General features: G+C 41.1%; 2 protein-coding genes across 4 annotated transcripts; one reads left to right on the top strand and one right to left on the bottom strand.

Annotated features, from left to right (window-relative positions):
• Positions 1-40,381: 40,381 nt before the first annotated feature.
• Positions 40,382-46,323, bottom strand: LOC131254164 (probable LRR receptor-like serine/threonine-protein kinase At3g47570). The gene is made up of 3 exons (XM_058255168.1): positions 44,284-46,323; positions 43,583-44,114; positions 40,382-41,062 (listed from the first exon to the last, which is right to left on the bottom strand). The coding sequence occupies exons 1-3, from the start codon at positions 46,321-46,323 to the stop codon at positions 40,635-40,637; spliced, it is 3,000 nt and encodes a 999-aa protein (XP_058111151.1). The 3' UTR covers positions 40,382-40,634.
• A 19,709-nt stretch (positions 46,324-66,032) lies between these two features.
• LOC131253902 (uncharacterized) lies at positions 66,033-67,470 on the top strand. 3 transcript variants are annotated; one of them, XR_009175342.1, is made up of 5 exons: positions 66,033-66,153; positions 66,252-66,598; positions 66,732-66,878; positions 66,978-67,138; positions 67,259-67,470. XR_009175342.1 is itself a non-coding variant. In XM_058255013.1 (3 exons), exons 1-3 carry the CDS (start codon positions 66,723-66,725, stop codon positions 67,320-67,322), a joined length of 381 nt encoding a protein of 126 aa, XP_058110996.1. In that variant the 5' UTR covers positions 66,610-66,722; the 3' UTR covers positions 67,323-67,470. The 3 variants fall into 3 exon arrangements, 2 of the variants coding, with proteins under 2 accessions (XP_058110996.1, XP_058110997.1); XM_058255013.1 differs by lacking the exons at positions 66,033-66,153; positions 66,252-66,598 and having other exon boundaries at positions 66,610-66,878; XM_058255014.1 differs by lacking the exons at positions 66,033-66,153; positions 66,252-66,598; positions 66,978-67,138 and having other exon boundaries at positions 66,610-66,878.
• Positions 67,471-72,089: the final 4,619 nt, after the last annotated feature.

Genomic DNA, 72,089 nt, shown 5'->3' with positions numbered 1-72,089 from the left:
AAGGTGGGAACCGCTATTATGACCATGATGAAGCTGTCAATTTCTTATAGACAACATTGGAGTGGCTTGGCCATTTGGACAGGCCCGTATTTATGTATTATCTCGAAATTGATGAAGCAGATCCGGATGTGCGTCGGAGCTATTCGGATGTTGAGCGGGGGTCCCTGGAAGGTGGGAACCGCTGTTATGACCATGATGAAGCTGTCCATTTCCTATGGACAGCATTGGAGGGGCCTGGCCATTTGGACATGCCGTGTTTATGTATTTGATCGAAATTAATGGAGCAGACCCGGATGTGCGTCGGAGCTATTCGGAAGAGCGGGGTTCCCTGGAAAGAGGGAACCGCTATTATGACCATGATGAAGCTGTCCATTTTTTATGGACAGCATTGGAAGGGCCTGGCCATTTGCGCCAGATGGCCGTGTTTATATCTGTATTTGCAGGGACCATACCCTTAACCTAAACCAAAACCTATGACCTAAAACCTTAACCTATAACCTAAACCTCAACCTTAACCTAAACCTAAACCTTAACCTAAAACCTAAAACCTAAACCTAAACCTAAAACCTAAATGTATTCTCAAAGCCCTAAACCTAAACCTACACTTAATCCTAATCTTAACTCCCTAACCTAAACCTATACCTAAACTTGAAAACCCAAACATAAACCCAATCCCGAACCCGAACCTAAACCTTAACCTTAACCTATTCTCAATTCCCTAAACCTATATCTTATAACCTAAACCTAAACCTAAACCTAAACCTTAACCTATACCTATAACCTTAACCTAAACCTATAACCTTAACCTAAAACCTAAACCTATAACCTAAACCTAAATCAAAACATATAACCAAAACCAAAACCTATATCCTAAACCCGAACGCATTCTCAAATCCTATAACCCATAATCTAAACCTAAACCTAAACCTAAACATATAACCTAAACCAAAACCTATAACCGAAACCTATAATCTATAACCTGAATCAAAACATATAATCAAAACCAAATCCCAAAACCCAAACCTAAACCTAAACCTAAACCTAAAACCTAAACTCAAATCCCTAAACCTAAAACTAAACCTAATCCTATAACCTAAACTCAAATCCCTAAACCTTAACTTATAACCCAACCTAAATATATACTTATAACCTAAAACTATTCTCAAATCCCAAAACCTATAACCTAAACCAAACCTTTCCCTAAACCTATAACCTAAACTCAATTCTCTAAACCTAAACCTAAACCTAAACCTAACCTATTCTTAATTCCCTAAACCTATATCTTATAACCTAAACCTAAACCTAAACCTAAACCTAAACCTATAACCTATAACCTTAACCTAAACTTAAACCTGTAACCTATAACCTAAACCTAAACCGAAAACCTAAATGTATTCTCAAATCCCTAAACCTAAACCTACACCTAATCCTAATCTCAACTCCCTAACCTAAACCTAAACCTAAACTTGAAAACCCAAACCTAAACCCGATCCCGAACCCGAACCCGATTTCCTAAACCTAAACCTCAACCTATTCTCAATTCCCTAAACCTTAACCTATAACCTAACCTAACCTAAACCTAAACCTATAACCTAAGTGTATTCTCAAAGCCTTAAACCTAAACCTACACTTAATCCTAATCTCAACTCCTTAACCTAAACCTAAACCCGATCCCGAACCCGATCCCGATTTTCTAAACCTAAACATTAACCTATTCTCAATTCCGTAAACCTATATCTTATAACCTAAACCTAAACCTAAACCTAAACTTAAACCTGTAACCTATAACCTAAACCTAAACCTAAAACCTAAATGTATTCTTAAATCCCTAAACCTAAACCTATACCTAATCCTAATCTCAACTCCCTAACCTAAACCTAAACCCGATCTCGAACCCGAACCCGATTTCCTAAACCTAAACCTTAACCTATTCTCAATTCCCTAAACCTATAGCTTATAACCTAAACCGAAACCTAAACCTAAACTTAAACCTAAACCTATAACCTATAACCTATAACCTAAACATAAACCTAAAACCTAAATGTATTCTCAAATCCCTAAACCTAAACCTACACCTAATCCTAATCTCAACTCCCTAACCTAAACCTAAACCTAAACTTGAAAACCCAAACCTAAACCTGATCCTGAACCCGAACCCGATTTCCTAAACCTAAACCTCAACCTATTGTCAATTCCCTAAACCTTAACCTATAACCTAACCTAAACCTAAATCTATAACCTAAACCTAAACCTATAACCTAAGTGTATTCTCAAATCCTTAAACCTAAACCTACACTTAATCCTAATCTCAACTCCTTAACCTAAACCTAAACCCGATCCCGAACCCGATTCCGATTTCCTAAACCTAAACATTAACCTATTATCAATTCCCTAAACCTAAACCTAAACCATAACCTAAACCTAAACCTATAACCTTAACCTAAACTTAAACTTAAACCCGTAACCTATAACCTAAACCTAAACCCAAAACCTAAATGTATTCTCAAATCCTTAAATCTAAACCTACACCTAATCCTAATCTCAACTCCCTAACCTAAACCTAAACCTAAACTTGAAAACCCAAACCAAAACTCGATCCTGAACCCGAACCCGATTTCCTAAACCTAAACCTCACCCTATTCTCAATTCCCTAAACCTTAACCTATAACCTAACCTAAACCTAAATATATAACCTAAACCTACACCTAATCATAATCTCAACTCCCTAACCTAAACCTAAACCCGATCTCGAACCCGAACCCGATTTTCTAAACCTAAACATTAACCTATTCTCAATTCTCTAAACCTATATCTTATAACCTAAACCTAAACCTAAACCTAAATCTATAACCTATAACTTTAACCTAAACCTAAACCTAAACCTGTAACCTATAACCTAAACCTAAACCTAAAACCTAAATGTATTCTCAAATGTTTAAACCTAAACCTACACCTAATCCTAATCTCAACTCCCTAACCTAAACCTAAACTTAAACTTGAAAACCCAAACTTAAACCCAATCCCGAACCCGAACCCGATTTCCTAAACTTAAACCTTAACCTTTTCTCAATTCCCTAACCTATATCTTATAACCTAAACCTAAGCCTAAACCTAAACCTTAACCTAAACCTAAACCTGTAACCTATAACCTAAACCTAAACCTAAAACCTAAATGTATTCTGAAATCCCTAAATCTAAACCTACACCTAATCCTAATCTTAACTCCCTAACCTAAACCTAAACCTAAACTTGAAAACCAAAACCTAAACCCGATCCCGAACCCTAACCCGATTTCCTAAACCTAAACCTTAACCTATTCTCAATTCCCTAAACCTATAGCTTATAACCTAAACCTATACCTAAACCTAAACCTGTAACCTACACCTAAAACCAAAATGTATTCTTAAATCCCTAAACCTAAACCTATACCTAATCCTAATCTCAACTGCCTACCCTAAACCTAAACCCGATCCCGAACCCGAACCCGATTTCCTAAACCTAAACCTTAACTTATTCTCAATTCCCTAAACCTATTGCTTATAACCTAAACTGAAACCTAAACCTATACCTTAACCTAAACCTAAACCTATAACATATAACTTAAACATAAACTTAAAACTTAAATGTATTCTCAAATCCCTAAACCTAAACCTACACATAATCCTAATCTCAACTCCCTAACCTAAACCTAAACCTAAACTTGAAAACCCAAACTTAAACCCGATCCCGAACCCGAACCCGATTTCTTAAACGTAAACCTAAATGTATTCTCAAATCCCTAAACCTAAACCAACACCTAATCCTAATCTCAACTCCCTAACCTAAACCTAAACTTAAACTTGAAAACCCAAACCAAAACCCGAACCCGAACCCGATTTCCTAATCCTAAACCTTAACCTATTCTCAATTCCCTAAACCTAAACCTATAACCTATAACTTTAACCTAAACCTAAACCTAAACCTGTAACCTATAACCTAAACCTAAACCTAACACCTAAATGTATTCTCAAATCCCTAAACCCAAACCTACACCTAATCCTAATCTCAACTCCCTAGCCTAAACCTAAACTTGAAAACCCAAACCTAAACCCGATCTCGAACCAGAACCTAATTTCCTAAACCTAAACCTTAACCTATTCTCAATTCTCTAAACCTATAGCTTATAACCTATAGCTTATAACCTATACCTAAACCTAAACCTAAACCTAAACCTATAACATATAACCCAAACCTAAACCTAAAACCTAATATATTCTCAAATCCCTAAACCTAAACCTACACCTAATCCTAATCTCAACTGCCTAACCTAAACCTAAACCTAAACTTGAAAATCCAAACCTAAACCCGATCCCAAACCCGAACTCGATTTCTTAAACTTAAACCTTAACCTATTCTCAATTCCCTAAACCTAAACCTAAACTTAAACTTAAACTTTAACCTAAACCAATAACCTATAACCTAAACCTAAACCTAAAACCTAAATGTATTCTCAAATCCCTAATCCTAAACCTACACCTAATCCTAATCTCAACTTCTTAACCTAAACCTAAACCTAAACTTGAAAATCCAAACCTAAACTCGATCCCAAACCCGTACCCAATTTCCTAAACCTAAACATTAACATATTCTCAATTCCCTAAACCTATAGCTTATGACCTAAACCTAAAGCTTAACCTAAAGCTTAACCTAAACCTAAACCTAAACCTATAACCTAGAACCTAAGCTTAAACCTAAAACCTAAATGTATTCTCAAATCCCTTAACCTAAACCTACACCTAATCCTAATCTCAACTCCCTAACCTAAACCTAAACCTAAACTTGAAAACCCAAACCTAAACCCGATCCCGAACCCGATTTCCTAAACCTAAACCTTAACCTATAACCTAACCTAAACCTAAACCTATAACCTAAACCTAAACCTAAACCTAAAATCGAAATGTATTCTCAAATCTCTAAACCTAAACCTACACCTAATCCTAATCTCAACTCCCTAACCTAAACCTAAACCTAAACTTCAAAACCCAAACCTAAACCTGATCCCGAACCCGAACCCGAACCCGATTTCTTAAATCCAAATCTTAACCTATAACCTAACATAAACCTAAACCTATTACCTGCACTTATAACCTAAACCTATAACCTAAACATAAGCCTAAAACCTAAACCTAAACTTGATAACCCAAACCTAAACCTGATCCCGAACTCGGACCCGATTTCCTAAACCTAAACCTTAACCTATTCTTAATTCCCTAAAGGTATAACCTACATACTATAACCTATAACTAAAACCTAAACCTTAACTTAAACCTATAACCTAAGCCTAAACCTAAACCTAAACCAAAACCTATAACCTTAATGTTAACCTATAACCTAAAACCTAAACCTAAAACCTAAACCTAAACCTGTTTTAATGATCAGTTTTATTTTTAAAAAGTGCCCACTTTTTTGGAAGAAGTTTATGCAATTCTTCATGATTCTGAATTATAATGTTTTGTTGGTTTAATTTTTTTTTTTTCAGGTGAAAGACACAAAAAGAAAATTGTTGCTGATTTTTTTTGCTTTTTTTATTTATGATGTTAAACTTATATGTATTTATGTGTGGATGAATGTAATGTGGATAAGATTGCTTGTGTTTAGATGGATGTAGTTTATGTTTGGATGAATGTAGTTTATGTTGGATTTATGTGGTTTGGGTTGTTTAGATGGATGTGAATGTGAATATGATGAAATATATTATATAACAGGTGTATATTAGGAAGAATACGATGAAATATATTGTAACAGGTGTATATTGACCCTCATAAAAAGGACGGTCCATGACAGTCCTTGTAAAGGACGGTCTATGGCCGTCCTTTGAAGGCCCATAAGAGACGGTTCATGACAGTCCTTTTTAAGGACGGTCCATGACCGTCCTTTTAAAGGACAGTCTATGGCCGTCCTTTGAAGGCTTATCAGAGACGGTCTACGACAGTCTTTTTTAAGGACGGTCCATGACTGTCCTTTTAAAGGACGGTCTATGACCGTCCTTTGAAGACTTATCAGAGACGGTCGACGACAGTCTTTTTTAAGGACGGTCCAAGACCGTCCTTTTAAAGGACGGTCGATGGCCGTCCTTTAAAATCTTATAGGAGACGGTCCGAGACCATCCTTTTTAAGGACGGTTCACGACCGTCCTTTTTTTCGTCAATAAAAATGACGGCTTTCGACCGTCCTTTAAGTAATACGACACGTCAAAATTTGATGGCCCTTGCGACGGTCCATGACCGTCCTTTTTGGCCATTTGAGACGGTTTTGTATTTAGGTTTAGGTTATAGGTGTAGGTTATAGGTTTAAATTTAGGTTTTATGTTTAGGTTAAAGTTATAGGTTTAAGTTATATGTTTAGGTTTAGGTTATAAGTGTAGGTTATAGGTTTAGGTTTAGGTTAGGTTTTGGGATTTGAGAATAGGTTTAGGTTATAAGGACAGGTTTAGGTTATAAGAATAGGTTTAGGTTTAGGTTTTATGTTTAGGTTAAGGTTATGAGTTTAAGTTATAAGTTTAGGTTTAGGTTATAGGTGTAGGTTATAGGTTTAGGTTTAGGTTTTATGTTTAGGTTAAAGTTATAGGTTCAAGTTATATGTTAGGTTTAGGTTATAAGTGTAGGTTATAGGTTTAGGTTTAGGTTAGGTTATAGGTTAAGGTTTAGGGAATTGAGTTTAGGTTTTAGGTTAGGGAGTTGAGATTAGGATTAGGTGTAGGTTTAGGTTTAGGGATTTGAGAATACGTTAAGTTTTAAGTTTAGGAAATCGGGTTCGGGTTCAAGATTGGGTTTACATTTGGGTTTTAGGTTTAGGTTTAGGTTATAGGTTATAGCATTAGGTTATAGGTTTAGGTTTAGGTTAAGGTTAAGGTTTAGGTTATAGGTTTTGGGATTTGAGAATAGGTTATATATTATAAATTCTTTATTTTCATTTACATTCACAAATACATTCATCATCCATCCAAGAAAATTGAGACAGGTGAAAGATACACATAAAAGAGCGGACATGAAAAAAAAAAAAAGATTGGTAAGAAAAGCAGTAGAATCTCACTCTGCCATGTATAAGATTGGTTCATAAGAGTAAGGTGGATTGACCATTTTAGGCTGACCATTGTAATTTTATCAGGAGCCCAAATGAGGTTAAAAAAAACAGAGAGAGAGAGAGAGAGATCTTTACTTAAGGTATTTGGAACCCGCAGTATTGCATTAGCTCACCCATTGCAATACCAACTGAAAAATCAAGGTGTATCTAAGCGAGTTGACGCATGTAAGGCATGTAAGATGCACTTGTTTATGATACAAAATGTATAACTGGTAACTTTGATGAGTAATGACAAGTCATAAAGTACTAACTTATTTCTATTTGAAATGTCGAGTTGTACAATGTGAGCTATTGTAATGGTAGTAAAATGCTCAAATATGCATGGTTAGAAGCATTCATCTGATATCCAATCGGGTGCAACGGAAGAAGAAATTAACAATGTCTATAACAAGTTGAGTACTAAAATGATATAAAAAATATAAAGAGGATGCCAACATACACAGGTGTTCCACGGTGTTTGCTAAAAGCGATTTGGTTATGGTGTACTTGCGTGAGAAATTCGGCTAGATTCGAAACTTGTACCCTAGTGATCGCGTCATCGTCGTGGTTCCAACGCCGCGACTCGCATATTGATCCGATACCCAGGCCAAGAGATGTGGGCCCGCGTATTTTCTGATGAAACGCCGCACATTGCGGATTCCTAGAGAATCTCTACGATAGGTCACATCGATCCATTAATCAAGTCAAGTACAAGTACTACACCCATGCCTCTTTTACCAACAAGGTATGGCACCCCTCTCTCTCCTATCCCCAAAGTCAACCTTCTTTACATCAACCCATGCCCTTTCATCTCATCACTCCATCTCACCACCCCTCTCTCTCATTTTCCTCATTTTCAAGCAAATCCCATGAGAGAACCCATGTCCAAGCTCCATGGGAGAGAGCTAGTGTGGCCCACCTTCCTACCTTCCATCTCCACCATCCTGAGTCGATCTCAACCATTGAAGTCCATCCATTGGAGCTCTAGCATGCTTTGGCGGAAGAAGGAGGAGAAGATCATAGGTGGGTGATCGTTATTTCATCTTTTTTAGGGCCCACAAATGGTGGGACTCACTTGATGTATGCATTAAAGTGGCGGGGTCCCTCCACCATCCAATCTCTCTCTCTTTCTCTTTTGTGTGATGATTGTGTGGCCCACTATGATATATCCATGCCATCCAGCCGTCCATTTGGACGTGCTGGGTAGGGCCAACCACTGTTGTATGGGTTTTATCAACACCATCCATCTGACGGTTGAAACCATCCAAATGGGACACACCTTGATGTTTATATGTTGTCCACCCCGTCCATGCATGTGACATGGGGCCCACCTTGATAACGTGCGGAGTGTGGCAGCACGTAGGGCCACCATGATGTCTGCTGATCCTAGTCGTCAGTCTTCTGGACGGTGAGGTTGTTGCCCATTCACATCAGCAAGCTCTCTAGTTCCAACGTCCTGAGGACATGGACTCTACCAGAGATGTATATGTCCTCCACTGACCATCCATATGGGGGTGTGGGCCCACCTCACACGTGCTACACGTGTGGGATGGGACCCACCTAATGTGTGTGCCTCATATCCTTGACGTCCATTACATGGACCCTATGTGAATGATCCACACCGTCCGTCCAGGTCCTGGACGGTGGATCTGGACAGCCGTTGCTTTTATATATATATATATATATATATATTACATTGGTTATATATAAAAAAATATTATATAATATAATATATTATATACATGTAATGGGTGGGCCACACCATGTGAGACCCACCGTGAGATATGGTTTAATCCACCCCGTTCGTCCCTGGACGGTGTGCCAAGGGATGGACGCACCTTGGTGTATGTTGTGAGCCACGCCGTCCACCTATTTGGTGCGACTCACCTAACGAGTGGTTTGGATGGCATATACATGGTAGGTGGGCCATGTACCTCGGACCCATCTAACGAACGGTTTGAATGATAACGGGTGGGCTACTTCCGCGTGGGACCCACCTTTAACTTGAGTGCACTGCACCGTCCAGATGGGTCTGGACGGTGGCAGCCTCCTACCATGATATTTATATATATAATATTGTATAATATATTATATTAATGTTTTGTGGGCCACTCTCACGTGGCACCACACGTATGTGTTATATCCTCACCGTCCACACCACAGGACGGTAGGACCCTGCATAATGTTGTTGTACGTGCAGTAATGGCAGCATGGGCCACAACATGACATGTGTGTCCACGCCGTCCGTTCATCAGGCGTGGACGCACTTGATGGACGTGTGCATGCATACCGTCCATCCAATGAAATGGATCCAAACCTCTGGTGGAAACCACCTTGGTGTACGTTCTTATCCACAACTATCCATCCATTTTGCTTGTGGGTCCCACACTTGTGGACCTACCTGCCACGTGGGCCTGCTTTGAATTTAAGCAGATTGGCTGGCTACCGTACACTAGATAATTTGCTGCTGTAGGTGGAGTAATCCACACCGACCGTCCACTTATGGCCCCATTCACTGCACGTGTGCAGCACCCACACCGTTCATCTGTTATGCAGGGGCCACCGTGATGTATTTATTTCATCCACGTTGTCCATCTGTGGGGCCCCTCATGATATATGTGTTATATTCCCACTATCCATTTGTATGGACATCCTACAGGTAATGTGGGACGCACCGAGATATATGGGTCTTATTCACACCGTCCAAACGGTGGGCCTTTCCATGATGTATGTGTTACGTCCAAACCACCCGTCCATATGGTGAGCTCATCTCGTGGCTGCGTGACAAAAAAAAAAAAAAAAAGAAGATAGATCTGCCGTGGACCATGCTACAAAAAAATAAAATCAGTGGAGTATTGAACCCTTACCCTTGAAACCATTTTGGGGATCACAGAAGTTCTGGATCAGTTTGATATTTGTTTTTCCTCTTGATTCAGGTCTTTGTGACCGTATGAACAAATCGGATGGAAAATAAACGTTATGGTGGGCCCTGAAAATTTTAAGGGTGGAATCATTATCTCCACTATTATTTGTAGGTATGGTCCAGATGAAATTTCGATGGGCCCACTTGATATATATGAGGTTCATTGGCATGACCCATTGATATGGCCCACTTGATGTATATAAGGCCCAATGGTGTGGCCCATATGATGTGACTCGCTTGATGTGTAAGGCCCAAGTAGTGCAGCCCACTTGTTGTATTTGAGAAGCCTAAAGTGACGTATTGGGGGCCCATGGGTTAAGGCCTGATTTGATGTATTTGGGGGCCCATTTGACTCAACCCATCCGACTCGGCCCATTTAACTCGGCTCATTCGATTCGACTCATTTGAATCGGCCCCTTTGATTCGGCCCACTTGATTAGCCCATTTGATGCATGATTGACCCATTGGAGCGGCTCACATGATACGGCCCACTTGAGGTATGTGAGACCTTTGTGTGGGCCGACTGTAATGTATATGAGGCCCATTGCGATGTGAGGTTCCACTATAATGTATGTCATGATGTTTTGGCGGCCATGCCTTGGGAGCAATGATGGTTTGACGCCCACATTGATGGACAATGATGGTTTATGTCCACGTTGTGACCTTCCCTTAGGCCTTTTTAGCCTCATTCTCACCTACTGTTGTGGCCGATTGCCGATTAGAGATCGAGGCCAATTATCATGACCGATTGCTGATTCCAACCGACGTGACCGATTTGTCGAGTGTGATCATCGATCGATGCCGATTATCGATCGAGGCTGATTATCGATCGAGGCCAATTACTGATTCTGATTTGTCGTGGCCGATTGTCGATTATCGATCGAGGCCGATTATCGATTCTGATTTGTCGTGGCCGATTACCGATTATCGATCGAGGCTGATTATCGATCGAGGCTGATTACAAATTCTAATTTGTCGTGGTCAATTACCGATTATCGATTGTAGCTGATTATCGATCGAGGCCAATTACCGATTCTGATTTGTCGTGGCCGATTGCTGATTATCTATCGAGGCTGATTATCGATCAAGGCCGATTACCGATTCTGATTTGTCGTGGTCGAGTACCGATTATCGGTCGTAGCTGATTATCCATCGAGGTCGATTATCTTAATCGATTGCCGATTTTGATTATCATAGCCGATTGCTGATTCCGATTGTTAGGGCCCAATGTAATGTATATGCGGCCCGTATTTGAGGCCCGCTGTAACGTGTATTCAGCTCGTGTTTAAGGCCCAATGTGTGATGTATATGAGGCCTATGTGATGAGGCCCATTGTGATGCATTAAGGGCCAGGCGATGGAGCCCATTGTGATGTACGTTAGGCCAGGCTATGGAGCCCATTATGATGTATGTTAGGCCCATGAGAAAGGCCCATTGTGATGTATTCATGGCCCATGATGCATGGCCCATTTGATGTATTCAAGACCCATGTGTAGGGCCCACATGTCATGTATTTGAGGCCCATGAGCAGGGCCCAGCTGTTGTGTATATGTGGCCCTTGAGTAAGACCCACTATGTTGTATATCAGGCCTTTGTGTGAGGCCGTGGGCCCATTATATGTCTAGCTCTATGTGGACCATTCCTTGGGGGCAATGTTGGTTAAATGTCCATATTGTCGGGGTCGATTGTCGATGCCGATTGTTGATACCGATTATGAGTATGTGACAGTTTAGCATCATGATACATGCCCATACGCATCATCTGTATGTTTGTTATGAGATGTGGTTGATCATTGCATATGTCATTGGGCAGGTTGTTATGAGACTCCTTGATGGGCAGAGATTATCTCATAAGAGAGCTTGGCATGCGCAGGATTAATGCATGACTGGATTGTATGACTCATGCATCTTACATTGTGTGTTGTGATTACTATACGCCCTAGCAACATCAGGGTTATAGCCTCCACAGGCACATTATGGATGGCTAGATGGGATACTGAAAATCTGTTATTAGCATCAGGCTGTCATAGATGGCCCTGGGTGAAAATTCTTAAACCTCCGAGGCTAGGAGACGCCCCAACGTTAAGACCGAGTGGATATAGGAGTGCATGAGGGCCGTATACCAGTAGGTCGTGTCTCCCACTATTCGTGGTCGGTTGGGAAGGGGTGTGGCCTTACTTGCCCGAGGGTATTGGGCAATACTAGGCTAAGTTTGACCAGCTCGTGAATGGATCCGCTATCGACATGCCGGATAGGTATTGACAGACTATTGGTTAGGTGAATAGTGAGGTTTCTTACGCTCACTTGGACTGTGCGGTTAGGAGAGCGGCAGTGCCATTTGGAGTGTACTAAACCCCAGTGATGATCCCAGAGATGACTGTACTGATATGTGGATTTAGTGAGCAGGAGTTACATACTCATTCATGCATTCATTCATTCACTATCTACTCGGGTTGGTGGTGCGCAACTATTTGTTACATGTGCCTTCGCAATGGCTAGGATTTCGGTTGGGGCGCGCGACTAACCTGAGATCAGGAGTTTACCACATTGAGTCTGACTATCCAAATTTAGGTATGGGACTGGTTTGGATAGAAGTCCCTTGTGATGTGCCCCATAGCCTGCGATACTACGTACTATCATCCCGACTTCACACTCCAGTATGGTCATTCCATTCGCATCGCATATTACATAACATTCGCGGCATGCGGCATTTTAGGTTATTGTATCTCTGCATTTATATGGTCTAAGTACGGCTGACGCTATTTGAGTTACTCATCAGGAATGTATATTGTATTACATCCTCTGGATCTGATATTTGGCAATCTATGATTCCTCATTTGCATAATTGTTCTATATTGTGTATTCTGACATTGATTGATTCATGATCTTGTTAATATTTCTGCTTACTCTGATAATTCATGATCTCGTTAGTATTTCTGCTTATTTTCGATATTGTATGATTTATGGATTACCAGTATTTTCAGTATTGTATGACTATGACATTGTATTGGTTACTGGGCACTTACCTTGTGCACACACTTTTACCACCCACTAAGCTTTCTATAAGCTTATGCACGATAGATGCGTGCAGGTGGCATTAGGTTGCAGCAACGTTGAGCTGGAACATGTAGCGGACCTTGGAGCTTTGATTTTTGATATATGTATTTCCCTTTCAGCATTGTACTCAAACGATTATATTAGTGGATATGTGATGATGATGTTGCCTTTATGATTTGGGTAATCTTGTGGTTGTGCTCATTACGAGATAAATGTAAAAAAAAAAAAATCCTCCTTATAGGATCCCAGGATCGGAATCTAGCATATGGAGCCAAGAATGGGGTACTACGGAAGCTGTCGGCTGATATCCAATCGGGTGCAACGGAAGAAGAAATTAACAATGTCTATAACAAGTTGAGTACTAAAATGATATAAAAAATATAAAGAGGATGCCAACATACACAGGTGTTCCACGGTGTTTGCTAAAAGCGATTTGGTTATGGTGTACTTATAATCCTCTGTTTACATAGCAAAGAGAATGATCTTACGACTAGTTTTACGAAATGTAGAATCATACATATAATTAGATTCTTTTAAAATAAGCAAGACATTCCATGTAATTCCCCTTTTCAGACCTATATGTGTGTGTGTGTGTATATATATATATATATATATATATATATATATATATATATATATATGTATATATATATATATATATATATCAAATTAAGGTCTCCACAACAGCCATGGACTGTAATTCTCTGTTTACATTAGCAAAGAGAACATATGAATGACACCATATCTACATTCAAATGAATAATAAAGACAAGCAAACCAGAGGGTCACACCATGATTGTTAAAAAGAAAAGCTTAAGACAGTAGATCTGCTTATTTCAACTTAATGGAACGTCTGCAGCCAAGAGAATCCTTAGAAATAAATTCAAGTTACGTAACTTGAATCCTTTTAATGAAGGCAAATCTGTAAAGATCAAGCTCAAGGGACAGGAACATTTTCAGCCATCCATCAACAAAGGCTGTCACCAGGTACCATTTGTCAAGAACTTCAAACACAAACGATCAATTTATATCTACATAAATGATCATATATCTAGACAAATGATTATCATGAAAACAACAGAATCAGACAATAAAAGGAACAATTTTCAACTCTATCAATAACAAGCACAATTATAAAAACACTCCACCAACAAGATGTCCTACTATACAATCAAAGATTATTAAGTTATAGATATTAGAAATATGACAAAAGACAACAACAACCAAAACAACAAGAATTCTTCAGGATAAGGACGCTTCCATCCTTTCCACAAAGAAATATACATGTGAACTGGAGAGCAACACCAGAAACAGAACGTCCTCCCAAATTGGAGGAGATGAGTTAAAATGTTCCTTAAAGTCGAACACGAAGAGAAAGAAACCTACTCCAGAAATAGAACTTTTTCAAGACTGCAAATAAAACAATTTTGAAGTCAATGGTCAACATCTAAGACCATAACTACAACTTCATGTTTGCACAGATATCCATTCCCAGATGCATATTGGGAACATTTCGACAAAAAATTGAATGGTTCCGTGCTACTAAAATTAAACAAAAAAAGATTTTAAATACAAAATATGTTTTTATTGGGAGGGCTACAGAGGCACAATTACTTCAAAACCATTGAAATGCATATATCAATGATGACTTCAGGGAATGGTATCAGGTGGGGCTTCCAAAGCCCATTCGCTAGTCGATCCTGGGATGCTACAAGGAGGATTTTCAACATCAGTTTGATTCGTAATAAGCATAACCAAAGGCATAACCCACAAACAACAACCAAAAACTCCATCACATTTCCACTATAATCAAAAACTTTACAAGTACAATGAGCATAAGGGAAATACAATGATGATAGACCAAAAGCTCCAAAAGATCAGCTACGCGCCCAAGCCTCAGCGCTGCTGCGATCCTACGTCACCTGCACGCAACGGTCGTGCATAAGCTTATGGAAAGCTTAGAGGGTGGTGAAAGTGTATGCTCAAGGTGGTAATGCAGCCAAGCAGTATCAGAGTAATGCGGAACATGCTGATGAATGCCAAGAATACCATTAGCCGTACCAAGGCCATGCGGTGCAAAGAATGATGTCAGCCATACCAAGGCCATGCAATGCGAAATGCAACTCAAGCATACAAATCCTCATCTAAGTCCACATATCAATATAGCTCAAAATCTGGAATATCACCGGGGTCTAGTACACTCCAAGCCAGATTGCCGCCCCATCGCGCGCAATAAGGTGAGTGGAAAAGACCTCACTATCCGCCTGCCAAAATCGGGCTCGGCTCGTCAATAGCAGACCCATTCCTCGAGCTGGTCAGACTCAACCTAGCATTGCCCCCTACTCTTGGGCGGGTAAGGCCGCACCCCCTTCCAACCGACCACGACACAGTGAAAAACGCAACCGTCTGGTAATCGGCACTCAGCGCTCATGCATCCACTTGGTCTAGACGTTGAAGCAACCTCCTGGTACCATAAGGGTTTAGGGACTTTCACCCAGGGATATCTATAGCACCCCATGTAGAACAAAAATTTCGGTATCCAATCCTTCCAACCACGATACGCCTGTGGAGGCTACGGCCCTAATGTCGCTAGGGTGTACAGTACCATATCACACAATACGAATGCATGAATCACACTATCCAGTCATGCAGCAATTCTTCACGTATCGTGCGCTCATGTAGGGCAACACCCCCTATCTGGGAGCTCCTAAACAATCTGCCCAAAGGCATATGCTATGATCAGTCATTTCTCATATCAAGCATACGTATGATGCATATGATCGTGAATCATGGAACTAAGCATGTTATATAGGATGGATGATAATCATAACAAAGATGGGCCTAGACGGCCTACACATCAGACGTATGAGCCTAACAATGGGCCCTAGGAAAAGTCATAATGCGGACATTTAACCACACTATACTTGCAATGTGGACGTCAAACCACCATTGCTCCCAAGGCATAGCCCTGACGTAAACATCATTACATAAATCATGTTGGGATCGTACATTGCAATGGACCTTAGGTACATCCCATTGGGCCTTAAATACGTCAAATGGGCCATATCATATGGGCCTTATATTCGTCAAGTGGGCCACATCATTGGGCCGCACCAATGGGCCCTATGTGCATTGCAATGGGCCATAACCCGTGGGCCTTAGAATGCATTAAATGGGCCTAATCTCATGGGCCTTATGAGTATCAAATGGGCCACCCCAATTGGGCCCCATATGTACATCAAGTGGGCCTCAACCCATTGGCCCCATTACGTCTTAATGGGCCTCGACCCATGGGCCCCTAATGCATTAAATGGGCCTTTTATATATATATATATATATATATATATATATATATATATATCAAAGTGGGCCTTGCATATACATCAAAGTGGGCCTCAACCATGGCCCACAAGTGAACTGAAATGGGCCTCCCACCATCAATAAATTATATATAATATAATATATATACATATATATATATGTAACATATAATATTATATATAATATAATATTGTATATACACATATAACATATAATATTATATATATAAATATATATACACACACCAACACACACACGCCCACACACACACGCACACGTGCACCCACCCACACAGTGGGCTCCACGTATAACAGTGGGCTCCACGTCCACCGTCCAGGCGGACGGTGGTAATGAAACACATACATCTATGTGGGCTCCATGTGGGGCCCACCATAATGTTTATAATCCATCCAGACCGTTGATAAGGTCACATGGGCCCAAATGAAGGGTGAAAACAAATTTCACCTTGATCCCAAACTTCTGTGGGCCCAGAAAGGGTTCCAACGGTAGAGTCCAATTCACACTGTTTCCTTTGATGTGGGCCACCCGAGTCTTGGATCAGTCTGATTTTTGGGGTGGGCCCACGTCAGGGGTTGGCCCACCCTATGAACGGATTAGATGGCAAATGAACATCAAGGTGGGGCCCACGGCTACAGCCGTGGGTGGCTGTACATGCGTCTGTCCGCCCGGACGCTGGCGCAGGCAGCGCCTGCTGCCGTCCCTGACACAGCAGCAACGCTGCTGTGTTAAGTTTTTTTATTTTTATTTTTATTTCTGTTTTCTTGAGGATTTTACCGGTGGGGTCCACATCCAAGCAATCCACTCCATCCAATGGCCCTCCATGGCTCTAAACAAACAAAACAAGCCCAATATTGGGCCTGTTTCGGCGTATAAAAGCAATAGGGGAGGTTTTAATGGTGAAGACCACCATTTGCTACGGTATGGCCCGCCCGAAGGTCTGATTGGTCCCATATTTCGGCTCAACGCCTAAAAGATGGTTGGGAAGGGAATGGATGGTATGGATTGAAAACATGCATCAAGGTGGGGCCTACATGAGTGGACCACCCCAAGGCTTGGGAAAAAGCTGATATTTGTGTTTTCTTTCCAGCAACGTCCAGCGTCCCTGGACGCTGGACTTTCTATATAGCTAGGAGGTGGGCCCTGCTTAGGTGGGCCACCAAGGGATGGATGGCAGGGTACTACACATATAAAGTGGGCCCCACTTTTAAATGGTTTGGATAAAATTCCTACCTCATGGTGGGGTCCATTCAAGTGGGCCACATAACCTCATAATCATCACAAAAAAAAAATAAACTAAAAAATAAAATAAAATAAAAGAGAGAGGGATAGAGAGAGATAGAGGGTGAGATCCGCGTGATGGAGGGACCCCGGCACTATGGGCCCTCCCTTGCACTAAATCATACATCAAGTGGGTCCCATTACATGTGGGTCCATGAAATCGAAATCCACCGGTGGAGATCCCTTCTCCACTAAAGTAAACGGTCTAGATGACCTTAAGCATGCAAGGAAATAAACATCATGATGGGGTCCATGGAAAATGGCCCCATCATGGAATGATCATGATGATCCAAGTGGGCCATCGGCCACATCTTAGGGTCCAAAGTGAGATCCAAACCATTGATCGGTTGGCCTCACTTGGCCCATCTTAAAAGCATCAAAAACTATCCTATCAAAACACCCACCACTTGATCTTCTTGCTCCCTTGGCTTCCTTAGCTCCCTGTGCTTCTCTTTGATGGAGGAAGATGAAAAATGGATGGTTGAGATGAGAGATCTAGGGATGGAAAGGTGGGCCACACATGCATTTTCTCACCATGGGAGGGCTTGGAGAGGTCTTACGTATGGGATTTTTTTGCTTAAGGGAGAGTTTGAAAAGAGAGAGAGACTTGTAAGGGGGAGAGAGAGAGGGAATGATGGGTGATGGAGTGATGGATGGGAGAGAGGGATGGGGGTGTAAGAACTTTTTGACTTTTTTTGGCTAATGGTGTAAGAAAAGCATGGGTTGTGTAAGAGCTTTTTGACTTTGGGGGTTGCTTGGGAAATGGTGAAAGTTGATGTGTACTTGACATGATGGGATTGATGGGATTGATTGATTGATGTGACACCTTGTAGAGATTTTCTCGGAATTCGCACGCGCGGCGTTTCCTCGCACCGAACGCTGGCCCACAACTCCTGACCAGAGTATCTCCTCGGCGCGCAAGTCGCGGCATCGGAACCGCGGCGACGACGCGGTCGCTAAGGTACAAGCCCTAGGTTGAGTCGACTCGGGTTGACGGCACGAGAATCCAGGTCGTGCGCAAATACCGGTTAAGGGTCGAAGGTTGCTGGAATTCGACCGGGAAGACCGCGGAAGCCTATTTATTGGGAGGGCTACAGAGGCACAATTACTTCAAAACCATTGAAATGCATATATCAATGATGACTTCAGGGAATGCTATCAGGTGGGGCTTCTAAAGGAGGAGCCCCATGATACTGAACACTTTCCAACAGCACCACCATAGCAGGGAGAGAGAGAGAGAGAGAGCGTGCCAAATAGACCAGATATAACAATCCCATAGACCTTGCACCAATCCACTGACGCAGCTAGCATTACCTTGAAATCCATGCAATCCACTCTAATACCATCCAATCCCATCCATTCTGCCCGGCCAAACAGGCCCTTATTGTACTGAGTAAACTCAGTAGGGCCCACCTTAAACCCTAAATCCCTAAATCCCCAAATCCCCAAATTCCTAAATCCCTAAATCCAGAAATCCCTAAATCCCTAAATCGATATTGAGATTGAGAGAGATTGAGAGAGAGAGAGATACCTCACTGTCGTGAATGACCTTCAACCGAGCTTCAGAGAGAGAGAGAGGGCATGCGTGGGTAGGGCGTTCGACAACAGACCGCAAGAGACGGAGAGGGAGGGACGGATTGGGGAACAGAGAGAGAGAGAGAGAGAGAGAGAGAGAGAGAGAGAGAGAGATTGGGGAACGAATAGAGAGAGGGAGGAAGATGAGAGAGTTGGAGCAAGATCGGGAGAGAGGGTTAGGGAACGGCGAGAGAGAGAGAGAGAGAGAGAGAGAGAGAGAGAGAGAAATGGAGTCTTTTTTGGGCGCGGCTCGGTTTTGAGCGCGCGCCCAAATTTGGGAAACGTACGGCCGTGTGCTCTGTGGGACCCAACATGATGTATGTGTTGCATCCATGTCGTCCATCTCTTTTTACAGATCATTTTATAGTATGAGACCAAAAATGGGGTATATCCCAATCTCAAGTGGACCACATTACAGGAAACAGTGTTGAATGAGTGTCGACCACTAAAATTATTTTAGGGGCCATAAAAGTTTTCGATCAAGCTGATTTTTGTTTTTTCCCATCATCTAGGCCTGTATGACCTAATCAACATTTTGGATGTCAAATAAACAGTATAGTGAGCCTTGGGAGGATTTTAATGGTGGATATCCAATCACTATTGTTTTCATATGGTGTGGTCCACCTTAGATTTATATCCCTCTCATTTTTAGAATCAAGCGATAAAATGATTTTTAAAAATGGATGAACAGAATGGATGAAACACATACATTGTGGTGGGGCCCACAAAGCACCAACCTGGTGGTTGGGAGAGTAGGCAATCGATGGATGGGGTAAGACGAACATGGATTTCCTGTCTAGAGTTTTGTGGGACCTACCATGATGTATTTTATTTATCCATTCCATCCATTAATTTTAATAAATAATTTTAGTACATGATACCAAACATAAAGTAGATTGAAGGCCCAAGAGGACCACACCATAGGAAGCACATGTGATTTAATCTCTATGTTTCCTACCATGTGGTCCACTTTAGCCTTTAATATACCTGATTTTTAGTTTCATGACCTATAATAATATTTCAAAATAGATGGACGGCTTAGATATAAAACATATATTTTTGTAGGCCCTATAGAGCCCCTATAGAGCCCTATAATAATATTTCAAAATAGATGGACGGCTTCGATATAAAACATATATTTTTCTAGGCCTTATAGAGTCTTATAACCTAATCTTTTTTCTCAGATCATTATAAGGTATCATGCAAAACATTAGGCAGGAACAAGGCTTGAGTGGACTACAAATTGGGCATTGCACTTCCACCATTAAAAACTTCTTGGGAGCTGGAGAAGTTTTAGATCAAGCTCATTATGTGTGTCCCACTGAGGGGTCAGACCCAGTTTCAACAGCATTCAAAACTCATGTGGGCCCCACCAAGTGCTTTTATATATTTTTTTAAATGTCTTTACATAGTTTTAAATATGGTATAGCCCACTGAGTTTCGTATACGGATGATTTTTGAGATATCTCATTTGCTAAAGGGGACACATCAAAATTGTATATGTCCCACCTTATTCCATGTTTGTATTAACTTATAAACAGGTTGGATCTCAAATAAACATCGCGGCGGGCCCTAAGAAGGTTTCAATAGTGGGTGTCACTATCCCACTCTTTTCTATGGTGGGTCCACTTGAACTTTGTATTTGCCCCGTCAGTTAGATGCACCATTCTACAGTGGGCCACGACCTTAAAAATATCATTTTTATTATAAAATATTTCAAAAAAAATTAAAATACAAATTTTGAATTTTTATTTTCAAAATCTCAAAAAATTTCTCATATTTTAATTTTTTTCTCAAAAATTTCAAATTTTCGATTTTTTTCTTCAAAAACATCATTTTGTTCTACAAATTTTTCTCAAACATAGTTAAAATTTCTAAACTTTGCAATATTCTTTTTCATATAATATTTTAAATCATTTAAATATTACCTTTCAATTATATATATATATATATATATATAGATATTTTAAATCATTTAAATATTACCTTTTTAATGCTAATTTTAGGGGTTGATCCCAAAATTGAAGTAGATCCAAAGCTTAATTGGACCATTACATAGGAAACGATGTGGAATAGTGATTTCCACTGTTGAAACCTTCTTAGGGTCTAAAGTAATTTTTATTTGTCATCCAACCTGTTAATATGATCACAAAGACATGGATGAAGAGAAAGCACAAACATCAACTTGATCCAAAACTTCTTTGGCCTCCAAAAAATTTTCAATGATAGATGTTCAATCAAACTGTTTCCTGTGCTGTGGTCTACTTGAGATTTTAATTTTCTTCATTTTTCAGATCACGCCCTAAAATTATCCATTAACATAGATTAACGGAGTGGATAAAATAAATTAAATAACAGGTTCTCACGAGGTCAATAAGTTGGGTCACAATTTTGACCAGAATATTTGGTCCATTTTACATGTCTGGTCCATTCACTCTATTTTATTGATCATTACCCTCAAATTGACTAGTTACTCGCCCCGATCATGCTACATATGAGAGAGATATTGGGTAAACAAGATTGATTAACAATTTGAGTGAATTTTGATTTAAACATCCGAAGTTATTTACTTTTCAATCTGGACTGATCAGATTGTCCAAAAACGGTTAAAGGTTGTTCATAATATCAAAAATATATGAATGAATAGAAAACACAAACATCAGCTTGATCCAAAACTTCTATGGCCTCTAAGAAATTTTAAATGGCAGAGGTTCAATCACACTAGCTATTTCCTGTGGTGTGGTCCACTTGAGCTTTGGATATGCTTCCTTTTTGTTCTTTAGACCTCAAATTATCTGTTTAGATGGATGAATGGAGTGGATAAAATAAATAAATAATAGTGGACCCCACAGAGTTTACTTTGGTAAAAGTAACAAGTAACTACCTAAATGTAGTAGAGAAGGGTTTCCTTAAAACATTCATAATCATATATTGGGCCTGCCTGAATGTGATTCACATATCCAACCCACTCATTATGTGTGTCCCACTTGGATGAGGGATATCATACCAAGTTTCAACCGCATCCATGTCTGTATTAACTTATAAACAGATTGGAGCTCTAATAAACATCGCGGCGGGCCCTAAGAAGGTTTCAATAGTGGTTGTCACTATCCCACTCTTTTCTATGGTGAGTCCACTTGAACTTTGGATCTACCCCGTCAATCAGATGCACCATTCCATGGTGGGCCACGAGCTTAAAAATAAAGTCAATCCATGACTTGGGTGGGCCACACCACATACTATAGTTGAAAGGGTTACCCTCCCATTAAAACATTCATAATCATTTATTGGGCCTACCTAGATGTGGTTCATAGATCCAACCCATTCATTATGTGTGTCTCACTTGGATGAGGAGTCAGACGAAGTTTCATACACATCCAAAACTCATGTGGGCCCCACCAAATGCTTTTATATGTTTTATGGATGTCTTCACATAGTTTTAGATGCTATGGCCCACCTAAGTTTCGTATATGATTGATTTTTGGACTTAAAGGGGACACACTAAATACATGGTGTTGATGTTCTACATACTTCATGGTGGGGCACACACAGATTAACCTCATGGGAAGTTCCCATGAGGTGACCTTATAGTACCATTTCACTATTTTAGGTCTTTCATGGGTGTTACTCTAACCGTGTAGGGCCCACCTTGATATATTTTATGTATATCGATGCCATTCATATATTTTTCCATCATATTTTAGGATGTAATTTTAAATCATAAGAACTAAATAATCTTAGGTGGGCCATACCAATCAAAATAATATGATGAATAACCATTAAAAACCTTTTGAAGGCCACAAAAGTTTTGGATCAATTTGATCTTTGTAGTTTACCTTCATCTAGATCTTCTTTACATTATCAACAAGTTGGATTGCAAATAAACATTACTAAAACCATACGATGGGCTCTTTATAATTTTTAATGGTGAGGTACTATATTATCATTCTTTCCAGTGGTGTGGTCCACTTAAGATTTAAATCTACACAATTTTTTATACCCGGCCAAAAAATGGGTTGGAGAAACGTATGGGCGGCAAGGATATACAACACATCATCAAAATCTCATTTTTGTTATATAACTTTTCAATTTTTCTTGTCAAAATACAAAATCTAGTTTTCTTTTTTAAAAAATATATTTTTTTACAATTTGACAATTTTTTCACAATTTTGTTTATTTTTTAAAATTTTATTTTTCAAAATATCATTTTTTTTATCGAAATCTCACTTTTGTTATCCAACTTTTCAATTTTTCTTGTCAAAATACAAAATTTAGTTTTCTTTTTTAAAAAATATATATTTTTTACAATTTGTCAATTTTTTCACAATTTTGTTTAATTTCTTAAATTTTCTTTTTTAAAATATCATTTTTTTAATCTCACTTTTGTTATATATAACTTTTCAATTTTTCCTGTCAAAATACAAAATCTAGTTTTCTTTTTTAAAAAATATATTTTTTTTCAATTTGTCAAAATTTTCACAATTTTGTTTAATTTTTAAAATTTTCTTTTTCAAAATATCATTTTTTTATCGAAATCTTTTTTTTTTTTCAAAATTATCAGTAGTTTTTTTTTTCAAAATTTTAATTTTTCTTAAGCATTGTTAATTATTTTTCTAAGTTTCTTAACTATTTTTTTTCGAAATTCATAATTTTTTCGAATAGCTTAATTGAGCATTAGAGACATTCTTTGATAGGGCTATAAGACGGTTGAGGACCGTCTCTATTAGAGACGGTCCTTGACAGTCTCTAATAGAGACGGTCTAGGGCCGTCTCTAATGGAGACGGTCATTCACCGTCTCTAATAGAGATGGTCTTTGACAGTCTTTAATAAAGACGGTTGTTGACGTCAGTATAGCAACCTCACAGCTGGTGTGAGGTACGCCAGTCAATCCACTTCTAACCCATCCTGGATTGGACGGTGCTCACAGCCACATATCAAGGCGGGCTCCACCATCCATAGCTGGACGGTGGATGAATGGATGAGATACATGCATCTGGTGGGTTCCACGTGGAAGTGGCCCACCATCTCATTCCTTTAAATCTAATATAATATATTATATAATATTATATATATAGTAACCCACCATCCAGTTGAATCTGGACGGTGCAGAATTCCTTTATATTAAAGGTGGGCTCCACGTAGAAGTAGCCCACCATCATAAGGTAATATATTATATTATATTATATTATATTAATATATGTATGAGTGTGTGCGTGCGAGAGTGCAAATGGCTAGCGTCCAGACCTCTGGACGCTAGATGGATGGCTTAGATGGAATATATCCATCAATAGTGGGTCCCACGTGGTGGGCCCACCATAACGTTTAATAAGGTCACACAGACCTAGATGAAGAAGAAAACAAATTTCATAATCGCCCAAAACTTGTGGGACACCCAAAAGGGTTTCAATGGCAAATGTTTAATCACACTGTTCCCTGTTACGTGGGCCACCTGAGTTTCAAATACGTCTGATTTTTGGGGTGGCCCACTGCCCCAAAGAGGGCCTACCAAATGCACGGTATTGATGTCAATAAGCATCATGGTGGGGCCCACGGCAGGGACCCACGTCCCTGCCCATCCTTAACGTCCCAATGTAGCAGGATGCTGCGTGTCCTCTAGACAGCAGCAGCGCCTGCTGCATTGTTTGATTTTTTTTTTTGAAACTGTTTTTCACGGTTTTTCACAGGTGGGGCCCACATCCGGAGAATCCGACCCATCCGTTGGATTCTATGGCTCAGGACCGACCAAATGAGCCCAATATGTGATATGTTTTGGTGTATAAAAATATCAGGGTGGATTTCAACAGAAAAAAATTACTGTTTTCTATGGTATGGCCCGCCAGATAATCAGATTCACTTCATTTTTCGGCTCAACGACTAAAATGAGTTGAGGAATGGGATGGACGGCGTGGATTGGATCAACGCATCAAGTTGGGGCCTGTAGGAGTGGCCCACACAAAAACCACTTTAAAACAAGTACATATTTTATTTATTTATTCTTTTGTTAGAACACCACTGTCAGTGCACTCTCCCCTAGACGCTGGACGGACGGCCTGGGCATGCATTTCATTGAGGTGGGTCCCACATGTGGGACCACTGCTGGTGGATCCCACGTGGACGTGGCCCACTTGATTGGTGCCAACCTTATATTTGTGTGTTTCCATCCCCCTAAGGTAGGGTCCACATGACTTAGATGGTTTGGATAAGACATACATCAAGGTGGAGTCCATCCGAGTGGGCCACACATCACATAAAAATGAAAGAGAAAGAGAGAGAAGCACCCACCTTCAAAACTACTACTCCTTCTTCTGCACTAGGGCAATCTAGCTCCAAGGAGAAAGAATCAATGGTTGAGATTAGATTTTAGAGGTTGGATGATGGGGTATGAAGCTTCATGGTGGGCGAAAAAATGGAGGAAAGCTTGGACGTGAGTTGCTCTCATGGAGCTTGAGAGAAATGAGGAAGAGAGAGAGAGGTGATAGGTGAGAGATGTGAGTGATGGATAGGTGTACTTGATGGGTGGAGAGAGAGTGTGTGTTGACTTTAGGAGTTGCTTGGGGATGGGTGTTTGTACTTGACATGATGGGATGGAGTACTTGACACTTGATGCGATTGATGGGACATTCTCTTGGGATTGCAACGCGTGGCATTTCCCTCAAAATGAACACGGGCCCACATCTCCTGGCTCGGGTATCATCTCGGCGCATGAGATGCAGTATCGGAACCGTGGCGACGACGCGGTCGCAGAGGTACAAGTCTTGGGTTGAGTCGACTCAGGTTAACGGCATGTGACGTAGGGTCGCGCGCACTCCCCAAGTATAGGGTTGTGATGTAGTAATAAACTCGGTGAGACCGAGGTCGAATCCCAAGGGACTGATACTTGTACGTTACCTGAAACTAACTAGAACTGGAACTAGAATGAGATGAAATCTAAATCAGATAAAAGGAAGGGAATAATTATGAGTTGGTTAATTAAAAACTAATAAAAATAAAGGTGGGAACTAGGGTGCCAAGGATCCACTTGTAGCAATTGGGAAGCTACCTTGCATAATTCAAGGACACAACTAGAATCAGAGTCCTATCTTATCCAGTTGGTAAGAAGAGATTTGTCAGATCTCTGAACTTCTCATGGATCTAATCATCAACAGATAAGATTGGTGAAGATTTGGAAGTGATCCCGTCACCTAACCATGCCCAGGAGACGATGGCAAACAACAGCAATTTACCAATTTTATAGCCAACCACAAGAGAATTGTGAAGGTTAGGAAGGGTTCCGTCACCCTACCATGCCCATGGGACGATGGTGAACAACAGACCTTACTAATTTCACAATCTCAATTCAAGAAAAGAAGACATATCAAGTTATCGCAGATCTATTGTAATTTGAGTCACAACAAACCATTAAAAACTAAGAATATACTTTCATAAATAACTAGAATCCATAAGAGTCGAACAAAACATGAATTAAAACAAAGCAACCATCCTAATCATGCTACAAGCTTCACCTCTTAGCCCTAGCTAAGAGGTTTAGCCTAGCAACATGATTATTAGGCTAAATTCAAAATAACCAAAAAGAAAAAGAAAAAAAAGAAAAAAAACAAACAACTCTTCTCTCTCTGTCTCTACTCCATGTCCAGCCCAAGCCAAGATTCGATTCCCTTCTCCACATTTTGGAACTCTTTTTATAGCTGCTGGAGTGGTGGAAATCGGATTTGGAAAGCTATCGCACGCGCAGCGAAAGCCTTTTCGCAGCCAAGTTCGGGGCTTCATAACTCTCGCGTTCCTTGCATTATTTCTGTAAAATCAACGTCTCTTGGAAGTATTTTGGTTGGCCTACACAATGGACGGTTCAGATCTTCCATATGATCAAAGATGGTGGGCCACAACCGCCTGAAAAATCGGATTTCGCGGACGTGCGTAACCTTTCGCACGTCCAGCGCTGTCGTGATCGGTGGGCCCCACAGAGGTGTTTTCAGAGAAATTCACCCCGTCCATTAGATTCAGAACGAAATTTTGGTAAGAAACGAATGGTTTTGAACGTCCTTTGATGTGGCCAAGAGGAGAAATCACAATAAAACTACTTTTGAACATTGCAGGGCAGTCTGCTTGTGGCCTCTGTATCGCACACGTATGTACGCATGGGTGAAAAGTATCAGCATGGTTTTGAAGTGTTCGAGGCTCTCTACAAGATGGACGGCTTGGATCAGTCGTACCGGCGATGTATGGGGCCCACTAACTTCCGCAAGACGGACAAAGTCCGTCCGTTACACGGACGCTGGAAACGGGTCGTACGCCGACGTTGAATTTTTGGTGGACCCCTGATCTTTACCAAAAGAGAAATCCACTCCGTTTATTACATTCACGACAAAAAACCATCTGGGAATGGCAGTATTGAATTGATTTCGGTGTGGCCCACGTAGTTTTCTCCTTTGTCGTCCAACTTGCGTTTTCTGAAGATTCACATGTGTACATGTGCATGGGCCAAAAAGGAAAGCTAGGTGATGGTCATGCCCCCCTTCTGGGCACGTTAAACGGTCCAGATCATCAAAATATGATATAGGTGGGACCCACTAGCCAAAAACGGACGGACAGCGTCCATCCGCTGTCCCTGCGTAAGAAGAAAACAGGTCAGTCCGTTGACCGGGCTGACCATCTGGTGCACGGCCGATGCGTGTACACTATGTACACGCACTGTACATGTAGGGTCCACTGTGATGTTCGTGAGACATCTGCTCCGTCCATTTGATGTGTCACTCCATTTAAGGCGTTGAGAACAAAATTGAAGCATTTTCAGATACCAGGTGGGCCCCAAATCACTGATTTATGGGCTGATCTATCCGTTGGGCCACTTCCAGAGGGATCCAATGGCTGAAATTTGACATGTACGGTTAGTTTTTGGTCCTCGAGTCATGTATAAAGTTTCGAGCCGAACAGATGATGGAAACCCAGTGATCTTGCATTCTGGCTGACTTTCAGGCCGCTTGAGCTTCAGTTTCTCGATTTTCGCGGATCCCAGGCATGTAATTCCGTCGATCTTGGTCCCCTGAGTCCGTCCCTTGCCTTCAGTCCATCAGAGCGTTAAATCCATGCCTTAAGCTTCCTTTTCAGTCCATGCTCGTAAATACACTCTATATCACAAACATGATTAAAGTGGGCCATTAAACGGTATCATGTTCGTAAATTCAAGTAATAACTGGGGTCTAATATGCAATATTTGACCCTCAACACAACCCCCAACTAGCATTTTGCTAGTCTCGAGCAAAATATGCGAAAATTAAGTTGAGAATCATAGGAGAATTTCTCGAGTGATTTTTGAAAAACTATCCAAATTCCAGAATTCTAAGGTTCATGAATGTTAGGCATAACTTTCTCCTAGATTCAAGCACACGGTAAACGTCATAATCAAGTTCAAAGTATTAATCCATCAATTAGAATAATTCTAAACATTTAGTTTCATGGGTGTATAGTATAATCTTGGCTTATCAACATGAAACTCACTTCTCAATTTCAGGATATCATTGGTAACCAATAAGATAATTCATGATAACCAAAACTTTCCTCACAGATCATTCTTTCATTTTTCCAGTTTTTGATTTTTTTTATATACAGAATTTATAAATCAAAATATAAACTTAGATAATTGGTTTATTGTATTTGGTAAATTTATTTTATTTTATATATATATATATATATATATATATATATATATATATATATATATATATATATATATATATATATATATATATATATTTATATATATATATCATCCATAGGGAACCAAATCATCACCTATAGGGAGCAAACCTATGGTGAAAATTATTCGCCCAACTTTTTCCAAAGGACTATTTTGTTTCTTTTCTTTTTTTCTTTTTAAATTTTTTTTAAAAAAAAAAAATTGATCATGACGGGCAAATTTTTCAGGCTGGTTCCTTACCTGCTTAGTGATTACTAAGTTAAATCAAACTGAAACCTTTATGTGAAAGCAAGATGTGATATGTGAAATCATGACTCAATCAATGTTTACAACTTCTAATTCTGGATTAACAGTTCGAACTTAGCTGTGAAATCTGATAGATGGCTGAATCTAAGAGACATAAATTACCAACATCATGTATCTCACAATTCTAAATCAAAGATAGATGTCAAAATCACATCGAATTCACAAGAATTTTTCAAAAAATTTTAAAAATTTTCACAATTGTTGCTCAAGACAAAGAAAACACTGATCAGATAACCTAATTTCCCACCCCCAACCTAAAATCTACATTGTCCTTAATGTAAAAGAATAAGCATGCAATGCACATGGGACAACGAAAGTAAATGAGAAGTGATGAGAAGATAATACCTGAACGAAAGAATCAAAAGGCTTTCCATAGATATCTACGTAAGAGCGGGTCAGCACAAGAGAGAAACCAAAAAAAAAAATCCTACCTATACCACTTTCGCAGGTGCTCTCGATTGCATTTAGCATATGCAACAAGCCTTTAAACCCCTAGGTTGCCCCTAGTGGACAAGTTGTTGTCTCGTGAGGGTTTGTAGCAATGTTACCCACAAACATTGAACTAAGAAAATAAAATGGGATAAAAAGCTAGGTTGCCTGCCAGGAGCGCTAAGTTTACCATCTATCCTAAAACAGCATAAAACAAACTACCCTAGTCCTATGAAAGCAGGAAAAAACTACTCGATCATGCCGCGAGGTTCTTCTTCCGGCCAATATCTTGATAAATTTCTCAGTAAGTTCCTCAATAGAATCATCCAAAAGCCCTTTTTCCAATAGGCTTGGACGCCCTAGAGCGTGACTTTCCAGAGAAACTTATGTACCTCATAAGAAATTTTTCGTTGAATAGCTTGAGGTATCCAACGTATATACGATTCACCTGTGACAGAAGAAGTTTCAACGTTAGTACTCCATGGTGAATCAGAGACTACACGTAAATAAAGTTTAGAAAACTTCTTAAGAAGTGATGTAATCTCAACACATTCCGAAGTATCAGACTTCGGTTCCATTGTCGGCTCTTCCTCCTTTAATGGTAGACGTTTAAGATCAAGGGAAGAAGGGGCTTCAGAATAAGGGTTCTCTCGGTCAGTGATGACTACCAAGATGTTGTCTTGCAAGGGATCCGCTTTCTCTTTTGACATGGGATCGTTTGAACCTACAAAGTGTACTAAGCAATCCCAAGAATTGGGAAGTTCAGCTGAGTGTGACTTATTTTCCACATTTTAGCTCGTGATGATCTGCCTAAGGAAACCATCATCCTTGAAAGTAGCCGGATGTACGCTTTCTTCCTCCAATCCTGCACAGACAGATTGAAAATCAATAGGGTAAGCATCGATGTGATCACTTTGTTTATTGAGACTACTCGATCAAGGCGTTGAATTGTCAAACGTGTATAGCTCAGATGGTGGCCTCAATTGAGTGGTTTCAAATTTCAGGGTCGTAGCGAGCAACTTGTCCTTCTCCTGAATCACATCATCATTCGATTCAGAGGCGTGGTCCAAACATGTTTCACAAGAGTTAAAAGGGTCGGTTGTAAGGAGCTCATCCTCTACCTTTAAATCAGACATGTCAGGTGAGGGGAGTGACTCATTATGACCGACCACTTTGTGTACATCTTGATTATTGACCTGGACCAATCTTGAGATAGATTCCAGGGGAACTGTGGCTGCACATTCAGGATCGCTGTCCCAATATTCATCATATTCTAGTTCAGTGCAGTGCACATTTGGGATGGGATCGCCTTCCTCACATTCTATTCCTAAATTTGGTTGAGGTTTGAATAAACTAACCTTTACCTCATCATTGAAATCCTGTGTGTCATGTAAGGAAGGTATGTCATCATCACTATATTTAAAAGATACCCATGTATCTTCACCATTCTTTTGAATAGTCATCGAGATCTTCTCATCAGGAAATTGAACCGAATGCTCATTAATGGAATCTAACTCCTCATTCTAAATTTCAGATTCCTTCAAAAGTGAGTGAGGATCACTTTCCTCGCATTGTATTTCTGGATTGGGTTGTGGTTGGGATGAGAAAGCTTCCTCTATCCTTTCGAGGCGCGAAGTGAGTGTTTCCATTGTTTTTCTAATTTCCGCAAGACAGGCCATGTCATGCTGAAATGAATCCTCTTGGGTCGTTTCTGGTTGGATTTCAAAGGTATGGGATCCAAGAGGATAATCATTATAACATGTTGTTAGTTCATTTACCCAATTTTGATGTTCCCACCGATTATAGTCATATTGATCATAGGTGGGAGAATCTGCTGGTTGGTAATACTTCTTATCACACATGATATAATCATGCATTGTTTTCTTTTTATCAGATGGGTGATAATAATTCTCACAACCATAGTTATGATAACCCCAACACTCACGTACTGTTTTGTTAATCTGTGGGGTGTAATTGTTCTCTTGCATATAATCACGTAAGGACTTCTTAGCCGGTGGATCTTTATATTCTGATCGGTTCTCACTGATAGTTTCAGAAAAGTTTTAAGACATAGGTTGATTTATATCTTCATCATCCCAAAATTGGTTTTTCTTCTCAGTATACTGACGTTCCCACTCGTGCATATACATGATGAAACCCTTAATCTGAATTTAATCCTAAGAAAAATAGAAGAAAAGATCCTACAACAATGTGGAAAGTAAGAGGAGGAGAAGTTAGAAAAAAGGTACCAAATGAGAAGTTCCTATGTTAAGATCCTAAAAAAAGGAACAAAAGAGATTAGTTTCTAAAATACAAAGTCTAAAGTTAGAAAGTTCTTACAATTGAAATAGAATGTTAGTTTCTGAAAAGGAAAGAATTTCTAAAATTAGAAATAACTAACCTAGTTTCAAAAAACAAAAGAGGAAAGTTTCTAAAAATAAACTAGTTCCTAAAAATAGAAAAATACTAGAAAATAGAAAATTTCTAAAATAAAAAATTTCTAAAACTTAAACCCTAATTCTAAAAATAGAAAAAGTAGAGGAATTAGAAAGGGATTACCAATTTAGAAGTTATTTCAGGATCCTACAAAACAGGAAAACAGGATAGTTCCTAAAAATAAAATTAAAAAAAAACCTTTAACCCAAAGTTAGTAAAATCCTAATCTTAACCTAATTCTAAAACTAATTAATCTCAGAAAACGTAACCGTCAATCCCCGGCAACGGCGCCAAAAACTTGTTCACTCCCTAAGTATAGGGTTGTGATGTAGTAATAAACTCGGTGAGACCGAGGTCGAATCCCAAGGGACTGATACTTGTACGTTACCTGAAACTAACTAGAACTGGAACTAAAATGAGATGAAATCTAAATCAAGTAAAAGGAAGGGAATAACTATGAGTTGGTTGATTAAAAACTAATAAAAATAAAGGTGGGAACTAGGGTGCCAAGGATCCACTTGTAGCAATTGGGAAGCTATCTTGCATAATTCAAGGACACAACTAGAATCAGAGTCCTATCTTATCCAGTTGGTAAGAAGAGATTTGTCAAATCTCTGAACTTTTCATGGATCTAATCATCAACAGATAAGATTGGTGAAGATTTGGAAGTGATCCTGTCACCTAACCATGCCCAGGAGACGATGGCAAACAACAACAATTTACCAATTTCACAGCCAACCATAAGAGAATTGTGAAGGTTAGGAAGGATTCCGTCACCCTACCATGCCCATGGGGTGATGGTGAACAACAGACCTTACTAATTTCACAATCTCAATTCAAGAAAGGAAGACATATCAAGTTATTGCAGATCTATTGTAATTTGAGTCACAACAAACCATTAAAAACTAAGAATATACCTTCATAAATAACTAGAATCCATAAGAGCTAAACAAAACATAAATTAAAACAAAGCAACCATCCTAATCATGCTACAAGCTTCACCTCTTAGCCCTATCTAAGAGGTTTAGCCTAGCAACATGATTATTAGGCTAAATTCAAAATAACTAAAAAGAAAAAGAAAAAAAAGAAAAAAAATAAACAACTCTTCTCTCTCTGTTTCTACTCCACGTCCAGCCCAAGCTAAGATTCGATTCCCTTCTCCACGTTTTGGAACTCTTTTTATAGCTGCTGGAGTGGTGGAAATCGGATTTGGAAAGCTATCGCACGCGCAGCGAAAGCCTTTTCGCAGCCAAGTTCGGGGCTTCATAACTCTCGCGTTCCTTGCATTATTTCTGTAAAATCAACGTCTCTTGGAAGTATTTTGGTTGGCCTACACAATGGACGGTTCAGATCTTCCATATCATCAAAGATGGTGGGCCACAACCGCCTGGAAATCTGAATTTCACGGATGTGCATAACCTTTCACATGTCCAGCGCTGTCGTGATCGGTGGGCCCCACAGAGGTGTTTTCAGAGAAATCCACCCCGTCCATTAGATTCAGGATGAAATTTTGGTCAGAAATGGATGGTTTTGAACGTCCGTTGATGCGGCACAGAAGAGAAATCACAATAAAACTACTTTTGAACATTGCAGGGTAGTCTGCTTGTGGCCTCTGTATCGCACACGTATGTACGCATGGGTGAAAAGTATCAGCATGGTTTTGAAGTGTTCGAGGCTCTCTACAAGATGGACGGCTTGGATCAGTCGTACAGGCGATGTATGGGGCCCACTAACTTCCGCAAGACGGACAGAGTCCGTCCGTTACACGGACGCTGGAAACAGGCCGTACGCCGACGCTGTGATGTTTGGTGGAACCCTGATCTTTATCAAAAGAGAAATCCACTCTGTTTATTACATTCACGACAAAAAACTATATGGGAATGGCAGTATTGAATTGATTTCGGTGTGGCCCACGTAGTTTTCTTCTTTGCCGTCCAACCTGCATTTTCCGAAGATTCACATGTGCACATGTGCATGGGCCAAAAAGGAAAGCTAGGTGATGGTCACGCCCCCCTTATGGGCACGTTAAATGGTCTAGATCATCAAAATATGATATAGGTGGGACCCACTAGCCAAAAACAGACGAACAGCGTCCGTCCGTTGTCCCTGCTTAAGAAGAAGACGGGTCAGCCCGTCTTTGACCGGGCTGACGGTCTGGTGCACGACCGGTGGGGTACACACACTGTACATGTAGGGTCCACTGTGATGTTCGTGAAACATCTGCTCCGTCCATTTGATGTGTCACTCCATTTAAGGCGTTGAGAACAAAATTGAAGCATTTTCAGATACCAGCGGGCCCCAAATCACTGATTTATGGGTTGATCTGTCCGTTGGGCCACTTCCAGAGGGATCCAATGACTGAAATTTGATGTGTACAGTTAGTTTTTGGTCCTCGAGCCATGTATAAAGTTTCAAGCCGAACAGATGATGGAAACCCAGTGATCTTGCATTCTGGCTGACTTTCAGGCCGCTTGAGCTTCAGTTTCTCGATTTTCGCGATCCCAGGCGTGTAATTCCGTCAATCTTGGTCCCCTGGAGTCCGTCCCTTGCCTTTAGTGCCATCAGAGCATTAAATCCATGCCTTAAACTTCCTTTTCAGTCCATGCTCGTAAATACACTCTGCATCACAAACATGATTAAAGCGGGCCATTAAAAGGTATCATGTTCATAAATCCAAGCAATAACAGGGGTCTAATATGCAATATTTTACCCTCAACACGTGCAAATACCGGTTAAGGATCGAAGGTTGCCAAAATTCGACCGGGAAGATCGCGGAAGTCTACGGAACGGTGCGAGTTGGGATACGGGTCTTACACAACAGGTGCTGGAGCCGAAGCCGTAGTAACAGAAATTGAAGCTGCAGCTAAAGCTGCAGTGATAGAAATTGGGGCCGAGGGGCCCTCGGCACGAGGAGTCGTCGGCCTCCTTCGAACAGTTATCTTTGTTCGAGGCTTGGCTCTCAGCATCTAGTCGACAGTCGGGGCAACCTTCCTCCTCCGGGACCCAGCTGCCTCGGCCATGCCTGCATACAAAATAATCAGCAACCAAATAAAGAAATCCAGTCCTTTAAGGGTAAGGAGCGCAGGAAAAACTCACTGAAGGAAGTGGGGAGGGGCTTGGACTTGCAAAGTCCGGACTAATGAAGGTTGGCGGCTATGATCATATCCGACTAGGAGCGGAGGTATCCCGAGTGCCCTTGCCTTAGCGATCTGATTCTTCAGGTCCGAGGTAAGGAGAGGCGAACCCCTCGGGAAGTCTACAGAAATAAAGGAAAGCTTCAGTCAAATCGCAACAGAAGGGATAATGATATAAAAAATAAAAGAAAAAGGAGCAAAGTCGCACCTGGGGTGGCAAATCGGGTGGGGACCCGAGTCATCAAGTTCCCAAGCTCTGCTGCCGGCGCTTCCCACTCGCCCAAGGCCCAGAAGCATTTGTTCTTCCAGTCCTTATTAAAGGATGAAAGATTTATGACCAGTCCCGACCCTTTGCTGCTGCTAGTCGAGAAGTAATACCATGGCTCTTGGCCATCATGCTTGACTAAATACAAGCTTATCAACTCCTCTGGTGTCAGCTCCAGGTTCCTGACTTGATGTCAGATGATGAAGGAAGAAATCAAAACCCTCCAAGCATTGAGGGTAAATTGGCCCGGATCTAGTCCCAGGTAGGCATTAGGGCTCGGACGAAAGGATGTAGAGAAATTTGGAGCCCACATTGCAGAGAGCAAAGGAAAATGGTGACTTCCCCTTCAACAGGAGTGCCGACGGTGTCAAGGGGTTCTGATGCCCTTATCTGCACGAAGTCTGGGATCTCAAACTCTGAGCAGATCTATCCCATTTGGGACTCCACTAGTACGGAGCCTCCCGGGATAGTCTCCGAGGCCCGCCTACTCGCAGGCATCTCGGTGATGCCTGTCGTCAAGTCTCGGGGGGCTTGGGTGGCTTTCTTCTTGCTGACCCGATGGGTCCGAGCCCCCGCCTCTTTATTTCTTCGAGACTGAGGTAAGAGAGGCACTGCTTCCAAGGGGCCTTTAGATGCCCCTCTCCTGTCATCCGAGCTTCTCGGCCTAAAATCGTCATAATCTTCTTAGACCATATCCAAATAGGACCACATCTCACAGAGAAGAGAGAAAAATGCTAGAAGAAGGGTGGACTCACCGGACAGTCATCGGGAATCACCACCGCCCTAAACCCTTGATTGGTCGAAATCGCCTTTCTAGAAGCTTTGAATCGGCCGGAATTGAAATCGCCTCCTCAGGGAACCAGCAGCCACACAAATTCAGAATGTAGAAGTGAGTAGTGTTTTCGAAACGCTAGGAATTATATAGCTTGGGAAGGATCTCCGCATTAATGGCGAGGCTAATGGTCGCAACTGAATCGTCGCGAGCCAACTCCGGGACATACGTGGTCGTAGGTCACTAGCTCAAGCTCTGCCAGGCCGCGTACTTCTGGCATTGGATTACGAGCTCGGAGTAGTGGAAGCGGCGCTTGAGCAGGGGAAGCGTCGCTCAAACGTCTCCCATGGCATATGTGGTAGTCAGCCATAGGTTCAGCAATGATTTGAGATCTTAACCATCACCACGTGTCTGCTGGAGGTTAGCCCGTGGATAAGGAACCCCGAGGATGTATCTCTTCAAATGTAGAAACCATAACTGCAACTGCACATGTGGAAGGTATGACTGGGGAAGCGGTTCATCTTCCGTATATGTTTACTCTCTGAGTTCGTGTCCAAACTTGGAGAGTAGGGGGCTTCTGTTATGGGAAGATTCGAGCCCCTTCAATTCCGAGATCCGATGCCACACTAACCGGATCGATACATAAGAGTAAAACTGGACTGATCTGAAGGATATGATGCTCAGCTCGGCCTCAGTTGAGCTTTAGCACTGAGGTTGACGGTTCAGAGTAGTCCAAGACCAAGGCAGTCGGTATGAAGATCGTACCGAAACTTATTTGCGAGACCTTGGGCTGTCTCACTTGCTCGACCAGAGATGAATCGTTTGACCACTCACATCTGTGTCACTCGTCGCGGGGAAACTCAACTCGGCAGGTTAAGTCTGCCGCCCACCTCGGAGCTTGGAGTGGAGATCTCCGGAATACTTGACAGACAAGTAAGGCTGAGTCCCCCATAAGTCCAGGCAGGAGCTTGGCTCGGACTCGAGACGCGGTCCTCGCTTAACAACTCAATGGCAAAATCCCATGTGTATGCTGGTCTAGGTCCGAGGTTCGAAGTCAGGGCCTCTTTGGCTTGGGATCCTTAGCCGAGGCCGAGGCGGGATGTGGACGCTCCATGCGCTAAACTAAGAAACTACCTTAAGCGGACATGACTGATCGTTTCGCCCATAGATACGCACGATATGCTATACAATCCCCGGATTACGAATAATATCTCCATGATCATAGTATCCCACAATTAAGTGAATCGTACCGAGATTAACGGACCCAGACCGTCCAGTAGTTAGGTATAAATACGATAAGACTCCATTGCTACAGGGACACAACATCTTGCACTCTCCAACTACACCCAAACTTAGACCCAGATTCCCTTGACCTAACTTAGGCATTGGAGGGTCCCCTGCTTAGACCAGGGTCTCCTTTGCTCATTGCAAGTGTGCACGTTCGAGACGTCGAAGCAGTTTGGAGTTCATGGGTCAGAGTGGAGAGCCATTCAGATATAGTCATCAACAATAGGCTAGGCCTAATTTGTGGTGCCCATCTGTAGGATGTAATTTCATTTCATTAATAATAAGACTATGTTTGTGTTTAAAAAAAAAAGAAGAAGCACAAGATCACATCTGAGTGACTAACCAATGATTTTTAATCATTGATTTACATGAACAATGTTTAAACGATGAGGACCATTGTATTTGTTATGGGAAAAATGGACCGACCCATAGTGAAAGGTCATGTCGAAACCTCATAAGCCCGACCTCATGAAAGACCAACATGAAGCTTGGATCCTATGAGGGCCCACTCCCTACTTCCAGTCCATGACAAAGCAACGTGCCTGTAAGAGCACCACCTCCGCTAACTCCAAGATCTCCGAAGTTCGTCAGGATCCCCTGTCTTCCTAATTGACTAAGAAGGCGGGTCGACATTCCCAGGTCGGCACGACCCAAGTCGACATGCCTAGGTCAGCATGCCCAGGTCGGCCAAAGCCACATCGGCCTCCCACCGCAACTCCTCGACGGTTCAATGGTTCTGAAAATCAAGCCTCGTCCGAGAAAGATCCACCCGAGGTCTTCTCCAAAGATCTCAGAGGATATTCATAACACTCTCGGAATCTCAAGATCCTCACCAAGGATCTCGAAACATCCTCCTGCTAGCCCGGGATCTAAATCCCTCTGCAATACGCACCTACTAAGTAGGTAGATCCCCTCCATGTTAGCGCCTTTCATAAACTATAAATAGAGGTACCTCTAATAGTGAAAGGTACTCACAATCTTTAGCCCTAAACCCTAACATTCAACTAGACCTAGATTCCTGTCCTAACTTAGGCATCGGAGGGTTTCCTGCTTAGGCCAGGGTCTTCCTTGTTTGTCCTTTGTGCAAGTTTGCTGGTCCAGAGAAGGGCTAACCAGATTTCTACATCAACAGTATTAAAGTAATTATATATAGTGATGCAATTAATAATCTAATTATTTTGGGATATTATCACTAGGTCATGTGCCCATTAGATTAATAGTCTAGTGACACATGTTACACATGCAACTCTTGAAAATATTTTAGATGTAATCCAAGCTTTCACCTTGGACACACCATTATTGTAGGCATCACATGCAGCTAGTTCTTGCATTTGAAGTATATCACCCCATGCGTCATCCTTTGGGAACTCTGGAAGGCCTGCAACGCCGCCAAATATGATGGGGTGAAAATCCAAGCTTCACTTATCAGGGAGAAAGTTAAGTGTACCTTAACTTCGCTGGTCACCCATTACCCAGCCAAATTACGCCCACCGGCCTCCACTCTCGCTGCGGCTGATTTGTGGATTCCTCCCGCTTGACGGGCCTCAACTTTCGCGTCTGTTATCAAATGGGAGAAACCATCGCTAGGCTAGTTCAAACTCAACGTCGATGGCTCTGCTAGAGGGAACCCGGGCCTCTTTGGAGGAGGCGGCATTTGTCGAGGTGATAGAGGTCAGTTCCTGTTCGGGTTCTCAGCTGGTTATGGGCCAGGTTCAAATGTCTTTGCAGAACTGAGAGCTATCCACGATAGGCTCACCTTTTGCTCTCTCCTCGGCCTGAAGAAGATAGTGGTGGAATCTGACTCTAGGTCTGTCATCAATTTTTTGAATGGCTTAACTAAGCCCAGCTGGAAATGGTCGTATTGGGTAAACCACATCAGTAGATTCCGCCTGACAACATAAGTGATCTTCTCCCATATCTATCGTGAGGGTAATGGCCCTGCGAACGGCATGGCCCATTTGGGGAGTTCCTCTCAGGCCTAGTTTTTCACCAGGCAGCTTCCCCTTCTTCCCCGGGACATCAGGGGCAGTCTCTTCCTTGATAGAGTCGGCCTGGGTGCCATTCGAGAGGATCCTGTCTCCGTTTCATAGGTTTTTTTCTTTCAGTTTTGTCTGGGCCCTGGATTTGTACATCGTCTCTCAGGCCTATTCTTACTAAGCTCTTCTTCTGTTTATCATTACGATAGACCCCTCTTAGATCCTTTTTGTCCTAAAGGGGTCCGAATGTCCACCTTTTGTAATCTTGTCTTCATGAATGAATTAGATGTTTAAAAAAAAAAAAAAAGTTCTTGCATTTGAAACGTTCTCTTAAATAAATCAACCATCAAATGAGCATAAAAAAAAAAAAAAGGTTGAAAACTTGGTAATTGCAATTTGACAAAGGGAATTATAATATTGCTCAATAAGAAAAGTAAAAAAAGATAGCATTTTAAAAAGTAGTTGGAAGTACATTGTAACCTTCATTTAATAATTAATCTTTTTTATTTTTAGTATGTAAATGCACTGTTTAGATATCCAATACACGTCAAGGTGGGGCCATAGAACACCTCATAGAACCTTGCTGAATTTAGCTTTTTATTGGCATCTAGCTATATGAAATTATCAAGAATTTTAAAATAATATGCAAAATAATAATAATAATAATAATAATAATAAGAAAGATGGAAGGAGACGTTACCTGGGGGAGCATATATATACCCAATGGATCCCTTTACCAAATGATCATTAACCTGTTATAAAAATAAGAAAAGAAAAGAAAAGAAAACGGACGGAAACTATACTATAACACGCACAATCATTCCTGTGTAACAAAGAGTAATACTTGCACATAGATTGAGCCCAGACATGACTTTGAACTCAGACAGCTACCATAAAAGGCTACAACTGTAATGTCCAATTTAATTACAAGTACATGCTCAACAAGTGGTTTTCAACCATCCAATTTAAATGAGATTTGCAAATTGCCAGTGGACATGATCTGATGACGCCCACATTGATGTGAGACGGATGGGCCCCGCATCAGCAAAGGCTCTTGTTTCATCCCTTCCTATAGATCCCAGCCCCAAGAAAAATATCCCTTATCCCTTGCATTTTATTGACTGCATCTTTCATCTGCATCCGTTCTCTTGGGGATTCAACAGAACATGCAACTCCAATACCAAACAAAGAAACCAAGCACCCAAAGACACTACCTCTTTTGACTTCCGGACTTCTGATATGACTGAATGCTATTTCTTCCTCTATTTCTTGATCTTGCTCTTGCTCTTCTTTTTGTTCCTCTAAGAGTCCCCGGTCCGCTATTTCCAGAACTTGATCCGGCAAAGCCATCTTGACAAATTCATGAAGGTTTAAACCATCCTTAAACATGTCTTGGGTTGGCCTTTTACCAGTGAACATTTCCAATAAGAGGATTCCATAACTGTAAACGTCACCCAGTGTAGAAACATCGCCACCCATACCGTACTCTACAATTCAAATATTTTATTTTTGTAAATATAGAGGTACAATTTATATTATTGCAATTTTATGATATTTAGCAATTAATTAATCTATTTTGATGCAAAATATCCTGAATGTAATGATATTTTGTGCAACTAGTCACAGCTTAAACCCAAAAAAGTTTTCAAATAAAAATAAAAATAAAAAAATAAAAAAATTGTTGATTTGAGGTTTTTATCTCTCTCTTTTGGTGTGAACATTGTCAAATTACGGAAATCAGTGCGTTTGAACATTGAAGTTTAAGGTTCAAGCCCATAGATTTCCTATAAAAATAATAGAAAACGATCCAGTGACATGCTGTTCTGTAATATTATAAGCCACCAATCAGCGACAGGTAAGTGGCATGTAAAGTCATTTTCTGAAATTACTTTTTTGGATTTTATTCCCTTTCCATATCATATATAAGACACCGGATGGCACACCGTGATTGGTGGCTTAAATTGAAGTATACCCTCTTCTAATTAAAGAACGGACGTGATTGTGTATTGAGGTGCTCACCATCCTTTAAAGTGCGAAGGTTCTGTGTGACCCTCCATGATGTATGTGTTTTATCTGAGATCCATTTTTCCAGCTCCTTTTAGGGCATGAGATCGAAATTGAAGTATATACGAAGCTCAAGTGGACCATACCCCCTAAAATTGAGAATTGAAAACTTATCGTTGGAAACTTCTTGGGGGCATAAAAGTTTTGGATCAAGTTGATATTTGCTTTTTGACCTTTCATTCAGGTTGGTCTGACCTTATGAACAGGTTAGACGACCAACAAACATCACTGTGAGCCCTAAGAAAATTTTAACGATGAAGGTCATTGCCCAACTGTTTTTTGTGGTGTGGTCCACTTGAGGTTTGGATATACTTTAATTTTTGGGCCACGCCCTAAAATGAGCTGAAAAAATGGATATACTGTGTGATGAAACACATACATCATGGTGGCCCCACAGAGTCTTCACATCAGTGTAAAAAGGTGGTGAGCGCCTGACTAAACAACCCACCTCAACTATTAAAGCTTAAATGTCTCATGGAAGGAAAAGACAAAACAAGCATGCTTAACCTATTAAATAAGACGGAACATTCCACACGCAACTGTTTTTAAACGACATTTTCCTACCACAAGTTGCATGTAGGGCATACTAAGGTTTCCGTACGTATGTCATCAGATCCGAAAGTCTTTACACAAATCATACAACCAAATGTACCTGCGTGCACTCTAGATGTTTTCGTTCCGTTGATCCATTTAATGGTCTATCAGATAATTGGATCTGCCTGACTTACAGATAATTGGATCTGCCTAACTTTTGGCACATCTAATTTATATAATAGGTCAACCCTGATGGATGGGTTCTCTAGGCTAGTCACAGTCCAGCTATCAGATGGACCCATGTGTGCACTTGGAGGTATTTGTGCGGGTGGTCCATTTCGTGGTCCATTAGATAATTGGATCCGTCTAACTTTTGGTTCATCTAATTTATATGATGGGTCAACCCTGCAGATGGATGGGTTCAATGCCATGTACACACCATGGTAGCGTAACATGCAGCTAGTTGTTGCATTTGAAACATCTCTTAAAAAAATCAACCATCTATATATAAACAACTTCCCACGATGTTGATCTGTGTGAGCCCCATGTGATGTGGGTCGAGCATCAACACCGTGCATTTGATGGGTCCCCTTTAGTTTATGGGATATCCCAAAAATCAGCCATAAACAAAACTCAGGTGGGCCCTAACATCTAAAACCATGTGAAGACATGCCTAAAATATATAAAAGCACTTGGGGGTGACAACCTGAGCTTTGGATGCTTCTGAAACTTGGTCCAACCCTTCATCCATGCGGGACACACACAATGGATGGGCTGGATTTGTGAATCACATCTCAATGCGCCCAATAAATAATTATGAATGTTTTAATGGGAGAGTAACCCCTCTCAATTTTTGTTTGTGGTGTGGCCCACCCAAATCATGGATTGACTTTATTTTTAAGCCCGTGGCCCATCATAGAATGTTGCATCTAACTGATGGGGTAGATGTTCTACCTACATCACGGTGGGGTCCACACAGCTCGACCTTATGGGAAGTTCCCATGAGGTCGATCTCATATTACCATTTCTATATATAATATAATATTGCATGGCCAGGAAAGAAGAAAAGATAGCATTTTCCACCAAAGGAGTTGGGCGTACATCATAACCTTCATTTAATAATTAATATTTTCTTTTTCTGAATTTTCTTCCTAATCATGGTGAATATTTAAATACATGGTGTGGATGTCCAACACACGTCAAGGTGGGGCCATAGAGCTCGACCTAATGGGCTGATTCCATAAGGTCGACCTCATAGAACCTTTCTCTCTCTCTCTCTGCATTTGCATGTGATGGACAAATGCTGATCTTATCTTCATCTTGGCATCTAGCTATATAAAATTATCAAGAATTTTAAAATAACACGAAAAAAAAAAAGGGAATAAAAGAAAAATGGAAAGAGTTGTTACCTGGGGGAACATACCCAATAGATCCCTTTACTGCAATGGAGTTAGTTTTATTTGTGAAGCGATCATCGACAGCCTCAGAAAGGAACCTTGCGATGCCAAAATCACTCACGTGCGCCACCATGTCATTGTCAAGAAGAACATTACTTGGCTTGAGATCACAGTGAGAAATAGGCGTTTGGCAATGGTGATGAAGATAATCCAGAGCATTAGCCACATCAATGGCTATGTTTAATCTCTGAACAAGGTTCAAAGTCCTTGGTTGATGTTCCCCGTCGACATCTGGATGCAACCACTCCTCTAAACTTCCATTCGGCATGTATTCGAAAACTAGCGCTTTGAAATCATTGCCCTTATAATCGATGCTTGAGCAGGATGCTAGGACCTTGACGAGATTCCGATGCCTGACATTTCTCAATGCCTCACATTCTGTGAGGAAGCTCCTAGAAGCTCCTTGTCTTTGAAGATTAAGTACTTTCACTGCAACAATTAGACCATCCCAAAAGAAGCTTCCTTTATAAACAGCCGTAGCTTCCTACACCAATCAAATTGTGTGAAGAGAACCCATCAGTTACATTGAGAAGCTCCCCATAAGAAACGTTTGTGTACCGGTCTTCTGTGGAAGGAGTGTGTAAATGCTTCTTTCTTGATTTTCTTCTCCAATAAAGAGTAGCGAAACATAACAATAATAAAATCAAACACACGGCAACAATGACTGGTATGATCACTTCGATGCTTAAAGACCTTCGCTGTTTGGATCTTGGAACAAAGCATTTGGGTAGGTCTAGTTTTGGGATACCCCCACAGAGTTTATTGTTTCCAATGATTGAAATCTCACTTGCACTTTCAAACACCCCTTGGATGGGCACTTGTCCCTCAAAATCATTGAAAGAAAGATTTAGTTTGTGCAAAGAAGTGAAACTCTCTAGATATTTGGGAATTCCCCCACTCAAATTATTTCGCGAGAAATCTAACTCTCCAAGGCCTCTCAATGTGCTCAAAGACTGAGGAATGGTCCCTTGAAAGGCGTTACCTTTCATATACAAGCGTTCCAAGCTCTGGCAACTGCTTAGCGTTTCGGGAATTTTGCCAGACAATTTGTTCTCTGAAACATCTAGTTCTTGAAGATTTTTCAAGGTGCCCACTTCCACAGGTAAGGACCCAATCAAAGAGTTTCTAGCTAAGTTGAGAGAGATTGACAGAGACAAAATTGTAAGGAGCTGTTTGGGTATTGTACCATTAAGGTTATTTTGAGAAAGGTTCAAAACGATCAGTTTTTGGCAATTTCCGAGACTCGAAGGTATGTTTCCCAATAGGCTATTTTCTTGCAAGTGAAGTTTATTCAGCTCAGTGAAGTTGCCCATGGATGATGGAATTTGCCCAGAAAATCTGTTTCCTGACAAGTCTAAAATTTGCAGCTTATGAAGCTTTCCAATACTAACAGGAATGGTACCTGTGAAATTGTTATGATCCAGATTCAATTGGGTCAAGCCCACAAGATTCCCAATTCCTTCAGGGATGCTTCCATACAAGTCGTTGAATCCTATCACCAGCTGATTGAGTCGGGTCGATAGATTGGCTATGGAATTGGGCAACATGCCTTTGAAACTGTTGTTATCAAATCCAAACTGTTCCAAGCTGCTGCAGTTGGGCAGGGAATTGATGAAATTTAAGTCATCTTCTTTCCCCATTCCAAGCCGATTACCGCTGATGAAGAGTATATTAAGATATTGAAGACTGCCAAGATTCATAGGCACCCCTCCAGTGAAATCGTTGTTGGGGAGATAGAGCTCTTTAAAGAATGAAGCATTGGCTAGTGAAACAGGAATGGGTCCGGTAAACCAGTTTCTCGACACATAAAAACCCTCGAGATTAGGAAGACGTGAGCCTAAGTCAGGTGGAAGGATTCCATGAAGTCGATTTGCTGCAACCGACAATATAAATAGTGCAGAGAGATTGTAAATAGCTGAAGGGATTGTGCCAGTCAGATTGTTTTCAGCTATCTGGAGGAATCCTAAATTTGGGATGCGGCCTAAATCAGCAGGGATGGTTCCCTGTAAGTTAAGTCTTCTTATAGAAAGACGAGTGAGAGATGAAAGGTTTCCTAGCCAAGGTGGGATGCTTCCGAACAGATTGTTGACAGAAAGAGATAACTGACGGAGCTTCGATAAAGAGCTAAGCTGGACAGGAATATCACCTACGAGCTCATTGAAATTTAAATCGATAACTTGGAGGTCCGAACAGTAGGTCAGATTGGATGGGATTTTTCCTGCAAACGAATTGTAACTGAGATTCAGAAACTGAAGGCGGACGAGGTGTCCTATTTCTTGTGGGATTTCGCGGCGGAAGCTGTTGTCTCCGAGGTGGATTGCGTTGAGGAAGGTGAGATTTCCTACATGGGGAGGAATAGAACCTTCCAATTTGAGGGACGTTAGGTCGAGGACGGTGACCCTCTGATCGCTGAGACTGCACCTGATTCCGCGCCAATTGCAGAAATGAAGAGAATCGTTCCACGAGCTCATGGCGTTGAGAGGATCATTGGTTATTCGGTCCTTGAAGGCGAGAAGAGCCAGTCGATCGGTTTCGTTGGCTGGGACGTTGGAAAATCTGCACCGTTGGATCAGACACGGGAAGAGCGTTGCATGGAGCAGAAATGTCCAAAATAGCTTTGGACTCACAGAAGGCAGCTCCATTCCGAATGTGGAAATTGGGTTGTGCTCTCCAAAGCCATTGCCTAGCTCCATATTTGTAGTGAAGCAGGGGTGGAGATATGTGGGGTCCACCTGGCAGTCGGCTCGGATCTTGTAGGTGTGAAGAAGTTTTATGATCCTTGACCCCAAGATGCTGCACAATAGTTTCGAGTTTTCAATGTTGACCCTAGCCTCTGGTTATTGGCCTGTAATCTCTCAAGACTGCTATATGCTTTTTCAAACATTTATAGAAGACCGGTGGTTCTTCGGTATGCAGTTTTCAACATTTCTGGTAAGCTGGTGGTTCATCCGTTGTGACGAGGTTTTTCCAACTCAATTCAGAAGAGAGATAGAGCAGCGGGTGAAAAATCAAAGCAATTCACCACGCTACTCGACCAGTCGTGGGTGGCGCTCGATCAGTCGAGTGGGGCTCGACTCAAAGTCCAGCGACCATCCAATATTTTTCTTTGGGGTGCTCGACCAGTCGAGAAAGGTGCTTGACCAGTCGAGTCAGCTGATTGACCAGTCAAGGACTCGGCTCGACCAGTCGAACTTACGCAGATTTGAGTTCGGATCTTGTGCGGACTGCGGAAATTTGAGGCCTTTCGCGATAGGGTGCGAAAGGGAGTTTCTTAAACTATAAATAAGAGGTACCTAGGGCTTTCTAGGTAATGTAAGAGGGTTTCTTAAAGCTTTGTAAGGGTTTGTTAAAGGGTTTAGGGCTATCAAAGGTGTGTGTGTGTGTGTGTGTGTGTGAGAGAGAGAGAGAGAGAGAGAGAGAGAGAGAGATCTGTTTTCATTGTTTCTCTTATTGTTTATCCACTCCTACGTGAGTGAAGAAGGTTATAATGTTCTATTTCATAGTGGATTATTGATCTGGACGAGGTCCTGTGGTTTTTACCTCTTTGAGGGTTTCTCACGTAAAAATCTCTTGTGTGGTGTGGTTTATGCTTTGATTTATTTCATTGCTTTATTATCCTATAATTCTAGTTTGTTTTGGGAGGCTAGATCCAAAGGTTTTATGCAAGGCCTCCAACACATTGGAAGCTGGTGGTATGCATGGATGTATGTCTGTCGATGCAGACGTCCCAATCGTGGCTCCTATTTTAGATATGTATTGCCCAAAGGTAAAACTAATGGGACGATCTTAACCTTCTTTATCAGCTGGCTGAATTTCAAACATAGGGTGTGCTCTTGACATGATAGAAGTGGGGCCGGCGTGATGTATTCAAGACGTCAATCACATGTATGACACCAAGTTGTGCCCTGTACAATAGTTTGGTGGGTCACAACATTAGGAACAAGTTGGTGACGTGTATAGCGAGTCGCTAACACTTTTATGTCCAAGATGGACCAAGAAAGGCCCTGATATGAGGCGGAAAACCCTAAAACATAGGTATCTTGCAAACCGAAATGTGTTATTTGACGTATTATATCTGATTTTGGTTAGGAGAAGCTAGCGCACACCAAATTTGTAAGATTCCATTAGATTGACTGTTGAAATTCTTTTTAATTTCATTTTTATTACTTATTGTAAACTTTAGTTCGATTATAACTCTTGATACTTAGAGCTTTAGGAGTCGTGCCCAACAAGTTCAGAATTTATTTCGAATTTATTAAAATTTATTTCTATTTTCTATCTTTTTTCTCGTGGATTCAAAGAAGCTCTGTGAGGAGTCTAGATAAGCTTTGTGGATTCAGAGAGTAATTATCTCTGTGGATGTAAAAATCTAGTCTACCCTCTCTAGACCTTTGGGTATTTGCACAGGAAGAAGACAAAGGAGACCTGGCTAAAGCAGGGACCCTCTGATGCTAAAGTCAGGCTAGGATTTTGGGTCTAGTAGTATCGAGGGGTTTTTGCATGAGAGATTTTGCGTACCTTTCAATGTAGATGGGTCCCCTATTTATAGTGTAGATGGGTTATTGTTGGGGCTAGAGATGATTCTCGATCACAGGAGCAATCTTCGCGTACATTTCTCAACCGTTACACGAGATTTGCAGAGGTAATAAGTGTTGAAGTAGTCGGCCCTAGAATCATGTAATGGATGGTTGAGGTCGAGTTGAGTCAAGCACTCGATCAATCGGTCTAATCTCCGAGCTGAGCGGAGCCTTTGATTAATCTGGTTGATCTCCATGGTCGGCTCAAGGTGAACTTCTAAGCTGACCGTCGCTAGTTGGCTAGTCAATTCCTCAGCCTGTCCATGTTTGGGCATGGGGAACAGACTCGTCTTCTCAATGATATGTGTCATTCTAGATGACCATTCTCTTAATCTTGTCAGACTGATTGGTCTCCCGATCATCTTCTAGTCATACAAATCCGAACATTCCTCATAGATCAGACAAGCTTGGTAGAAGCTCGAAAATGTATGGTACTGAGGCCTAGACTCAGGAGTTCGGCGCCTGCTCTTCTTTAGATCAATTTGAGACAAACGGTCATTTAAGAGCTCCTTATTCATGATCAATCCTAGTCCTTTCTCCCAATCTTGGACCAAAAAGCGCATGTTTGTGAGTCCGAGCTGACCCCATGAGTGGTCAGGCCAATTTTACCCATAACAATCCCCTTGATGAAGACAATGATTGTCCTCATCATGTCCATCCCTACGTGAGTTGGCAGTGGATGCTTACAGTTGATTTGAATGGGGCTACCGTGCAGGTCATGTGGACGGTGGATTAGAGCAAAAAACGGACTATTTTGCAACTTGATCGGTTGGGCCAACTGAACAAGGGTGTGGGCGTTCCCCCCCCACCTTATTCCCTTGGCCCTGCCCCAAATGACTGCTCGACTATAGAGGTGGTCAGATTAACAGCGTCTCAGGTCCTCATCAGGCTCAAGACAGAAGAAGAATTCTCCCTATTTGTGGCAGACAAGGAGCTTCACCGGCTTATGGGATTCGCAGTGGTAACGCCGTGGTCACCAGATGTTGCCCGAGATGGAGCTGGGGTATGGATTCGCATATTCGGGATTCCTTCCCATGCGTGGTTCGAGTCAGTGATTCTGGACCTGGCTAAACATTTCGGTAAAGTGATGAGTATGGACCCGAATAGCAGATTTGGCCTATTCCAGGGATTTACCCGAGTCAAGATTCAAGTATTTCCAGGGGTGGAACTGCAACGGGTGTTGAGGTTTTAAGTGATGAATGCAATGTATTCTGTATATGCGGTTTTGGAGATGAGATTGTGGGGTGGTCCCTCTGGTTTTCAACAAGCTCCTTTAGAGCAACAATCCACCAAACAATGGGTGTTGGAGAGATTTCATTCCATTTCAGAAAATGCTGACTACCAGATTATTCCTCGATCCGAGCTAGATTGCGCACCATCTGTTTGTCTAAATTCGCCACACAGCCCTCCCCGATCAATTCGCCAGATCTCGCAGGTTAGGATTTCTGAAATCCTGTATGCGCAGGGGCAACCCCTACCAGCGTCCCCAAATTGCAAAGATCCCACATTGCTTCTCCATGCCCCTGCAGCTTCTTCAGACCCTAACATGGGCATGTTGGGTGCGAATTTACATGATTTTCACAACACCTTATCTGGGGTCACTCCTAAGTGCGGAAGGACGAGCAGCTGTAGGCAGTTGGTGCAATCTCCTTCAATGCTACAACTGGCAGGTCGAGAATGTGTGGAGGCTTTTCAGGTCAATGAGAGACAACGCTCTGTAGATCGTTCCTCAGATCCAAGGTGGACTCCAAGCTCCAGAAGAATTCTCCCCCTACTGCCCTCAATTTGCCATAAGCAATCCTTTTCGCATTCTTCTCGGCTCGTTTGATAAATCTCTAGCAAATGTCTCAGTGGGGCTGCCCTTCCTTGATGTGGTGCAGGAAGGAAGGAAATGCAGGTCGAGATCAGTTGGCTGTCTTCCATTCTCCTCCACTTTAGGGGTGGAAGAGTTAGCCGACACCTCCCCTTCAGCATCAGGCTCGTCAGCAAGCCACTCCTTTTCCTCTTCCCCTTCCTCCCCTGTGGTCCAATCTGGGGATAGCCGGGTTAAGGGTGAGGAGCTAGTAGTGGATAGCTCCCCTTATTTTTGCAGGGCAGTGACTGTAGGCGAACGAAACTCTCCTTTGAGAGATTCCAAATACCTCAATCAACATGATTACCGAGAAATCCATACTTAGCCTCACGAGGTGAGTGACCAAAATACACTGCTAGCTGGCAGCGGGCAACACAGCCCCACTACTAATCAAGCCAAGAGCAGCCTTTCAGCTACTCCTTCCCCAAGCAGAAGGATCAATAATCTACCACGAAGTAACGCCTGTCTCCCTACTTGCCCTCAGTTCAGCAGCTCAGGGATAGCTGCTCAAGCTCAATTTGCCGCACAGAATCTGGAAGACATGGGGCAGGATCCTACCTCTATCAAAATAGTTAGTGAATCGCAGAAGAGGCAGACCAGTTACAAGTCGGCCAGGTTTTCTCAGAGAATTCAGGTTAGAGCCTCCTCCAAGACAAAAAGGGTTTCCAGACTAAGGTTTCTTCAAAGAAAGACTGCGAAGTCAGACGTTCCCCATGTCAGATAAAATTTTGGTGTGGAATGCCCGAGGGGTGGGCAATGCCCCCATTATCAAGACTCTTAAGAGGCTGATTCGTACTCACAACTGGTGGATTTTAGCTATTCTCGAGCCCATGATCAGGGACTCCAGGAAAACAGTTGTAGGCCTCAAGTTGGGCTACCATACCTCTTTCTTCAATGGTGAGGAAGGGGGGAAAATATGGATTTTTAGTAGAAATCTCCCTGATATAGCGTTGAAGGCTACTTCAAATCAGACCATCTCCCTATCTGTTACATTACCCCCGCTTCAAATCCCAGTTATTCTATCCTTTGTGTATGCTAAGTGCGATAGACTTAAGCAGAGACCTCTTTGGGAGGAGATAGGGACAATGGCCAGAACTATGCAGGGCCCCTAGATCATTAGCGGGGACTTCAACACTGTTGTTAAAGTGGCTGAGAGAAGGAGTCAGAGACCTCAAGATCTCAGCAGTTCCAGGGAGTTCGCTGAAGCCATAAACAGTGCTGGTCTGATTGATGCAGGGTTTTCCGGGAGCCGGTTCACCTGGCGTAACAACCAGCAGGGTCCTTTGGGGGTGTGGGCCAGGTTGGACCGAGTGCTCATGAGTGGCCAATGACACTCCTATTTCTCCAAATTTTAGGTGGACCACCTCCCCTATTCCAGTTCTGATCATGCCCCCCTATTGCTAGTCCTTCCTATGTAGATTTTCTCGAGCTCTAAGCCTTTTCGTTTCCAAAGGATGTGGCTCCAGCATGAGTCATTTCAGCAAGTGGTGAAAGCTTCCTGGGATTCTGAGGGCGCGTTGGACCCCATGATGAATCTGCAGGTGAAGCTTGGGACAATTAAAAATGCCCTTAAAGTCTGGAACAAGGAAGTGTTTCAGAATATTTTTTCCCAGGTTAAATAGGTGGAGTGTACAGTTAATGATCTTGAAGAGAAGCTCCTGTTTCTTCAAGGATCCCCTCCAAAGGAGACTCAGGCGCAGCATGATTTGAGTGAGGCCAAAGCTTTCCTTCGTCGTGTGGAACTCATGGAGGAAATCTTTTGGAAGCAAAAGGCTAGAAATAGTTGGCTTGAAGGAGGGAGATAGGAATACAAAATTTTTCCACTCCTCGGCCAAAGAAAAGAATAGAAGATCGCTGATCAAATCCATTCAGCTAGACTCGGGGAGGATTGTGGATTATTAAGATCAAATCAAAGTGGAGGCCGTGAGATTCTTTCACATGCTATTTTTCGCAGGAGTTGTTGATCAGGAGGAAGCCCTCCTCTCTTTGATTCCTCAATTGGTGTCGGCTGAAGACAATGCTGATCTCATGGCTGCCCCGACCCTCTTGAAGTTAAGCAGGCAGTCGATGACTTCCCAAGGGATGGTGCGCCTGGTCCGGATGGCTTTTCAGGTGCCTTTTTCGCAGGATGCTGGGACATCATCGGTGTTGCCCTGCTGAAGGCAGCAGCATCTATCTTCGCTGGAGGAACTTTTCCTAGGGCTTTCACTTCTTCACTTATTTGTCTCATTCCAAAAGGTGCAGCGCCTAAGAAATTTTCTGATTATAGGCCCATTAGCCTATGCAACAATGTATACAAGATCTTCGCTAAAATCATTACGACTAGGCTGAGTAAGGTTCTCCCAAAGATCATCTCTCCCGAGCAAGGAGCTTTTGTCCAAGGGCGATCTATAGCTGAAAATATTGCGCTCTCCCAGGAAGTTCTTCGAAATTTAAACAAAAGAGTGCGAAGGGGAAATTTAGCGATCAAGCTGGACATGGAGAAGGCGTACGATAAGGTCGAGTGGGTCTTTCTCAAGAAAATCCTAAAGAGGTTTGGTTTCGCGGGGCAGTGGGTGAAGATAGTAGAGCGATGTTGGTCTAATTGTTGGTTCTCGGTGCTCATTAATGGTGAATTAACGGGTTTCTTCAAATCCACCAGAGGCCTCAGACAAGGAGACCCATTATCTCCCAGTTTGTTCATTTTGGGAGCGGAAGTGTTGTGCAGGGGAGTCAAAAATCTGTTTGATTGGGGTAGCTACAACCCCTTTCATCTAGGCAAGAGTTGTTCCCGGATTTTCCATTTGTTGTACGCTGATGACACGTTGTTATTCCTAAACGGGGGTCTCAAATCCATTCGGGCCATGAAGCTTTTTCTGCACTGCTATCAAAGAGCCTCTGGCCAGCAAATTAATCTGCTCAAGAGCAGTTTTCTTTGTTCAGGTCGCATTTCTGCCATCAGGGCGTCTTCTATTCAGTGGAGCCTCAAGATGTCGAGAGCCTCGAAAACTATGCAGTATTTAGGGGTTCCGGTTGGCGCAGGGAGAAGGAAATCAACCGATTTTCAACGGTTGATCGACAAGGTGGACAGCAAGATCAGAGGGTGGCAGTCTCGTTGCCTTTCTCAAGCTGGCAAAGTTATTCTGCTACAAAATGTTTTGAGCAGTATTCTGATCCACATGTTAGCGGCAGCTTCTGTTCCTTCTGTTGTACTAAAGGATTTAGAAAGTAGGTTTGCAGACTTCTTTTGGAGCTGGAATGAGGGTAGGAAGAAGCTCCATTGGAGAAGCTGGTCAGAGATTACAACGCCCAAGTCCGAAGGGGGTTTGGGTATTAAGAAATTGGCCGACGTTATGAAGGCGATGCGTCTTAAAATGGTGTGGTCCATCAAATACCAGGGCTTTCGCAGCCTTTGGGGTTCTTTCATCGCCTCAAAATATGGTAGAGATTTAGCAGATGATGGTGGCGCAGGGCGTTGAATGTCAACAGTCTCCCCTATGTGGAAAAAAATTCGAGAGTTTTTTCCTTACATGGATTCCAAGGTGATTTGGCAGATTGGGAGAGGAGACCGATGTCTTTGGAAGACCGACTGGATGGGGCAGGGCCCTTTGGAGAGCAGAGTCACGGCCCCTATCCCCGCGGCGTTGCAGGGCTTACAAATCCGTGATTTTCTGGGGCAAAGCTGGGCCTCTTCCGCCTTCAGTGGTGCCTTCCTTCCTCTCGTAGGAGACCATCAACTTCATTTTTCATAGAGGTTTCTGTACTTCCGAAGAGCCAATGATGTTGATCTGGCCTTTCTCCCCTGACGGAGAGATCTCTGTTAAATCAGCTTGGGAATCCAGTCGTCGGTCCAGGCCCCGGGTCTTTTGGGCAAAGCGAGTGTGGCATACCCTTCTGCCTCCTAAAATCTTGCTCCTCACATGGAGATGCATTCAAGGAGCGATCCCGGTCAAAAGCGTTGTGCAGGACAAAGGGGTCTCTTTGGCGTCGCAGTGTGTCTGCTGTGACAGGGCAGCGGGTCGGGTCCCGGACTGTGAGACTTCTCCCCACCTTTTTCTTCTCAGTGATAGGGCCACAGCGATATGGTCGCATTTTGCGGACATTTTTGGCAAAAACATGTTGACAACCACCTCCATTGAAGATAGGCTGCGACAATGGTGGAACATGCCTAATCTTGGGGGCTGGGGTGGGGTCCTCAATAAACTGATCCTATGTATCATTCTTTGGGAAATTTGGAGGGGCAGAAATGAAGCGAAATTTGAGGGAATGCATCCTTCTCGGCATACGCAAGTCTTGCTGGTCAAAGGGTGGGCCCATGCAATCCTCAATTCTCGAGCCCCGGCTCGGTCCATCTCGTGGGTTTATAGTCTGGTCCTAGCTGGCCTGGGGATCATGGCTCCTGCGTGTCCTTCGAGGAGGGCCCAAGTTGTGATGTGGCACAAGCCCCCGGCTTCGTGGTTTAAGCTAAATGTGGATTGGTCTTCAATGGGCAACCCAGGAAAGGCGGGAGGAGGAGGCATTTGCAGAAATGATCGGGGTGATTTTATTTTTGGGTTCGCTGCAGGTTATGGGGTGTTGTCGAACACTGGGGCAGAAGTCAGAGCGGTCCACGATGGGTTGTTACATTGTCTTAAAAGGGGTTTGGCTAATATTATTATAGAATCGGACTCCCTCCAGGTTGTGAACATGCTCACTGGGGAGTCCTCTATTGGTTGGAAATGGAGGAATTGGTGCAGCAGGATCAAGGGTCTGATGACCTTGGGCCAAGTCAGATTTCAGCATACTCTTAGGGAAGGAAATGGGCTGGCGGATGCCTTGGCTGGGCGGGGTAGCTCCTCGTAGCTTTCAGCTATCTTCTCAGCCAGATCGGATCTCCCATGGGAGGTCAAAGGGCAGATTTTTCCCGATAAGCTAGGGTTAGGTTCAATGAAGGCTTAGGGGAGGTGTTTAGTTTGGTCCATATATCCAGCGGTGGTGTCTGGTTCTAAGGTTTCTTTTCCGATTTTTTTTTTTTTTTAGTTGTTGGTTTTGCAATAGGATCCTCCTCACTTTTATCAGGAGATCCCAAATGTGTATAGGCTGGGAGGGGCCCCCTTTTTGAGTGGCCCTCCAGGTGTTTTCTTGGAATATAAAATCGAACCTTGAAAAAAAAAAAATGACTGCTCAATGAGGCTATTTGATACCTCGAAGCAGTATGAGCTCTCAAATCCTCATGTCCCGAGATTCATCGTGTGGGCCCCACATCAGTCTGGTTCCATCGTAAGCTTGCAGTGGTACCAGTACCCACTGGAGCACACCTCTTTAAATGAGCCTTCGATGTTTAATGTCTAATAATTTTGACAAGATAGGATTTAATTGGAACGCTGACCACTGAAAATCTTCTAGGGTCCAAACCTTTGTGAGATCTGAGACGTTCAAATGAGGAAGTCCTGATGACCCATGTCAAAATCTATTCCTCATTAAGTGATCTTCACCATCTGATTGGCGCCTTACAAATGGGCATTGATAGCAACTATCCAGTAAAAGTGGCTTGATGAGAGGTTTACTAGTGCAGTAATTTATATTTCGTTCGATCGTGTGGCCAAGTTAAGAATGAAGCACATAAAGGATTTTATTATTATTATTATTATTTTAAAATGTATTCAAGATCATTTTCAATTTATTGTTATAAATATTATATATTTTTATTATAAGGTAATACAATTAATTTTTATTTAATATTTATTTTTAATTGTACCATAACATTCCTTAGGTTTCAAATATTATTAAAAAAATAAAAAAAAAAAACCAGTTCCGGATCCTTACTCTTGCTCCGGTGGTAGACTCTTAGGAGTTTCAACACCCGGTCAAGGGTTCGAGGATAGAGCTTTTGTCGCTCTAAGTTATGGGATGAGCAAAATATCAACTGTATCGGGAACTTAGGTGGACCACATGATATGAAACTATGGAAAATCATACCTAAAACATCTAGTAAAAATACTTGGTAGGGGCACTTTAAAACTAAAATTTGATGTGACCCCTCATCCAAGTGGGACACACGCAATGAATGAGCTGAATATCTAAAACATATTGATGTGACCCCTCATCTAAGTGGGACACTCACAATGAATGAGCTGAATATCTAAACCACGTCTTATTGGACCCTATATACAATAATAATAAAAATGTTTTAATGGGCAAACATCCTCTCTCAATTGTGGTTTGGCCCAAGTCATAGATCAGCCTGACTTTTAGGCCCATAGGATCATCATAGAAGAGTGCATCTGATTTTTTATTTTTTATTTTTGGGTTAGCTTGTTAGAACACACCCATGTCAGTACACACACTCCATGTTAGCCACCCCCGCTAGGGATCGATAAGAGTGCATCTGATTGATACGATGGATTTCCATCATACATCACGCCCTAAAAAGTTCCACCTCATGGCAGTCAACATCATAGTTCCTTTTCCCTGTATAAACGTGTGCGCAGGCATGTGAAGCAAGCTGAGCAAATGTAAGCGCTGAAACGTTACGATGCATTAGTAAAAGAAAAGAAAGAGATAACCAAACTAGGGGATGAACAGCAATCAGTCGATCAGCCATTTCATTTCCTTCCCATGAAAATTTCTAAATACCAATACCTTTATCTAAAACCCCTCTCATGTCCTTCAATAACTGATGATTTTTACCATTTCTCTTTTGCTGATCAAACACGTATTTGCCACATCAGTGCCGGTTTCAGGGACGGGGATTGCGTCCTACCCCCGCCCGGACGGTAACCTGTCCGGGCAGGGCTCTATGGGGCCTACCGTGATGTAAGTATTTTATCCACGCCGTTCAACGCTTTCATCAGATCATTTTAAAATACGAATTAAAAACTGAGGCAGGTACAAGGCTTAAGTGGACCACAAATTGGGTATTGAACTTCCACCATTAAAAACTTCTTGGGAGCTGGAAAAGTTTCGGATCAAGCTTATATTTGTGTTTTCACTTCATCCACGTCTAAATTACCTTACGAATAGGTTGGATGGTAAAAAAAATATATATCACGTTGGCCCTTAGAAAGGTTTCAACGGTGGTTTTCATGATCAGTGCAGCTTCCTTTTGTGTGGTCCACTGGAGCTTTGGACCTGCCTAATTTTTGGCATAAAACCTTAAAATGATCTGATAAAAGTGTTGAACGGCGTGGATAAAACACTTACATCACAGTGGACCCCAGTAGAGCCCTGCCCGCCCGGACTGGGGTAGGACGCAATCCGCGTCGCGGTTTCAGGCCGCACTTAAAAAACTTATCTCCTGTCTTGTAGGCGGATTTTCTGCTATAACCTTTGCAGGAAGTTGCTACGCAAGGATGTGAGTGGGCCAACTGCGATGTTTGCAAGAAATCCAATTTGTCCATCCGTCTTTTGATCTCATTTTAGGACCAGAGACAAAAAAAAATGAGGTAGCACCGTTGAAACAAGCTTATGGCTATAAAAGTTTTGTATCAGGCTTTTTTTATTTTTTGTTTTGTTTTTCACTTCATCCCAGTGGAATTGACCTTATAAATGGTTTGGATGGCATAACGTCAAGGTTGAGCCCAGGAAGGTTTGAATGGCGCCCAGGAATTTCTTTCCCTAATTTCCCTCCCGTGTGACCCACTTGAGTTTTGGATCCACCTCATTTTTAGGTACTGGTACTAAAAATAAGCCCATAAAACGGATGGACGGAGTGGATTTCTCACAAACACTATTCGAGATCATTTTAAGAGGTACTATGAAAAATTAGGTAGATCTATGACTTAAGTGAGCCAAAAGAGCGGGAATTGGAAAATCGGAAAAAGAATTGGGAACTATTGAAACCTTCCTCAGCCCCACCTTTATGTTTATATGCCATCCAAAACTTTTAAAAGGTCATTCCCAGGGATGAAGCGAAGACATAAAAAGCTTTACTTAATACAAAAGTTTCATGGCCATGCCAATGTTTCAATGGTGGTCCTTGAATCCACACTCTTTCCTGTTATGTGATTCACTTGAGTTTTGAATCACCTTTATTTTATTATCGCATGTCCTAAAATTGTACTCAGAAAAAAAAAAAATTAAAAAAATAATAATAATAAAAGATCAGGTGGATTTCTACCAAGCATTGAACCCCACCTAACATCCCAAAGTGCACTAATGTTTTGGATCATGATTAATTTGTGTGTAGGGGAACAATCAATTCATTTTTTGTTTTTTGTTTAAGGGAAAATATATATAAAACCACCAAGCTAGCTGAACTAATGTAAGCACTGAAGCGTCAACAGCTACTGCACTTCCTTCTTAGGAGAGCGATATATGCTTCCGCTTGTCAAAACTTGCTAGAAGCTCCCAGCAACTTGCAACACGGATGCTGGCCTCCCAGCGTAGGTCCCATTCACCATTGATTGTGTTGATGTCTGCGAGCTAGTTATCTTCAATCTTGAACCGTTTTGCCCATAACTATCTGTAATCTACAAAATAAAGCATAAATTTCTGTAATGTAATTGGAGAACCATTTGTAGGAATCACAAAAGGCAGCTATGGATTTTCCATTGTATGCCTTTATTATTGCACTTGATTCCCCAGTAGTGGGGTTGTCCACAGATGAGCCATATAAATTCAACCCGACTTGGGGGGTCCCATTTCACCGGATTTACGTTGGGATCATTAATGCTTACTACTCTTTGGTTCTTGCCCTTAGTTTTGGACGGGGTAAAACCAATTCATGGAATATGTTGTTGTTTATAATAAAATTTTACAAATTATATCAATGGTGCATATTGTGACACGTGGCACATTGGATATTTCTAAAGCGTGCGCCAAATATTAGGAAATATACCGTATCTTTGTGGAGCCGGCTCAGCATTAAAGCAATCTCCAGATAAGTTTGAATGACAGTTAAAGCCTTATTGGATTACGTTTAAAAACAAAGGTATACAACGATTTTAAAAAAACAAAAAAATTAAAAGGTGTAACCACTCTTTCTCAACTGGTTACACCTGAGGATACCACATGGACGATCTCTCTCTCTCTCTCTCTCTCTCTCTAACACTATAAAAAGAGGAGGCAAATATGAAGAAGAGATCTCATATTCTCAATCCCTCAAATCCAGAAATCAAACCTGAAATCCTGCAAAGGAAGCAAAATCAATCCAATGCAATGTTGTTTATCTTAGTCTACGATCAGCCCATCCACCGCTCATCATTCATGGACCCTTAGGTTAGAAGTAGTCCCAACCTGTCCATGTGATCATGCTGGACCAACTTGTAGTTGTAGCCAATAGTTGTAATTTTCTTCCATCTTTATTTGTGCGCTAGATCTAAAAGAAGATCTTAGTCCTGTAATATGTCCGCTTACACTCATACGTATGCTTGGTTGGCTGTAGTTGTAACCCTTGGATCTGCCTGTGACCTGCTCATCAAAACACTACTCCAAGAAGCATCCTACTACTCTCAGCTGAATTGGTGATCCCATTTCAATAGTAAGTTAAACATATATCTACATTCATCTCTTGATCTCTTTGTTTTGACCACACAATTGTTGCACCGTCTAAAAGTCCTTGATTGTCAAGGTAAAAAAGATTTCATCGGAGGAAGGGCCCTAACCTCCGCAAGTCGCCTGAGTTGAATAGATGGCTGACATGTTGGTCATGCAACCAAGTACTGCTTTATCTGAACGCCAGAGGTCAACAGTCGTCACGGTTTAAATTGGACCCAATCTGATGTAGGGATGAACGTGATGAGGATAACTACTCCAAATCCACAGAGCTTCTCTGGACTCCTCACAGAGACTTCTCGAATCCACGAGGAAAGAAAGCAGAAAATAGAAATAAATTCTAATAAATTCGAAATTGATAAATTAATTAATAAAAACGAGTTCACAATCCTTTAAATAGGGGTACCAAGCAATGGGGAAGAAATTAGAATCAAACTACAACTCAAACTCTTAGAATCCGCGACTTACTATAAATAGTAAACTTACTATTTATAGACGGTCGTGATGTCTACTAGTGCGCAAGGTTTTCGGCCAAAAATAGTAAGTGTCCTATTTGGCTTCAACAAACCGTTCTCCTAATTATTCTAAGCTCTTTTCACGTTGGGCGCAACTCCTAAAGCCCGACGGATGAAGAGTTATAATCAAACTAAAACTTAATATTTATTGTAAAAACGAAATTAAAATAGGGAAACGACCATCGATCCAGGGGTTTTTCGCAATTCCGGGCTGCGCAACCCGACGTAGCGGGTTGGTTGGCTTCAGTAGCTCGTTCTACCCCAAAATCATATATTTTACGTCAAATAACTCATTCCGGATTGCAAGATAAGCCCGATTTAAGGTTCGATGGTCTGGATCACTTCTGTCGTCGACCGGGCCTTTTCTGATCCATCTTAGCCATGTAACTGTCAGCGACCCGCTCTACATCAATCTCCTCCACTTCAAAAGAACTCGTCCTCGAGTTCTCATCATGCTCTGGTTCATGATACTTGGTCAGGTCCGCGATATTGAAAGTCTGTGAGATTGCCATGTCATCTGGAAGATCAACAATATAAGTGTTATCATTGATCTTTCGAATGATTGGGACAGGTCTAATCTTCTTATTTTTTAACTTGTTGTACGTCCCGGTCGGAAATCTCTCTTTGCGCAGATGGACCATAACGCGGTCGCCCATCTCGAACACTTTTTGTTGCCGATGTTTGTCCGCTTGTTCCTTGTACTTCTCGTTCGAGGCATGTAGCTTGGTCTGCACTTCTGCATGGATGCCCATGATCTTGTCTACCATATGTTCTGCTGCAATGTTCGTGCCTGAGTGCTTGGGTAGAGGGACCAAGTCAAGCGTGTGGCGAGGCACTCGTCCGTAGATAATCTGGAATGGTGATCTCCCTGTCGAGCGGTTCACTATGTTGTTGAATGCAAACTCTGCTTAGGACAAGGATAAATCTCACTGCTTCGGTTTTTCTCTTGAAATACAGCGAAGGAGGTTTCCGAATGTACAATTCACAACTTCGGTCTGCCCATCAGTCTGTGGGTGGTAAGCACTATTGAATTGAAGTCGTGTATCGAATCGATTCCATAAAGTCCACCAAAAGTGGCTAATGAACTTCGTGTCACGATTGGAAGTAATGGTCTTGGGGACCCCGTGTAGCCGAATGACCTCTCTGAAAAATAAATTCGCCACGTGTGTTACATCGAGAGTCTTCTTACATGGGATAAAGTGCGCCATCTTTGAGAGACGATCTACCACCATGAACACCGAATCTATGCCGCATTGTGTTCGTGGGAGACCAAGCACGAAGTCCATTGATAAATCCTCCCAACACTACAAAAAAATGGCCAAAGGCTACGGACTATTCTGACTTTTTGCTACGGCTATAAACCGTAGCTCATTTGCTACGGCTTAAAACCGTAGCTGAAGCTTTAAAACTGTAGCTAAAAGCTAACTCCGCCAGACATACATGCAACCTTGGATACCTCATAAGAGACTCTACGAAGCCCATTAAAATGCATGTACTCCATCTAATACATCTATCCATTTTTTAAGAGTATTTTAGAGCAAGAACCCAAAAAAGAAAGTAGATCGAAAGAACAAGTGGACCACACGGTAGGAAAGAGTGTAGAATAATCCATTGATCGATGGTGTGGTTCAATTAAACCTTTGATTTGCCTAGATGTTGGGTCCATTCCCTATTAAAAAAATACAAAATTAATGGACGGAGTGGATATATCGATTGCATCAAGATGGACCCCACAGAGCCCTTGACAAAGTCGTACATCCAAATCCCGTCAAATGTGAACCGTAGAGGGCCTCTTATGGATTAGTCAATGGCTACGGTCAAATTGGATTTTAGCTACGGTTAAAAACCGTAGCAAGACCGTAGCAGGGAAAAAGCACAAAACCGCGTGGCCTTTTTTCTTTTCCCCCTCTCACGAAACATTCATTTCCCTCCCTCCACTCAACCCTATTCCCTCTCAGGTACGTCCCTTTCTCTATCTCTCGATCTCCCCCGCCCCTTCTCTCTGTCTCTCTCTCTCTCTCTCTCGATCTCCCGCACTCCTTTTCTCTCTCTCTCGATCTCCCCTCTTACGAACTCCTCTTCTCTCCCTAACCATCCCCTCCCACTCGATCTCACGAACTCCTCTTCATCAATGGATGATTTCGAGTTTTTGCACTCCTGGTTGTGAAGGATCTAAAACCTCTCTCTGCTGAAAGATTCAGAACCCCTCTCTCACTCCTACTCACAAAAAATCAAAAATCCCTTTTCCGCTGATAGATCTGAAAGCAGAGCTCTCTCTGTACTTGTCGCAAAAGTAACAGGCAGAGCACCAAACAAGCTCTTTAAGGAAAGGTTAGTTTATGTAGAAACAATTTTCAATCAATTTTTTGTTGCTTGTTTCCAAATTTCGGATGTTTAGATTTAGGGGTTTCTGATTATTATTTTTTTATTTATACTTTTTTTTTACTGAAATTGAATGTTGAGATTAGAGTTTCTAAAATTTATCTGTAAATTTGTTGTCTGATGATGTAGAGGGGGATTTCCCTTGGAAAATGCATGGTGTACCCTATTGTGAAGCTTAATGTGGTGTTGTGGGCTGCGGCATGGTTTGATCCCGAGCCAATTGATCGTTGCTTCACTAACATCAATCTAGTGTCTAGGGACCAAGAACATGTGGAGGAAGGGATGCTAACTGTTTGACGAAATTCCCAAAGCGCATGTTGCACAGGCATGCACCTCTTATGTATTTATCGCAACTTCTTTCCATTAATATTTCAAATATATATTACAATAGTTATCATAGGTTTTGATTTTGTTGTTGCATTAATTTGAATTGCAAGTAGGTTTTGTTGGGCAGGTGCATGCTTTATATGCACAACACTAGCAAGCTTAAAACATGCATATATGGTTATACAGCCACCACCTTCAGGTATATATCCTACGTCCTCCTCCAAACATGTGGAAGTGTAACCACTGAAGTAAGTTGTAATGCATTTGTGGACTTATGGAATTGAAAATATAGCCTAGGGAGCAGGGACGAGTTGCCTTAGCATGTTGGCTGCTATGCTAAGGAAACACTCTTTTATGAAAGCTTGGGCTTGGCAATAAGAACACAAAACTCTTACAGATGCTATGAGCATGCAATTAATTACAAAGGTTTATTAAAATCAACCAGTTGCTTTGAGAAATAAAATTATGGTTCCAATAGAATATCCTATGCCTGTGCAATTCAATTGTTTTGCTAAGCTATGGTTTTGGGAAAAGTGTGTCATGATCAAGGGAGGTGATTCAATAATTGTGTATGGAAAGAACCGTTGCTTTTGTAATTGGCCATGAATATTTTTATCGTAGCAAGGTACTGCGGTATTTTTGTTATCGTTCTATGGAACATTTTGAAGGGCTTTCCTTGATGTGATGCAGTCCCAATTTATTCATTTTTGTATTATGTGCAGGCTTGTTAATGTTCATAATTGCTAGCATGTTTGATGATCTTTAATTTAGTGTTTTGATGATTTGATAAATTGGTTTTTCCTTTGCCTAAAATAGCATTTAGATGTCTGCACTCTGCAGTATGCAGCATGATTTTTATTTTTTAATTTTTTTAATTTTTTCATTATGTTTTGCTTTGTTTTTGTTTTTGTTTTTGTTTTTGTTTTTTGTTTTTTGGTTTCTTTTAAGAAATTCCCATCCCACTTAGAAATTTTAGAAAGCGCTTGTATAAAAATGTTGTTTTAACCTTGCTATCCATATGTGCTATGAGTGATTCAGTAAAAAGAGATATGGAGCTGTTGGTGAGAAATGAATATTCGTCATGGCCTGAGGGTAAACAGGAAAATGCTTTGTTATGGCTAACCATATCAGAAATCTCCATTTTGCACATTGTAAATGTAAATAGAATGTAATCAAATTCCTTTCAAGTGGGACATCCATTGCTTGACAAAAGGAAAAAAAAATGTATTGGCCCTGTAAGTATTTTTGGACTGACAGCTATCTCTGTTGGTGCAAATTAGCTAGACTGTCCAAATCATCTTACCATGAAGCCAGATATCCATGGTATTTAGCTCATTGTTTTGTTTTCAGAGCTAATATTCTTACTCACGGTTGTCTCTTGGACCGACGTAAATCCCTAATTATATGCATCTTGATGGTTCTTTCCTCTATTAATGCATTTTGTACTTGGTTTTTATTAGCTCATGATCTGCTCTCAATGGTAATTTCATGTTCTTAGTCATATTGTTCTTACTCACGGTTTTTTTTTTCCAATGGCTTTTTAAAGATACTCTTGGATTTTTACTCACACTACTTACTCACAAGCATGGCGTCCATGTGTGGTAGGCGGTTCATCAAAATGACATCTAAGGAAATGAAAAACAGCCTACATTCAAAATACATGCATGGCCCATTTGATTAGAAGTTGAGACTATGTCCTTCTTTCTCGACCAAGGTAGGTACAAAGTAAGTTGATTTTATGGACGACGGGGATCTTCCTATTCCATGTCTGTGTAGTATGGCTAGGTGTATGGAGGCAAGTTTTTATATGTTCATGAGACTGCACATCGAGTAGAATCATTTCCGCACATCTTCCAGTTCCATGTTTTTCTAAAGTCATCCTGGTAGATATCCGGCCTACTTATTTATGCTGTTGATAGCGGACTTCTACTTTATTGAATATGAATACTAACTAATTGCAATTTGGTCATTTCCACTTTATTGAACTTGTTATTGCAATTTTATTGGATAGTGCATCCAAATGCTGCCTAAATAGTCAGTTTGTGTTGGATTAGAAGTATCACAGTTGCGAGAACATACAACCTAAATTGATTCTACCCAAAAAAAACCATTGGGCTGAAACTCAGAAGATAAAACAGAATCATGTAATGAATGTAGCACAGTCTCTCTCTCTCTCTCTCTCTCTCTCTCTCTCTCTCTCTCTCTCTCTCTCTCTCTCTCTCTCTCTCTCTCTCTCTCTCTCTCTCTCTCTGTATGTATGTATAAACCTGTATAGGTCCACATGCACTTATGCATAGCCCATTTATGTAGGTTTAGATGTGTTTGTGTATGCATATGTAACATGTTCATGTGTATGCAATATGCAGACAAACATGGATAATTGGATATTGTATATATACCTAGTTTGCTTTCTAAATGACTGCAGATAAAAAGTCTTTTGGGGAAGAAAGTGGAGTGGCTTTATTATATACTTCAGGCATTTAGAGCTTTTGGGATGGTGGTTATTTACATTTTTAGTTCATTGGCATAGGAATCTCTTCAAGTTCATTGAGGCTGCATTTGGATGCTCAGTTGAATTCAATTGCAAAATTTCAATTCATTAAAATGGAAATGACTAATGGAGTAGCTCCTTTTCAGCTATGAAGTGATATGAAGGATTTTTTTACTTTATGAGAATAGTGGGATTAGCGAAACAGGGTTCGTAACACCAATCTCAAATGGCTAGGATGATGCGGTGGTGATTATGGAAAAAAAAAATACTAATATTAATTCTTGCAGATGTAGTGAAGTAATCTATGTGCCTGTGGTCCTCTATCAGAATTCTAGTAATAGTTTTCCTTGCTTGCATATATATGTTGTTGCATATACTTGAGTAAAAATAATTTTAATGAGTTGCATGTAGTAATATATGTGCCTGGCCACGGAATTCAAGTAGTACCTTTGCTTACATATGTTGCATTATTTATCAAATCAGTTGTAGTTCTTCAAATTTCAGATTCTTTAGGGACCAATTAGATACTTGGAAATTATTGAATTGGAAATTGGAGTAGCATAGAAAACCCAAAAACGAACATATGAAGTGATAAAAAGGAAATGAAATGAATTTTATGTTTGTTGAATCGTGAATGAAAATCCTTCCTGATGTGCAGGTGCTTGTTTGTTTGTCTTATTTAACATTGCTTGTTCCATTTTCTATGTGCTTTTTTATTTTTCTTTGAGTCTGATCTTGATTTTTCTATGTGCTTTCCATTTTCTATGAATAAACTGCAGGTTTCTCGTCTGTTTGCCGAGTGGTTTCGGATTTGTGAACTTCCTGGCAATACTGATGTCGCTTATACCCATTATATCTCACAGTTACAACAAAGTGGGTTGCTTAAAGGGGATGATCTCATGGATCACTTTTTCCGAATCCTCATGGTAAACTTTTTCCGTGGTTTGTATTATGTTTCCATGAGAATCCTCCAGACCCTCACAATTGTTAAGAGTTTTCCTTCTCTTTCTACCTATAATTTCAGGAAATTTCTGTAGCAAATTGTTTGGCCACTGACATGATTAATCCAAGCTCATTGTCCCTATAAACGCCACAACAAGTCCAACATCTCTCATTTGCTGTTATTGATATGTATGCAAAGCTTGTGGTTTTAATTATTAAGGTAGCGATCTTTTTGGTTTTTTTTTTTTTTTTTTTTTTTTTTTTGTGGTTATGGGAAATTTCTTTCAGTTGTAACAAATGTTGCTAGTTACATTAACCTCAGCAGGTGTTTGCTTTAATTAATTCGATGATTTGTAACTTCATTTATCTTTGTTGTTGTTAGTATTGTATGGTGGACCAGGGATCAAGTAAGTGTTTCTCTTGCCCAAGGTTAATTGAAACACATGCACAAGGAAAATTTTTTGTTTTGTTTTTTTTTTTTTTTGTTTTAAAATAAAAATAAAATTTATACTTCTGCTTCCATTATGGTTACTTACAGTGTTCTCATTATGACATGTGGCAGATTTTGTCAGTGATTGTGAGAGTTATCCAAAAGGATGCAGAAGAGAAGAAAGCTGTTTTTAGCCGAAGGGCATATTTCAGATTGTTTCTGAACTGGCTTTTGGACCTTGGTTCCCTTGACCCTGTCCTTGATAGTTCCAACTTTCAGGTATGTGTTACTCATGAATGCCATCATTATCTTCTTTCTCCTCATCTTACACAACTGTGGTATAATCAGTTTTTTTTTTTTTTTTTTACTTGTGGGCAGGTTCACTTTCTGTACAAAGGCACTGTAAGGGTGCTCTTGGTACTGCTTCATGATTTTCCAGAGTTCCTTTGTGATTATCATTTCAGCTTCTGTGATGTGATTCCACGCAGTTGCATTCAAATGCGGAATGTTATTCAAAGTGCATTCCCAGGAAACATGAGGTTGCCCAATCCTTCTACTCCCAACTTGAAGTTGGCTGCATTACGATTTTGTTTGAACTTCCTAATCAATATTTAATAGTTCTCTATTAAGCTAGCATCTTTCTTCTCTCCTGAATGCAGATTGATTTGCTGGCTGAAATCAGCCAATCACCGGGCATTCTCTTTGAGGTTGATGGTGCTCTGAAAGCAAAGCAGATTAAGGCTGACATTGATGAGTATCTCAAGTTATCTTAAGTTGTCATTATTTTTCTCTACCTAACATTGAGAAATTCTCTTATTTTCATATTTACATAGCCAACCATGCTATACTATTTTATAAGTGCATGTTGCCAAATCATTAGTGCATATTTTATAGCAAACATTTTTCATGTAGTACAGCTACTAGGAATCCTAGTTTCTGAAAACAAAAGAGAACAATTATAAATCCGGATTTGAATCTAAATCATAGGATTCAAATCATAGAATTGTAGGATTCATCTAGATAAAAAAAGATTCAAAATGGGATTCAAATCATTCTACTTAAGTTCAGCTCAAATCATAAGTTGTAAATCAACTATGATCATAAGTGATTGATTTGTTTAGCCAAGTAAGCATGAAAAAATAATAATAACGATTTCTAGTTCCTGTAATGAAGAGAGTGGCCCTTAAATTGAAGTCAGGTCTCTTTTTAGTCCAACTTAAATCTAGTGGACTTGCAATTTGGAGCCTAATCCATCATAAATAGAACCTAGTTTTGCTACTTAGACCAATAATTGCCAATCCGTATAATAGTGCATCCAAATGCCATTTAAGTATATCACCATTAAACATCTTACTAAAATTTAGGCTTGGGATAGTTAAGTGGTCTAAAGAAACGGACAGTTCCATAGAACATCGATAGGACAGTCATGATAAGGGTCATCTTGAACTTTGAAATTGGTTCCCACGAATCTTAAAATGCTAAAAAAAATACCTGTACTTGATCTTTGGGCGGGACATTCGTTTCTGATCATGTGGGCGGCACATGCATTTCTGATAGTGTAGTTTGTGAATTTGATGTAAGAATAGTCTCCACTAGTTTTGAAATTCTATTAATTGCTTCTTCAGGGAAATCTTCAATTGAAAGATTTTGATATAAAAAAGCAGCAGGTGGGGTCTCTAGGAGAGCCGTTCAGAGGACTTTCCAGACTATTGTAACTGAAAATTTCCTTGAAATCCATCTCTTTTGGGCCGGGAAAGGGACTTGCTGTACACCTAATCAAGGTACTTTTGGTCCATCCATTTCGGCCATCAGTGTCACTCCAGGTAATATATCCAGGACTGAATATTAGAATTAAATTCTACAAATTTCTAACTGTTTGATACTAACAAATGAATATACATATCCTTTTTCTTTTTTCTTTTCTTTTTCTTTTTTTTTTTTTTAATTTAGATTTCATACCGACTGTTACAAGTCTGCCAGGTTGGGGAAAGAAAAGCAAGACTGGTTTGATCATTGGGATTGTAGTTGGTGTTGGCGCTCTGAGCTTTAAATCCATTTTCGCAGTTTTTATCTGGAGATGCAGGAGAAGGGGTAGTGATGAAGATGAAAGTAATGCCAATATTGCTGAATTAGGGTGCATTTGGATGCTCAATTGAAGTGGATTGCAATTCATTCAAATCATTGCAGAGGAATGACCAAAGTTGGGGGTGATGCCGTAATTGCAATTCCATGTATACCAACTTGAAATTGTCGCAAATCTTGACACTAACCATACTTGGTCACTTTCTGTTTATTACGTTTCAATTCAACTGAGCATCCAAACACAACCTCATCGATATGCATTGAAACTCCAACTTAGACACTTGTAACTCAATTGGCGGAATATAGTCTTCCGTCTCAAACAGGAGAAATTACAATTTTGTTCCAAAAAAACCTCTTGTGGTCAATTCGCTTTCTTTGGCCATATTCAGATGTCCAGGAGGGCAGGATTCCATTCCACCTAGGTCGATATCCACAACATTTCAAACATAACCTGAAACATCCTAAATATTGACTTGGGGCAGAAAAAGTGGACAATTGCTACTCTCTATACCGGAGTTTCCATTTTCTCTGTTGTCTCGAACACTCAACGGAATTGATGAACATCTGGTTTGCCAAAATATCCATTGTGATTGTGATTTAGGGTACATCCAAACACACCCTTAGGATGTGCTTGGATGCACAATTGAATCATATTGCAATAATTAGTTCAGTGGACTGGAAATGGAAAAATTATAAAATATTCATATTAATGGAATATTATTGAAATTGCAATACATTAATTTTGAGGTTGGACTTGAAAGGAGAGCAACTGATTGTCGTTACGGTCTGGTTATTTCATCAGGCCGCAACTGAATGCTCACAATTCAATTGGTTGAGCATGCAAACACAGCCATACAATTTTGATTTTAGTGAAGCCCATGTTCAAAAATAGAGATTGTGCATGCATGCATTGATTAAGTAGATAATATGATCCAAATCTTCCTTTGTATTTGAATTTGCAGAGTGTCTAATCATGGCTGCCAAAGCAAACAATTTCAATTATTCTGAACTAAGGGCTACAACAGAGGACTTCCGTCTGGCAAATAAGTTGGGAGAGGGAGGATTTGGGCCCGTTTATAAGGTACCTTTTTGTGTTTGATCTGGAATAAAAAAGAAACAGAAATTTAAGAACTAAGGATGTGTTCGGAAGTTTCCACTTTTATCAGTAAAACGGGTTTGGCTCAAATCACAAATGAGAAAAGAATGGGTTTGTAATTCTAGAACATTATTATCTCACTTGGTTTGGGTTGGCATAGGAAAATGCAAACTGTGTTAAGTCAGATTTCTTTTACGCTCTATTGCTACCCCAAATTGGAATTGGGTTTGCCCATTGCCCATTCTCTATTCCAAAAGCGAAGTTTCCAAATGCACCCTGACATTTAAACACCTTTCAAGCTCTTTTTAGAACTTTTCATATTATTGCTAAAGCAATTTGTGAAGGGGAAAAAATTGTGAATCACAGCATGTGTATGCCCATGCCACATGAGCCGACTCATTCATCCGGCGAGCCATGCTTGTGCTAGGAAAATGGACAGAAAACCACTAACTAAAGCATGTTTGGCATAGGAAAATGGATAGAAAACCATCAACTATATCATGTTTGGCATAGGAAAATCTCTTAGTTTGGAACATCTTAGCCACCTATCGTACATGTGACCCAAGTTGAAACTTGGTTGTGTACATGATTCCCATCCACTACTAATGGATGGTTGGATATCTAGGAACAGAGTCTCATTTAGAAACAAGAATGCATGAATCTTGCTGTAGAGTTATTTTAATTGCTCCAATTTTATCTTTGTTAATTATAGTTTCTGCTGCAGGTTGTGAAATGTGAGTTACCGGTTGTCCCTGCAAGGGAATTACCATCTGAGGAATGTCCAACCTAGCTCTCTAGTTCCCAATCAGGTAAATTTAGAACCACTTGCTTTCTAATTCCCAGTCAGGGTGAAAGAAAAACATCGCTACCTACCGGAGTATACTGTGCATTGGACTCTGGCTCCTAGTCCTGCTTCTTACCTATGTCTTTTTCTTTTTTGCCTGCTATCTAATTACCTAAATTTCCTTCTATGCAGCTATATTTTAATCCCGCTACTGTGAAAATGTTGAGCAGCCTGAAGGTATATATTGTTGACATATGAATTGTCTTTGATATTTTGCATTTTAGCATAACTGTTGCACACTTGTTGTATGTTGATGAAGTTTGGTTTTGCAGTATGAAAGTAATGCGTAGTTCGTGAGGTGGTCAACCATGTGCAGTAAGTTTTCGGATCAAAGCGAAGCTGAGAATAGAGTGCTAGTTGATGGAAAATTGATAACTAGTAGAGGCACATCCATGGAGTTGTCGCTTGTGATTGTTGAGAAGCTATTTGGCTGCGAGAAGGCGTTGGATCTTGCTGTCAATGAGAACTTTAAATAGACATATAACTATTATGTTGGTATTGTACTTTTGTCAAGGGATTAAAATGAATGATTGTATTTGATTGAATGAATGAATGATTGTATTTGATTGAATAAATAAATGATTTAGTCACGAAGTATTTATCTATATTAGCTTTTATATGAGTTGATCTATCAGGTCATGTACTATAATGGTAAGAGATGCCATTATTATATTTTCTTTAATTATTTTTTAAAGCAATAGGTAGTTGCTACGGCTATTAACCGTAGCCCTTTATTTGGAAACTGTAGCTGTTTCTAATTTCAGCCTATTGCTACGGTTCTTGCTTTACTTTTAGCTACAGATATAATCCGTAGCGGTATATACTTTAGAGCTACGGAAAGTATTGCTACGGCTTTAATTCGTAGCTATTGTATTTATGGCTACGGATTAAAACCGTAGCCATAGCTTAAAGACCTATGGCTACGGCATCAATGGCTACGGTCGTGCTACGGACTATAACCGTAGCCATAGGCATTTAGCTACGGTTTTTATCCGTAGCCTTTTCCCAGTTTTTTGGTAGTGATGGACCGTCAGGCACAGGTAACGGGGTATAGAGGCCCGTATTCTGACATTGCCTCTTAGAAGTCTGACAAACATGACAACGTTGTATGACTTTTTCCATGTCGCGTACTAACTGCGGCCAGTAATACCGCTCTTCCATAAGAGCTCGCGTCTTGTCTCGGCCCAGGTGTCCACCAAGGCCACCTCCATGTAGCTCCTGAATAATCTGCTCTCTTAGAGAACTTTGGGGGATGCACAATCGCTTCCCTTCGAAGAGAAAATCGTCCTGTATATGAAGGTCACTGGGGTGACCTTCTTGACACTTCATCCAAGAATCTTTGAAGTCCTCATCCTTGGCATACAGCTCCTTGAGACAGTCGAAGCCGACTACCTCGTTGCTCATTATAACTAGTAGTGATGCATGACGGCTAAGTACATCAGCCACCTTGTTCTACTGCCCTGACTTG

Source organism: Magnolia sinica, chromosome 8 (assembly GCF_029962835.1).
Source record: "Magnolia sinica isolate HGM2019 chromosome 8, MsV1, whole genome shotgun sequence".
NCBI lineage: Eukaryota > Viridiplantae > Streptophyta > Magnoliopsida > Magnoliales > Magnoliaceae > Magnolia > Magnolia sinica.
This window is presented reverse-complemented; position numbering and strand designations above follow the sequence as displayed.

Coding starts and splice junctions, on each gene's coding strand:
- LOC131254164 (XM_058255168.1), bottom strand. CDS start 46,323: ATGGAGCTAGGCAATGGCTTTGGAGAGCACAACCCAATTTCCACATTC. Junction 44,115..44,283: donor TCATACCAGTCATTGTTGCC/GTGTGTTTGATT, acceptor TGATTGGTGTAG/GAAGCTACGGCTGTTTATAA. Junction 41,063..43,582: donor TATTGGGTATGTTCCCCCAG/GTAACAACTCTT, acceptor TTTGAATTGTAG/AGTACGGTATGGGTGGCGAT.
- LOC131253902 (XM_058255013.1), top strand. CDS start 66,723: ATGTGGCAGATTTTGTCAGTGATTGTGAGAGTTATCCAAAAGGATGCA. Junction 66,879..66,977: donor TTGATAGTTCCAACTTTCAG/GTATGTGTTACT, acceptor ACTTGTGGGCAG/GTTCACTTTCTGTACAAAGG. Junction 67,139..67,258: donor GCATTCCCAGGAAACATGAG/GTTGCCCAATCC, acceptor TCCTGAATGCAG/ATTGATTTGCTGGCTGAAAT.